Source organism: Epinephelus fuscoguttatus, linkage group LG7 (genome assembly GCF_011397635.1).
Source record: "Epinephelus fuscoguttatus linkage group LG7, E.fuscoguttatus.final_Chr_v1".
In the NCBI taxonomy this organism is placed as follows: Eukaryota; Metazoa; Chordata; class Actinopteri; order Perciformes; family Serranidae; genus Epinephelus; species Epinephelus fuscoguttatus.
Window position 1 is genome coordinate 7,664,737 of NC_064758.1, and position 72,089 is coordinate 7,736,825.

Consider the following 72,089-nt stretch of genomic DNA (forward strand, 5'->3'; position numbering starts at 1 on the left):
TGTAAAGCAGCAGCCTTGTTGCTGACAGGCCTGTATCTGGATGTCGCCATGGCGGCTGTAAAGCAGCAGCCTTGTTGCTGACAGGCCTGTATTTTCTTCAGCGGTGCGGTCAACTCAAACCTGGCCATCATAAAGCAGAGTTGGAACACAACCTTTGGTCGACACTGCTGGCTTAAACAACCAGCAGGAGAACACACCCTCCTTGTACACACACACACACACACACACACACATGTGAATTAGTGCACACATATACCTGACTGTGTGCACTGGAGCGTGGGCAAATATATTTTTGCTAACTATAGATGCAAATGCACAAACATCTTTGCAGAAATGCCCAATAGACAATGCAGAGCAGGGATCAGAAAACCAAAATGTAATGGTAAGTGTTAGATGATGTGCCCATCAGCTGAGGGGATTCTATTGTAAACAGAGCACGGGATGTGTAAAGAAAAAATCATGATGACTTTAGCAGTTGCCAAAGAGTATATGGAAATTATATTAGTTTTGCAAAATTTGATGAAATAGAAAAACAATTAGACATTTGGATTTCATTAAAGTAATACATTCACGTACGATATTACGGAGAAAAATTAACAGCCAAATTGGACTACAGACTGGTTTGATGCTGATCTCTAGTTAATTTACAATTACCAGTGAACTGCCAATAAATCTGAGTCATTTGCCAACACATGATGCAATTAAGAGTGTGTGAAAGAGAACAAGAAAGCTCAGATAGTTAGTTAAAAGTGATCAATTAATGCTATAAACGGATGTAGAGTTTAAAGAACAGTTTAAAATGTAAATGTAAACCATTGGAAGAGTTAGCTAAAAATAATGTATAAACAGTTTGAAAAGTTAGTTAAAAGATATATATTTACAGTTGGATAGTTATCTGAAAGTAATGGATAAAAAGTTGGAAGAACTAGCTGAAAGCAATGGATAAAAAGTTGGAAGAGTTTGCTAAAGATAATGGATTAAAAGCTGGAAGAGTTATCTGAAATCAGTAGATAAAGCTTTGGAAGATTCAGCCGATGGGTTAACAGTTGAAATATGTAGGCTAATGGCATAATGGTCAAGGAATCCAGCTCAAGACACAACATGATGTAGTAGGCTCCAAGGGCAAACCTGATCAAATGCACCTAAACATTGTCAGAAGAAATATTGTAACAAGATATTTATTACTATTTATAACTATGAGTAGGCTATCTAATAGCATCCAGTTTACACCGATCAGCCAAAACATTAAAACCACTAACAGGTGAAGTGAACAACATTGATCATCTTTATACAATGCACTGTTCTGTTGGGAAACCTTGGGCTGACATTCAGGTGGGTGCCACCTAACATGCTCCACCCACCTAAACACCAGTGCAGACCAGGTACACCCCCCTCAACATATTTGGATGCTGATGAGGGTTACTCTATGGGGGTTTGGTTGAGAACCACTGATTTATGCCATCAAAATCCATCTCTGATCTCAGATAATTATCTCAAGTATACTGAAGATATCTGTGAGATTTACCCGAAAACCACACACATTTTCACAAATCCAATGAATAAAATGTGAATCAGTTTATTAACCTGAACAGATTCCAAAGAGCATTGACAAAAGAGAGGGAACAAGAGTTCTTAAGAACATTACAATAATAAGATTCCCTTACATACTGACAAAATACAGACAATAAAATTAGATTATTATGTTTAGAATCATTTCACACTCTTTCTGTTGTGCCTTCAATTTCTTAAATGGAAAACTGAGCCATTGCACTTTCATTAATGTCAAATATTAAAGCAGTAAAATGATAAACTTCTGATATGTAGTCATGATGTCAGAATCAAGACGACTGGTTCTGATTATCAAATGAATCATACAAGATGCAGTTTAAAATCTGTAAAATCATTCACACAATCTAAGCATTGTAGCTTGGAGGCTGTACAACACACCAACCATTCTACGACGGTGAGCAGTGGGTTGGTTTTAGTGTCCACCATGACTTTTAACTGTCCTTATCTCAACATAAATAATGTGCCTATAAAAGTTAATCATCTACTCGTTTGTAATGAGACATGTTTAACAGCCATAAAAAAGGTATTTTCTGTCCATTTTCCGTTTTTCTTTCTGTGATGACAACAACACGCTGAAACTGCACTTACTATGCTCACCACAGAAAGCAGTGAGGGTAATATCGACCAGTGACAGCAACAAAAATAAACTAAAATCAGTTATGAGCTATAAAAAGGGGTTACTGTATCCATGTCTTTTTACACTCCACTTGATTGTCTTTGCATTGGTGTATTTAGTGTAGTGTTACTCCAAAAATGGAGATTTCTTATGGTAATAGGTAGTTCTTGTTCTCCCGCTGAGGATATGGGGCTTGTGTGAGTTCAGGAGAGCCAGGATCAGTGTTTGGTCCTAGTTCGAGTGTGTTATTTGCTCTGACTGAGCTGCTGAGTCGGTGTGCTGTGGATAATACACACTCATCCTTTTGTAAAACTGCAGTCCCGGTACCCTGTGTCCTTGTGAAGCTAAAGTATGGTCCACGTGAGCTGTGTTGAGCCTGCCAAGTACAGAGCCAGTGTGTTACAGTACATTATATGGCAAGCGGATTAGGTCAAGGTGCTCAGGTCAGGAGTGTCTGAACACGTGGCCATCAGATACTGCATGAATCCCAATGTAATGTTTATATACACAGCAGAGGAGTTGCAGGATGGAGATTCAGACAAAATGAGTTGTATGTTGTCAGTGTGGCAGTCCTGTTGGTTGAGGTTGCTCATGCTTGAGACAGAGCACACCAGGAGTTCTGTGGGGCCATGGAAGTTGGTGTAAAGGGATAATCCTCATATTTAATGTCCACATGTCCTGATCCTGTGCTGTCTAACTGCGAAGCCGTCTGCAGGGAGGAAAGAGAAAGCAACAACAATCACTGACACTGTGTTGAATTTGAAAAGGTTACTTTAAAAGGACACAAGGCACTTTACTGATTTTACACATAAAAGTCATAGTGCTCATCATGAGGGGGACTACTCAGTATATGGAAACAGCTCTATAATGTCTTCTGTGACTCTACTTTTATAGAACCTCCTCTGTATCAACTGCCCCACAAAATGGTTTGCACATAGAAATGGAATGAATGCACAGGGAACATTGAACTGTTTTCTATGATTATTGGATAGTTCAAAAAACATTATTGTGACAACACGCATCAGTGTGTGACATTCACTAGTTTAAGACTGAATCACAAGGCTTATTTACGGTAACTTCCGGGTAGACAACCCTCACATCATGTTCATAAGATTAAATGCCGTTGAGCAAATGCGGCCTCGATCGATTCCTTTTTAGCCACCTAAAAGAGGCCCACCTAAAGAAGTCAGTATCATTCAGTGTACACTAAATTTAGGATATTTTCACTGCTTTACTTTGCCATCAGACAGCTCTTTCTGGCAGGGAACTGAAGCCATTTTCTCAAAACCAAGTCATTTTACTTCACAGAACGGTGATTACCAGTCGACCACCGCCTCTATCAGATATTGTGTAAGATGAAGTCGTGAAAATAACGTAGATAGTGCACAAAAGACCCCTCTCCATGTTTCATACAACACTGTTCATTTGGCTGTTAATGCGAAACCTCAGTGATTATGCGACTTTGCACACATCGGTTTATATGGAAGTTAGTCCACCACAATGATTCCCATTGGGCCTTAAAAAAGACTTTTCCCCATTGACTTACATTGTGAAAGAGATGTCTGTAAATCAGTGGATATATTTTTTTGAGCTACACAACCCATGCAAAATGACTTATTTTACTAACAGAATTTGATCCATTCATTCCGATGAATCGGAAAGAGCTGTATGATTAAGTAATTTCATCTCACTTCTAGTTGGCAGAGCAAAGAGTTAGCTGGCTCAGCCAGTGGAACTATCTGGTGCACTATTAGCCCATGGATATGAAAGATATTATACCTGGTAAGTTGAACTTTTTTGGGTTTGAGCAACTTTCAAATGAATGAACAAGGCCCCGCCTCCAACCCTGTATCCAATTCTCTTTATACATCTACGTATGGCTACATCAGACACAGTTCTTGCAGTGGTACACATGACACACACTGCTATGTTGATTCGAATGGGGAAGGCCGTTCTACTCTCATTATATATCTGTAGATTTGCATGTAGACATGAGGCATGAGTCAGTGATACAAATATGGCCTTGAATAAACTGTATGCTTGCTGTCCCAGCAGTAACTGAATTAACAAGTGTGCTAATGCTCAACTAGAGCCCTTTTCTACCTCCAGGGACTATACATTTGTGTGGCTTTTGTATTGTGAGGAGTTTTACCTGAGTGGCAGATGTGACTGTCTGTCCAGCATAGGGTGAAGGAGCCATGTTGGGTTCGCTCTTAATGGTTGAGGCATGTTCTGAGACTGACAGGGAGGTTGGGGAGCTGGTGTCAGATGTGGTAGATCCTGAAGAAGAAACAGGACAGCCAAATTAGTTCTCAGACTGAAAAAAAAAAACTATTTATATAACATTGAGACACTTTTCAGAATGATTTGTGTTTGCTTATATCGATTTTAAATCAAAGTAAATCAAACTGAGGATTTAGATTAAATCATTCATCTTCTCCACTACTACACTTCATTCTCCTGTTTCTATTCATCTGTTGGCCCTACCTGTGGATGTTTTATTCTTGGGCATCTTGGGTTTCCGCTTCCTGGTCTGAATGCTCTCTTTCTTCATGGCCAGAGGTCTAGGCACCTGTAGGGAGTAGAGCAACACACATTAGCTGAGCGTACCTCCCAGTCCCTGATACACCAGAAGCCACAGTCTCATGACAGCCTGACCAGAGCTCCCCTCCCACACTGCTGCTCTGATAACAATGACCACAATGCCCTTGGAGAGGTTTTACACTGCGCAAATAAAGAACTGCTCCCTGCTGTACCAGAAGTTTGCTAAAGGAGCTGTTTTACACACAGGTTAGTGCACAAGAGGACTGGGCTTGATTGGGGAAACACTATATGTCAAACTAAATAATGCTTTTTCTGCAGAAAATGCATGTGAATGCAAACAGCAGCTGAAACTCAAAGCATTGCTGAAAGATCTAGAAACTAAATTGTAAAACTTTCAGAGTTGGAAGCTGAACTGCATTACCTAAAGAGGCAGAGGTGAAATACATTGCCAGATAAGCTGGAAGCTTAATTGTACTGTCAACAGTGGAAGCTGAAGTTAATTAACTAAAAGGCTGAAAGAGAAATGCTTTGTACTTTAAAGAGCACATAATGTTGAAAAAACATTTGAATAGAATAACTTGAATGGAAGCATAATTGTCCTTAAAGAGAAAAACCTTTTGACTTAAATGGTTTTTGTAGCTGAAAGTATGCCGAAATAGTTGTTCATTGGAAAATGCACAGAAGTAAAGTTTGTAAATTGTTTAAAGCTTAAATGAAGTCATGAAGAAGTAGTAGAATTTGAAAGTGGGATGGATTAAGATTTAAAGAATTTTTCCCATTCTTTGTTACTATAGTAAAATATAAAAAAGTTTTTTTTTCATTTTATTTTATTTTTATTTAATCTATATTTTATCAGGCAGTCTCATTGAGATCAAGATCTCTTTTACAAGATAGACCTGAGAACAAGGAACATTCACAATCAGCAGACAAAACAACACACAACACAATACAACAAACAACAAAACAACAAGATATAAAAGAAATTAGCAGAAACAGTTACAGCAATTATAGTAAACATCAGACAACAGAGATTTAAAATCTCCAAGATGAATGAATGTCTCAAGTTTAAGGGCAGATTGCAGATCATTCCATTTAAAGGGAGCATAACATCTGAAACCAGTTCTGCCAACATTAGTGCGTGTATATGGAATATCTAAGGTTAAATAGCTACTGGATTGTGTTCTGTAGTTACTGGATTTAAATGAGAGAAGAGATGTGAGGTAATTGGGAAGTTTCAGCAGTAGAGCTTTGTAGATGAATAACATGAGATGGCTATTTCTTCTAGACTGTAATGAAGTCCAACCAACCTTTTGATACGGAGTACAATGATGAGTGCGAAAACTGTCATTAGTAATGAAGCGTAATGCACTGTGATACACAGGGTTTAACTGCTGAAGAGTTGGTGGGGCAGCGTGACAATACAAGATGTCCCCATAATCAAGGACAGACATGAAGGTTGACAGTACACTGACTTTTCGGTTGGAGGGAGACTGACAGCCTTTGATCCTGTACAAGAAGCCTAATTTGATTTTTAGTTTTTGAGTTAACTGTTGAATGTGAATCTTGAATGATAAATTGCTGTCAAGCCAAATTCCTAAGTATTTGTATGAGTCAGTGAGAGTAATGTGGGTGCCATTTAAGGTCTTGATGGCAGGATAGTCAGAGTCACTAGTGGTAGAAGTGGAGAATACCAAGTATTTCGTTTTTTTCTGTGTTTAAAACTAGTCTGTGGTTATGGAGGGATAATTGTAGGGCATCAAAGGCAGTCTGTAGATGAGTAAGGGCTTGGGATGATGTAGAACCGGGGGCATACAGCAAAAAAGTGAATGTTAAAATATTGATTCGGGAGAATTATGTTATTAATGTATAATATAAATAACAATGGCCCAAGGATAGACCCCTGCGGCACCCCGTTTCTGATAGTGAGTGGACTTGATTGAGCGCTGTCAGCGACAACAGTCTGAGTTCTGTCATCTGTTCATATTACCATCAAAGGAGTTTTATTTTGAAAAGAAAAGCCTGTATGTAATAACATATTGCTGAATCTGCATTCGCATTATAAAGCATGAGAGTAGATTTGAAGAACAGCACCCTAAGCTTTGACCTACCCCATGTAGCTTCATGTAGAGGCCACAGGCGTTACACACAGGTTCCCCCTCAGCGTTGCGTCTCCACAGTGTGGTGATGCTGGTGTGGCAGTTAGTGCAGCAAAGGCCAGCCCGGCGAGATGTGGTCTGCTGCAGGTACAGAGGAGATTTTAAAAAATACATTTGAATGAATAACAATTTGACTTTTGTTGGCTGAAACCCAAATTAAAAATCTCAGTGCAGTCAGAAATAGGTTCACAACTCACATCTCAGTATCCTTGAACTATAGTTTGAGAAAACTGAGTTGAGCTGTTTCCTTAGCTTTTAGAATGAATTGCAGGATGTCAGTATGCACTTTGGTCCAACAATGATGAATTATCCGTCCACATACCCATGCAAAAATTCTAGTAAGTCAAGGTGGACAACCTTTAAAGACAACATAACAAATAATTAATATTGTCCAACACCATAGTGTGACTCATTTTGCACCAGAGGTGTGTAGAAAAAGCACCACACTACAGCAGAGCGTCACGTTGCGTTGGAGAGCCTTGTCTAAAAACAGCCGTTCAAGGGCAAGGTCGCTGCAGGACAAATACAAACAGGGAAAACAGCACAGTGGTGGAAGGAGATGTTGGGCAACTCACAGCTGCTCTACAGAGGCAAGTTCCTGGGAAATATACAGCCCTGACACCAGCCCTCACTGCAGCACCACAGAGTTTTTTACATTCTCTTAATGCTCACACAAATTACCTGCTCTGACCTCTTTAGAATACATGGAGAGGATTTTGCATTAGCAATATACATAATGATGCCAGTTTGCTATTTGACTAACTTGTGGTATTACCAATATGTAGGGGTGGAAGAATTCAGATCTTTTACTGAAGACCAAATATACCACATTGTAAACATACCCCATTACAAGCCGAAGTCCTGCATTCAAAATTGTATTTAAATAAAGTATTGGTATTATCATTACAATGTACTTAAGTTTGATAAGTAAACATATTCTTAATGCAGACTGTTATTTTATTATATAAAGTAAATTATAAAATTATCATTACAAGCATCCTAATGCTGTAGCTAGTTGGAACTGAACTAATTTTAATACTGGTGGGTTGCTTAAATTATAACAATGTGCAATATTCCATGAACTGACTGGATGTTTTGAATGAAAAATTAATCTGCAATATAAATTTGGCTGAAAGATAACCATATGGGAGCAAAAAAGTTCACATTTTATTATTGTTTTGTTTTAACTATTGACTATCATAAAATATGAATACTTACAGTATGTAAAGTACAAGTACTTCACAATTATACTTGTATACATCTTTAAATGACATATCAGTGGCGTTGTTACGCCTCTGCGTCTGAGGCTTCAGCCTCCACTATTTTATGAATAGCCCCAAATCTAAATATACAGGCTATGCATATATTTCAAAAATAAGAATGTGCCTCATTATAAAAGAAAAGAAAAAGGCCCAGATGTCCTCTCAGATATTTTACTTAAGTAGAGTACAGTGTAAAAATACTCAAATACTCAAAATAAACTCCATGTATCAAAAGTAAAAATACTTATTAAATGGCTCATTTCAGATTCATACTGGATTATAATTATTAATGCATTCATGTGTTCACCACTTCAGTATTGCAGCTGTTAAAAGTGGTGCTCATTTTAATCACTTTGTATACTGCTGGGTAGTGTAATAATGCAACATCATACCAAAGTTAATTAAAAATAGATCTTTTGCATTAATCCCCTCAGACCCCCAACAGAGATTTGGGCTGAGCCCCCAGTGTCCTCAAATCTTAGAAACACCTCTGTCAATCAGTTTGCAAAAGTGTGTGTTGTTTGTTTGTCCATATTCAGTGTCTTTCCAGTCTTACCAGTCGTTTCTGCGGTTTGATGAGCGGCCTGTTGATGCCGTTCATTTTATGGTAGAGGCCACAGGCATTGCACAGGTAGTGTCCGGTACCGTCCCTGCGCCACAGCGGCGTGGACACGGAGCCGCAGTTGACGCACTCCCTGCCCTCAGCGGTCATGTCGTCCATCAGGTCTGAACACAGCAGAAAACACATGAGATTGAACCCGTGTTGTACAGAGAACATTTCAATAAGAACATCACCAGCGAGACCATTCCGATAGCCTATCACTACACTTCATCTATTTCTCGGTAATACTGTGTGAAAGATTGAATGGTTTTCAGTTATGTTTAGCAGCACTGATGACATCACTGCAACCCTCTAACCAGCCAGCGCAGTCTGTGAATTATCAGTCTTTCATTGATGTTCGGGTATCTATCATATTCCGCTGATATTTCCAAAAGTCTGATCAAACTCTTTTCATTTCATCTCTCTTCCTTTGCAATTTTACAGTTCCTCCTGTGACAACATCCATGAAAAATTGGAATAAACAACATTCCTGTTTACGAGAACTTTTAAAAAGTAGCGGGGGCGTGGATGTGGGCTCTGGTTACGGGCCAGTGCATGATGAATTGGTCGGAGGAGGAATTTAAACCCTCTCTGTCCTTTCCCTGTGATGAAGAGAGATCAAACCCCCGAATGAATCAATCGGGAGACAGACTGATGGAGGAATCTGTTTGAGGAGGGGCGGGACGGTGTGTTATCAGCCTGAAGGATCCAGGGGTCCCCTCCATCCATCACAGCTCTGACACACGACGGACTCCTGGCATTAATTGCCCAAATTCCTAATCCCCCAATTTAGAGAAGCAGAGAGAAAAAGACCGAGGAAGACCCGAGGAAGACCCCAGAGATGGAGCAAAAGCCGTCCTGATCCTGAGCCTGCCTAACTTTCTTTACAGCTCTCATTCCTTATTATTCCATAATAATAAAAAAAACACTGACAAACCAAAAAATACCTGACGTCAATTTCTCTTGCGTCAGACGCCTCTCACGAGCATCTAAACCTTTGAACTCTGAGCAAATCTGATTGATTTCTTCAAAACACGAACGCGAACACTGAGCAAGAGATGGGTAAAAGGTGACAAGACAACAAGAAAACGACCTGGAAATTACTTTTTAAGCTGAATCTATATTTGCCTGCCACAGGGACTAACAACTAATATGTTCAAATATTTAAATATAAATAAATATAAATAAATAAAAATTGGACTGCAGCAGTGTGGTATAAAACCTGTACGTGACCCCTGTATATTAAATACGTATAGCCTAATGTATAAATGTATGTAGCATGTAAGATATGATTACTTCTATTTATTTATTCCTTTACTTTTTTTTTTTTTTTTTTACAAAATGCTTCGGCAATAACATATATGGCCATGCCAGTACAACTATTTGAATTGAGTTGAATGTAACTGAGCGAAAGAAAAAAATTATCAGAAAATTATACAAAAGAAAAAAAATGGCCAGAAAATTCATATATATGTATATTAAATATAAATACAATATCTAAATTAATAAATATTTACATCATATATTAGTGTAATTGTTTATAAAAATGTATAAATGTTATTATTATTATTATTATTATTATTATTATTATCATTATTATTGTTTATTTTTTGCTAATGTTTGGTTTGGGTCATTTCTTGTGAACTTCGTCATTGCCTTCTTTTCATGTTTTTGAAATAAATCAAGCCAATTTGCTCAGGTTTCAAATGGTGAAATTAAGATCACGTCTAAAAGAACATGTTCTATAAAATCGTTTACACTGTAAAAACTGACAGGTTGATCTCACTTAGAATAAAGACTCATTTCTACTTCTGTCTTTTTCAAGGCAATCGGTTTCCTGGATTTTTACTAAAATCAACTAAAAATCTGATTTTTCAGTGTAAAAATGACATATAGCCTACTGTAACACACACGGCTATATTCTGTATTGGGTGCCATAATGATAATGAACATAACATGCTGAGTACCATTCAAGGATATTTTAGTGTGAAATGTCTCCATACTTAAACAAAATCAGATTAATCAAATCAGTTTGTCAAAATTTCAAGAGGTGCGAAAGGCCAAATCATCAAACTGCTGAACGAGGCTTTTAACAAACACTTTAACCCTCAGATCCATGTCTGACTCAAACACTCTTTCCTTCATCAACTTCAAACGCTCCTCACATTGTGAAGAAATGCTGCAGGCTGCAGGTAGAGACCTCTCTGTCTGATCAAGGTGATAACCGCTCTGATTGTTGTGTCGATGGCTCTTTTCACAGTGTTTTTGTCTCCGTGTGTATTGAACTCTGTCATCAGAAAGGGGGATTAAATTAACATTTTAATTGATTGTTTTTAGAGCGTCTCTTCAGAAGAATGTGGATTGTCTAAATGTAATGTTGGATTGTTTCGGAGACTTTGATTGAATCTCGTCCTCCCGACCCCGTGACACAGCTCACTGTTATAGACCTCTCTATTACCCCCTATAATAAATAACAACCACGGTCGTATAACTGAGCTTTTACGATCCGTGATAAACGAACTGACAAGTTAAAGATAACGACATAACGAAGAAATACAAAGTAAAACAGAATATTAGGCTAAGAGATTGCTATAATAATGAAAAAGGCACATTAATGCATATAATATCCAGAAATCTGATTTCAATCTCAAGACACAATGGCTGATATTTTGAGATATAAACAATGAAACAGATAGCTATAACTGATGATAACGCACGAACGAAGGAAATCGTTATCAGTGTGTAATTTACAGGATTTGGATGACAGGTGAAGCCACAGGAATATTCAATTGTCCATATATGATTTTGCACGTTTTCGTTACAATGACGACACAGATTTAAAAAATAGTTTGATTGTAAGATTTAAATATGAAACCAGGGAGTGTTCATGAGCAAATCGGCCCAGTGATGTATTTAGCACTCTGGCCATGACCAAAATATTTTCAGTGATAAAAAATAAGACATTTGGTCTACTTCTATGTCTAATTTTTATCAAAATTATATGAATACATTTAGGGTTGACTTCAAGAATAAAAATTCACTTCATGCTCATGATATAGAAAGCCGTTTTAAGGCCTTACCCAGACTGGACCTCCTCCCAGACAGTCCTCCATGCCGTCCCTGCAGACTGATCACTCCGCTCTCGAAGGGTCCAGGCGTCCAGGAGGACGTCGCCATCTCCGGGCTCATGTACGCATAGGGGCTGGAGTAAGAGCCGCCGACCGAGCGCACCAAAGCGCCTCCGTACTGCTCCGCCCGAGCGCCGTTTCCGAGAACCAGCGGGCTCTGGTAGGTCGCGTCCCGGCCGGTGTTGGTGCTGACGGGCGGACTGTGCGAGTAAGAGAAGCCGTGTGGAGGGTGAGGGCTGCTTGGCGTGAAGGAGGAACCGTCCGTGCCGGTCTGGGGCCAGCCGTGGTGCCCGCTGAGGCCGTGAGACTGGTGGGGCGAGTCGCAGGTCTGCAGGTAGGGCAGGGTGGGCAGCATGGCGGGGACCCTGGTGGTGGGGACGTAGACCGGGGAGCTGGCCGAGGGGTGGATGTAATTCCCGGTGTCGTGCGCGTAAGGGGACTGGTTGGAGGACAAGGTCAGGCTTTGATACATTTTCTGAACTGTTTGGACCCTTGAAAGTATAGGGATGATTTGTCAGGCTGGTGTCAGTCCTGTGGAGGTGATATTGTCCACACGTAAAGGCTCTTCCACCCTTGTTAGAATAATTTGTGCCGTTTTGAACCACAATGTCTTAAAGGAATCCCTATGAGAGAAATAATAAGAGAAAGCTTTTTAAAACATGAGAGCAGGAGAAAAGACTCATTGTCTGGCAAAGTTAAGAGCATCTGAATATTCATACTTGTAAGCAAGTTTTGTTGTTAAAACCCAAAACACAATCTGTATGGGATAATCTAATGATGGATTACAGTCACGCACGAAAGAAGTTCAGCAGTCTTTCAGTATCATCAGTCATATTTCACCTGTATCATTGGATTGACATGAGATGGATTAAAATGACATTAACGACCGCTGATATCTGTCCTGGCAGATAGAGACGACTATCAGCGACCCCAGATATCCTGCGGCTCCGCACCGCCTCATTAAATCATATCCATAACGGAAACCAAATCAAACAACACGACAGATAGCGAGCTCCGTTCCATATCTACCATGCATATATTTTCTATCAATAGAACTCAAATCACATGCATCGTTGATAATAGAGCTTGCTGTATACGAGGAACACCATTTCTTTCCAAGGGCTCTCAGTGTATTATCTCACCAGATAAGGACGGTCGGGTGATAAAGCAGTCCGGTCCTTTAGACGTCCAAAACTCAGTAGTAGAGAGCAGTGGGCAAACTTTGTCCCTCCACACAAACAGAGACGGACGAGGCAGCACCGCGGAGCGTTTCCAAATTGTTTTAGTGCGTAAAAGTTGCGCGCACCGATCGGAGATAAATGAAACCAAAGTTGCTTTTTTGGGTCCAGGACGACTGCAGCGTTTCTCCTCCTGCCGGTATATCTGGAGATAGTTACTGTCGCTGATAATTGCTGATATGGGTGTGCTCCTATTCGCTCCCCAACTGGAAAATTTGTACGGGAGAAAAACACGTGACGCAGTCCGCTGCTCCGAGGTAGGCCTAGGTGGGGAGAGTGGGAAGGAGGGAGGGAGGGCTGTAAGGGAGGGAGGGAAGGAGGACCCCTGGGTGTCGGAAAGAGGAGAAGCGGGCCCAGATCTGAGAGCTGAGGGGTGCAAAAGTGTCAGCTTTAATTGCACCTGCATTTACATTTGCTGGATTCTAAATGTTTTTCATTAGAAGGACGCCGGGCTTGGATACATTTTGTTCCAGGCACGATGTGAACTCCAGGAGACTATTTTTTACACTTGATTTTTACGCATGAAATGGCTCTCATGTAGAGGATTGTCTTCAGGCCACAGAAATTAATATAGGCCTCCATTTGATGGTATTTAAGGGGCTTAAATGGTGCACGTATTGACACGTTTCTGGTATTTTTTAACCCGATGATGAGGATCCATCTTTAACTTCAGAACATTTGCTTTGGATATCAGCCCACAACTGCTCTGCTCGTTACTAGAATATTGAATTCATTCCAAATCATCTTATTCCTAACCATTTTTATGCGCAAGTAACCATAAAATAATGCCTTCATTTGATTTTAACTCAGTCCGGGATATAAAAACACACACTGTAATATAACGTATTGGAAAGGGAGAGTTTTTTTTATGGTGACCGAGTTTACTGTAAAAACTTGATAAGAAATACGAGCAATAACTAACCATAATGATAAAACAATAACTTCGTGTTGTCAAAGGAGCCACAGGAAATCATTTGGCAGTGTAGGGATATGAAGGCTTGGATAATGGACGCTGATGCTAAAATAAAATACACAAATAAATCGTGTGTTGTTATGCCACAGATAAGGGCGTTATCACTCAGAGAATAAGATAAAATACAATCATTTTGTCTGATAATCAGGGCCGTAAAAAGAAAGAAAGAAACACACCATAGGCCTACATTAATAAATAAATGTAGTAGCCTATATTTAGCCTATATATTTAGATTTGGTAGTACTCCCTCAACCAAAGGCTCTGAATCAGAAATTAGACCTTTACGGGGGCAATGTGTTCAGGTAAATATCAGAACTGAATAATGACGTAAATAAGAAATACAGCTTTGATATGTAAGACATTTCCAACATCATTTTAATATTGAAATGTGAAAATCAATTTACTCTTAACATCTGTCAGAAAATGTGAAGACGACGAGAGGTCCGATAAGAAATAGCCTATAGAAAACTGTTTAAAAAGTAAAGCCTGTTAGAAGGCAAACGAAGCTATTAAAATAAATAAATAGATAAATAAATAAAACTTCCTTAGTAAAATGTCATCCATTAAATTGCATGCTGGCTACAACACGAGACATTTTATTGGTATTATTGTAAATACAGCCCGACTTTCCTTTGATATATCTTTTATTTAGAAAGGCGTTCACATGCCTCTCAAGCCTCTGAGCCGACTAATAACATTAAAGTCTGACACAGTAAATGTCTCCTGTCTGGACCCCAGTAATTAATCCTTCCGTTAGTTTTCCACATCCGTCCATCTCCGTCATGGAGCCTGTCTGTCTGCTTCCCGTCCCCTTCTGATGGCCGAACACTTGATTTGTGAAACGGCTTCGCACCACCTAGTGCCGCCTGTATATTCACTTATTATTTGTCTTGGTATTTTACTGTGTGTAAAACTGTCGTGTCTTAGCTGAAACACACTCTGTGGCCTGTTGGATAATGTGGGCCAGGTTAGGTTATAATGCGTTGATGCCGAAAGAGAAACGTGTGATATATCTTTAAGCCCCTTATATTACCTTATATTATAACAAATCTATCTCCGTTTTAGTTTTTAGATATCATATTTTATTTAACTTTAAATTATTTTTTGGATAAGTATGCCGCCCGTACAAGTGAATACAAAATTAACAGATGTACATTTTTAGATACAGCATGATCTAATTCCAATAGATGGCACTTATGAAAAAAACTCATGAAAAAAAAGACAAAATAAAAAGGCAGTCTTGTTGGGATATATTTGGGCCTATAGAGTTGCGCAGCTGCAGCAGCCCTGCTAACATCTTCTCAAATAACAGGACTATTTGTCACCGCGCAGGTAATTCCTGTGTTGCTGAGATCAAATTAGCCTCCTTATCTTGGGCCTCCATTCTAATCAGAATTGGGACTTCATCACCGTCACATTTATAACTTCTGACACACAAACACTGGCTTGAGTGTCATTTTAATGGATTAAACGTGTAATAATGCTCCAGCTCAGGGGCGTATATATAGACGGTTGCACTGGGTTCATGGGGCCTGTGTTGCAAATGATTCAGATTGACACCTTGGAACTACACCTGGGTTCAAGGAAGAACTCACATTATATTGTATTATATTAAATGGTCATATGCCATTTACTATTGGCTATATGACCTAAAAAATGCGAACCCATCTCAATCATGTTTTTCTTTTCTTTTTCGTATAAATAGTCAGTAGCAATCTATAACAAAATTTTATGCTTATACAACATGAACTAGAAAAACCACGGATGAACTATATATACATATATATAGCCTATATATATATATATGTCTCTCTCTCTATATATATATATATATATATATGTACATACATATATAAAATCCCAATTCAATTAAATTAATAATTTCTTATTTTCCTTAATATTTTGTCACATGCAATGATGATTGTAACCATGGGTAACATGTATGTTGATGTTGTCTACGTCAAGTCTCTATTTGATCATGTGACAAGATGACACAATCTGGAAGCTAGTTTAGGTGCGACATCTGTCAAGACTGACACACTGAGCACATCTAGTCCAGCAAGCAGACGTGGCAGTAAGAAAGGACAAGAGAGAAACAAACAGGAGGAAAAAGTAGTAAAGAAATGAGATTCCTTTGGCTTTTTTATAAACAATTGCCAGTGGTGTGTGTGCGCCTTGAGTGTACTAGGGACCCATAGTAACCACCTTAAGCCATTGCTCGAGCTTATTTATTTTCACTTTAAGTTTAACAATTGATTTCTGTTGTGGGAGGTGAAACAATGTAATTTATATAGATCATTATTTTCCAAAGTGTCAGGTATATGTAGATAGAAAACATTTGCATCATTCAAGGTAAATCACCATCACTGTCACATAGACAGTTAAACATCAACCCTCTGATGAAATCATTAAAAATGCATAAATCATGGGTGGAATGACGCTGACTCACATCACTGTGCAGCAGCAGCATACAGCAGCAGTAGGCAGGAAGGTCCTCAGCACTGCAGAGAGGAAAGAGGAAAGTTGGTCAACAATCTCACTGTCACTGCTCAGTCAGGATGTAGTCCAGCACAAGCCTCCAACAGCTGTTGTTTCTATACTTCAGTTGTCTCAAACACATAGCATGTAAAACAGTCATATTTTAGAGATGCTGTAGTGGATTTTTAATTTTTGTTTCACCTTTTGGACTTGACAAGATGTCAAGATGTAATTTTGCAAGTACGTTATTAATGTATTTTGAGCAGAAATCTAGCTATGTGTAACTGTAATCTGTGCTTTCATAAATTAAATGCACAGATGTACCTCATGCATACATTTGTTTTTTTTAAGTCAACAAGTTTTTTTTGTGTTTTGAGTTAATTTGACTAAAATTTATAAAGCCGATTTTGCCTAAGTAATATGAGACCAATAAACAACACTATCCCTGTGCACTTAATATAGAAACTCAAGCTCTCCACAGTGTATTTTTATACAGTAGTTCAATGAAACAAACATTGCTGTAACATGTGTACTCAGTGTTTTAGATATAGAATTTTATGCTCCAACAACAACAACAACAACAACAACAACAACAACAACAGTTAAACTGGCATAAAAACCCTGTCAGACAAGAGTCATGTGACACATTTATTGTGAGCATGGTGTACCCAATGGTATGGTGACTTTTATGTCACTGATTGTACTAAACTAAAAGTTTTAAGTGTAAGCTGTCTCCCAAAAATAAATACATGAATAAATAAAATAATTAAAAAAAAAAATCAGTTGAGCAATATATTTACAATATAAAATCATGATGCAACAGGTTCAGCCCCTCTTAATGTTTTAATAACCCAGTTCATCAGTTTATCCCAAAATTGCATCTACATGAACTGCTTTGGATAGAGCCAGGCAAGCTGTCCCCCTACCTCCAGTAAGCTCCTGGGTCGAGCTTCATATTTACCAGACAAAATGGTATCAGTCTGTATCAGCATAGGCATTGAGACAATACATATACAGCATACAATACTGTATGTACATAGAAACTGTATGTATTGTATTTGCAGTTATTTACACATATATCATGTAGCACAAACACATGTGAGGTCAGGTGGCCTGTTTGTCTTCCTGCACCACTGTAATATTCATTTGACTCGACAAACAGTTGATTCCCATTAAAGAAGTAAACGTCTTTAGCTGCCAGAACTGTACTGACCAAAAAAGGGAAACAAGGGGACATTTTAAAAACACAAAGCCAGTAACACTGACCAGCTCATGACAAGGTTGATAGAGACTATGAGCTTTCACTGGCCTGAGCAGGCTTCACATTCGGTCCAAGCTAAACCGTAGCGTTGCCAACAATTGTTAGGAAAAGAAATCTGCACACGTCAGGAGGATTTACTAGAACCTAACAAGGCCTTCAATGTTTAAGTCCCATTAAAAGTGTTTTAACACTGAGCATCTGAGGTTATGGGTAGATTTTTCTTGTCTGCATCTCCTCAGGTGGACAGAGCTTTACCATACAGTCTCTGACTCCACTCTGTACTTTGTCGCTCAGTAAAGTCTCCATGTGATACTAAGGGTAGAACATGTATGGAGCAAAGAGTGAGAACACAAATTGAGGTGATTTTAGAGGTGAGAAGGCTGACGCATTTGAGTAAAATGAATGTCATTTGTAGCATAAATAATTTGTTTCTATAAATATTCTTAATGATAATGGATTCTTTGATAAGGAGTCTTCATCTTCAGTAATGGAAGGCAGGTTTATACTTGTGCATCAGCTCTATGCAAAGCCTACATTGTAGCCTACACACGTGTCCTATGCTGTTGTGAGCATTCAAACTTATATGGTGGTGTGTCTGTGTCACTCTGCAGTTATACTTCCAAAACACACCTAAAACACACATTAAACATGGCTTAATAGTGTCAATTTCAAACAAAGTACACACATTTACTTTAACTATAACTCGAAGGATTCACAGACAAAGTACTTGTCTTTTGCTGGACACATGTTTTCTAAACAAATACAACATGCTAATGTTATTAGCACAAGCCTATGGCAATTTACATTGTATAGCCAAGCAACTAGCTTTGATTTCCTCTACTCATATGAAGCCAGGATAAATCACACACAAGATTTAAAAAGCTATTTTGTGAGGGTTTTATTGTCTTCACAATGTATTGTTTCTTAGCTGTGAAATAGAAGTGAATAAAAGCTTTGTTCCCACTGAGGGAAATGGTTTTCAGCTCACAAAAAAAGAAAAGAGGTCTGCATCACTGAGACGTGTAATTACATTTCAGGGACGGTGCATGTCAGGCTACGGCCTAGGCAGGCCAGCCATTAAGGAACATGAGATGGGGAACGACATGTCAAAAATCCAATGAATGGTGAGAGAAAAGAAAAATCAGACACTGACTGAGAAAATAACTGCAAGGTATAAAATCACAAGATCTAATCAGGAGCGAATTTTTTTTCCCTTCATTTATTAATTCAGTCTTGAGACTACGCATATGGTCAAATTATGTGCAGAACCTAAATAGTGTAAAGAGTATATGGCTGTCTAATCTCAGTTTTCCAGTCATACCCAATTCATGCTATTCCAAGACTGTGAAACGACCCCAGTGTGCAGAAATATTAAAATACTAATACAAATATGACATTTCTATCCTCAACATTTAAATATGATGCAAAAGAAAAACAATGTATCATACATTGTTGCAATACAATTTATTTATTTTATTTTATTTATTTAATTATCCTTTATTTAGCCCGGAAGGTTTCAACAGTTTAAAAAAAAAACTGTCACATATTAAAACAGATATAATACATTAAGCAACACAAGGGGAAAACAGTAAGAAAAAAGGGGTATATAGGCCAGACCAGTGATGTCCATACACAATAGGTCAAGGACTATATAAAGCAGCAACATGTTTCCTTTTAGGGCAATTTTTAAAAGACCTTTAAAAATGTTCAATGAAGGAAGTGTTTCTAAAGTAACAAAATTTTGGAGCTTATCCCATACACCCAGGGTGCATGAGAAGAGAAAGCAGTTTTACCTAGCTCTAAGTGCATCCTGGGGACATTTAAAATACTCAGAATAAAAGAACAATTTTTATATGAACATTAAAAGAAAACTTTTCATCAAGCCGTATGCCCAGATATTTGTAATAAGTGTTTTGTTTTTAATTTACCCTCATTTTTTTCTTTTTGTAATATATTAATTCTGATTAATTCATGAATTCATTCCATGAAGTGTGTAAAAATGTGTAAAGGTACACTTTAGCACCCCCCAAAGCAATGGATCACCCTCCCGGTCTTACCATCAAAGGAGAGATGGTAGAGGTGGTGGAGTCTCTCAAGTAACTAGGCATTACACTGGACAGGAACCTCAGTTTCAGTCGCATTTACAAATGTTGACAACAGAGACTCACAGCCATCTGCTAACTAAATCTCCTGTCTGTCAATTTCCATCTTCCTCTTCTGTTGTCCGGTAGAGTTATCGAACTAGTTCTTCTGTATGGTGCCATCTGTTTATATACCTCTGCACTGGCGACTGCCACGGCTAGGGGCATTATGTTTTCAGGTTGTCCATCCCATTCTTGAGAACATGATATGTTTCAAACGCCTTTCTTTAAATTTGGCACAAACATCCACCTGGATTCAAGAATGAACTGATTAGAATGATGGTCAAAGGTCAAAGGTCACTGTGACCTGTGTTTTTGGCCATAACTGAAGAATTCATATGCTAATTAGGACATTTGATATAAATGTCTAACTGAATAACTAGACATGAATGGTTGTCCGTCTCTATGTGTCAGCCCTGCAATGGTCTGGTGAACTGTTTAATTATTTCACAAGTTATTGGTTCACTTAAACATTTTTCCATAATGTATTCATGTATCTGTTTCACAGTATCTGATTTATTGAACATTTGGGGCTCTATATAAACCAGATTAAAACCGTGACATATCTCAAACCTATCAGTTGCATTTATAGCTTTGAAAAATGTGATTATGAATTTTACAAGCATCAACACTACAAATAAAAGAATAACGCATTTGAGGATTTCTAAACTGTGTGCCAGTTATGATGTCAGTGTCTTCTTCCTTCTCCAATTGCATGCTGTAGCTGGTTGTTAAAAAATACTTTGAAGAAATATCACTTCAAATACAGTACAATACATTGTTTTCTGTCCTCCACGAAAAAGTGGGAATAATACTAAGTTACTGAGTATGCACCATAAATGTCTGGAAGAAAGCTAGTACTGTAAGTAGAGCTTAAATTAATCAAATTAAAACTTTAATGATATTAAATTTAACTTCCAAAGTATGAAATTAATTTGATCAGAGGTACAAAAAAGTATACATGGGAAGGAGAAAAATACATGAAGTCTAAAACCATCAGCCAGAGTTGATGTTGTACAGCTTATAAATGCTAAATAGGGGGACTGAAATCAAAAATTACATAACAAGATACTTCAATAGTTTGGCGTAAATATAGTTTTTATTTTAGTAAAGCAGGATTGAAACTTTTGTGTTGAACCAACGTCGTACCTACAATGCAGAGCCTGACATGCACCTTCCCAGAAATGTAACTACACGTCACAGCAACACAGACTTCCTGTCTATTTTTGTAAACTGAGAAACATTTCCCTCTGTGATAACGAAGCTTTTATTTACTTTTATTTCACAGATAAGAAACAATAAATTGTGAAGACAATAAAGCCTTCACAAATAGCATTTTAAGTCTTGGTTGTGATTTATCCTGGCTTCATATGAATTGAGGAAATCTCCACTAGTTGCTAGGCTAGTTTGTACAATGTAAAATGCCATAGGCTTATACTAATAATGTTAGCATGTGGTATTTGTTTGGAAAACATGTTTAGTAGAAGACAGTTTGTTTTGTCCGTGAACCTTGTGAGTGCTAATGGAGACGAATTTTGTAACATTACCTTTGTTAAATGTTGCTGTTATCCATGGCTTCATATGAGTAGCCGCAAAGCTAATTTATAAAAATTTGTAATCTGTCTGTCTAATTTGTAAAATGCCATCTGCTTGCGCTAATAACATTAACATGTTGTATTTGTGGGGAAAATGTGGCCAGCAAAAGACTGTGTGTTATAATGACACCAACTTTTGTACTTGTAATTGAAATGGTCTAATTGAAATGGTCTCTATTAAGCCATGTTTTAGGTGTGTTCTGAATCAACTTAACTTTGCAGCACTTTACAGAAACTCCTCAGCTGACAAATGTCATGGAGGTATAATTTTAGAGTGACACAGACACACCACTGCACTGCTCACAAGGGCCAGTAGTGGGTCCTAATATGGGCCGAATGGGCGTTTGCCCATGTGGGGGGGTGGCAGGAGCGGTTCGGCCCACTTCACATGCTGCTGTGTTGTGCAATGGCCTATTTAAGTGCTTGAATTTGTTATTTACATGACAACGCCTGAATGCAACACAGTGCTGTGCTGCGCTGCTATGTGAGCCCAGGGCGCCGCCATTTAGGCTAGAACCGCCACTGACAAGGGCATAGGCCACGTGCGTAGGTTACTGTGTAGGCTCTACATAAAACTGATGCACAAGTATAAATCTGCCTTAACAAAGTAAAATTTTGGAATTGTTCTTTTTCCTTTGGCTTTGTAGCCCCTAAAAGTGAGTGTTGTTTTAGCAGCATGTCACTTTTTATTCAGTGGAGATTGGGCCGTGAACTGGGCTATTTTTTACCAACACATTTCTATCCTGACTTTTCCAGTTGGGATTGTGCCACCAGAAGTCTTACGCCAAATCAGGATATTTTCCTAAACATAACCAAGTGGTTTTTGTATCTAAACATAACCACATGTTAACACAGCGTTGTTGCAAGGTAAAGTTTCAAAGTATCCGTTACATGATAATGCACAAATGTAACGTATCCGTGGTTTGTAAAAATTTATAATGCCAACATTTTTTCTGGCCATTGATTGGGTTGGTTAACAAGATTACAGATGCTACATTGACAACATAACGCTCCATATCTAATGACATGACAGAATGGAAATCAATTAAAAACACAAGGGAAAACTATACTCAAATATTGGCTTTGCCCTGATTTGATGTCATCCTCAACGATAACATGAGGGATTTGAGTTGATGTTTGTACATTTTACATTTTTTCTCTACCCAAAAAATCCACATGCCGTAACCCCAATCTTTCAGCCTTGAGAAAAAGCCAACGAGATGGTTTAACACATGGAGTAATTCTCGTCTCTCAGTACAAGAGTCAGATAGCGACCTTATGAATGAGGTGATTGGTGAGGGCCCGCTCCACCACAGCCTCATTTACACAGTCCATCATGGCGCTCCACATGGCTGTGTGTCGGGGGGCCCGTGGCACTCTTACAGCTCCCTCCGGTCAGTCTGTGGTTATGTCAATAAAAACTGGGACCCGCAGATGCGGCGCATTCCCAAGGCAGGCCGCATATCTGCTGTTTATGTCAGTTTTTGGTAATGTTGCTGCGGACTGACTGATAGGCCTATCCACCAGGGAGGAATTGTCTCTGGATAGAAATGCCTTTTAACTTTGATCACCCCCTAATGCAACGCCACTGTCCTTTACGGCTGCATTCTACTGGAATGGAATTTCAGCCTCTATCTTCAATTTACATACACATGCCGGCAAGATAAGTTAGGAATTTTCCAAAGGTATTTATTGACTGAGAGAACAGACTTAAGTTGTGTGTGTGGGCTGTTGAGCCCGTTTAAGAGGCCTTCTTTTTTTCTAATTTCTTGTAAGTGGTGCAAATTGATGCTATGATCACTCCAGATAACATCTCCCCAGCCTTCATTCATCACTGAGAAACTGCTATCAACTCAAAGAAACCCCAAAACCATAATGAGCAGTGAGCAAAGACATGTTGAAATAGCTCTGATAGGACTGCTGATGGTCGAAGAAGGTTAACAGAGGAGCAGACACTCAGATAGCGGCTATCGTTACAGCTGAGTCAAACTCAACAGGAGGCAGATGTCCGCTGCATTTCTCCTCTTAGCTTGATGGCAGATGACTGTGTTCCATACATAGGAGCACATTCAAATCTTGAGTGATGTGTGGAGGTTGTCTCTGGTCTGGAGAGGCAGCAGAAAGTGATGCGTGATTACAATCAATCTGCAGTGTGTGTGTGTGTGTGTGTGTGTGTGTGGGTGGTGTCTGCGGTGTGTGTGTTTGTGTGCATTGTTTCTGTACGGGAAATAATGACATCCTAAGACTGTCCAGTGGCATGCAAAAGTTTGGGCACCCGTGGTCAAAATTTTGTTTACTGTGAATAGTTCAGCAAGTAAAAGCTGACCTGATCTCCGAAAGGTATGAAGTTAAAGATGAAACATTTCTTCAGTATTTTAAGCAAGATTGCTTTTTAATTTCAATCGTCTCCAGTTTCAAAATAACAAAAAGGAAAAGGACCTGAAGCAAAAGTTTGGGCACCTTTCATGGTCAGTACTTTGTAGCGCCAATTCTTGTTTGGAGGATTTTCACACATTGTTCCTGCAAAAGGCTTCTAGCTCTGTGAGATTTTTGGGCTGTCTTGCATGCACTGCTCTTTTGAGGTCTATCTACAGACTTTTAATGATGTTTAGGTCGGGGGACTGTGAGGGCCATGGCAAACCCTTCAGCTTGTGCCTCTTGAGGTAGTCTATTGTGGATTTTGAGATGTAATTAGGATCACTGTCTTGTTGTAGAAGCCATCCTGTCTTTATCTGCAGCTTTTTTACTGATGGTGTGATGTTTGCTTCCAGAATTTGCTGGAGTTTAACTGAATCCATTCTTCCCTCTACCTGTGAAATGTTCCCTGTGCCACTGGCTGCAACACAAGCCCAAAGCATGATCGACCCACCTCCGTGTTTAACAGTTGGACAGGTGTTCTTTTTATGAAATTCTGCAACTTGAAGGTCACCTTAAAAGCATCAGGCTTGTTTAGATGTTCCGTTACAAACTTCTGAGGCTGAATTTTGTGGTGAGAACACAGGAAAGTTTTCTACTCATGACTCTTCCACGATGGGCATATTTATCCAGGTATCTCTGCACAGCAGAACAGTGCACCACCACTCCAGAGTCTGCTTAATATTCCTGCAGGTCTTTTGCAGTCAAATGGGGGTTTTGATTTACCTTGTCATCAATACCACAAGCAGCTCTCTTGGAAAGATTTTTTTGGTCTTCCAGGCCTTAACTTGGTCTCCACTTTTCCTGTTGACTGTTAACTTACATTATGAATTGAGGAAACAGGTACCTAAAAACACTTTGCTTCTTTTAGTCTTCTCCTGCTTTGTGGGCATCAGTTATTTTTAGTTTTCAGAGTGCAAGGCAGCTGTTTAGAGGAGCCCATGGCTGCTGGTTGCTGGGACAAGGTTTCAGGAGTCAGAGTATTTATAAAGCTTTGAAATTTGCATTACCTGGCCTTTCCTAATGACGATTGTGAACAAGCCATAGCCCTAACAAACTAATGGTCTGAGATCCTGGTAAAAGTTGCCTGGGAGCTCAAATGTCTTGGGGTGCTTAAACTTTTGCATCGTGCTCCTTTCCTTTTTTCACTCTACAATTATACAAAACAAAAAAACAAAACACTAATCTTGCTAAAAATGTTGAAAAGCATGTTAAATCTTTAACTTCATGCCTTTTGGAGATTCAGTTCAGTGGGCGGCTATGGCTCAGAGGTAGAGCGGGTTGTCCACCAATCTGCATGTCGAAGTATCCTTGAGCAAGATACTGAACCCCAGATTGCTCCCGATGATGCTTCCATCGGTGTGTGAGTGTGTTAAAAACTGAGGAGCAGGTAGCACCTTGTATGGTAGACTCAGGCACCAGTGTATGAATGTGTTTGTGAATGGGTGAATGTGACTTGTAGTGTAAAAAGCGCTTTTAGTGGTCGGATGACTAGAAAGGTGCTATACAAGCGCAGGTCCACTTACCATTCATTTTCTGCTTACTTAACTATTCACAGTAAAATAAAGTTTTGACCATGGATGCCCAAACTTTTAGCATGCCACTGTAAATTGGAGTGTGAGAGCGTCAAAAATACTTTCTATTGCCTCCATATGCATTTGAGTTGTTGGCAGCATCCCTGTAAAGAAAAGCAAAATAATCAGCATACTTAGGGGATATAAGAAATGACTAAAACTGCTTTTAAAATCATTTGAAACTAGCTTACTCACTTTAACTGCAACAACTGCATTTTATATTTTATACCCATTTTACCCCATTGTTGGCTTTTGCTCTGTTGCTATTTTAAGTTTTATTGTTCATTTAATTTGTGTTTATTATTTACTAGAATTAACTTAATAATAGTTATCAATTTATTATTGGTGCTTTGTTGCTTAATGTATGTTTTATTACTAATCTTATGTGATATCAGGTGACCTTGATTGCCATGAAAAGCACCCTGAAATGAAAGGTATTAATATCATTACTGCCATATTAAAATTGGTGCTGCTCCTATAAAACTAAACATTTCACTAACAGTTTTAATATGTCATATACAGAATTGCATGTGCTTTCTGTCATGAGATGAATGCCTTTTTCAAAATGTTCATGTTAAACAACTGATAACTAATACCGGAGCTAAATTGCCCTGTAATTCTGTTTTTCCATGATGGATGTCTTCTTTTCAAATTAATCAGTGTTTTTTGCCACAAGCCTTTCCCAGACCTCCGGCAGACTTCTGGCAGGTCCTCTGGAGCCATGCAGGGTGGGCAGGGGCCTCACCTCTTCCCTTTACGTCGTGTCTCTGGTCTTGCTGTGGTCATCCTAAAAATGTGAACTTTCTCCTCGCCTCTTACAACTCGCCCACAGTAGACTTCTCCCAGAAACATGCCAGTGTACACACAGAGAGCAGATAGAGGAGGAAGAAAGGATTTAGAAGGCTGGAACACACCCCTGGTGCTCTGCTTGCCGGGGAATGTGAAGTAGGAGTCAGGCTAATCTCCAGCACCCATGAGAGACTGGCTCCTGTCTGCCTGGCTGCCACTTCCCTATCTGTGTGTTTCATTTCAGCCTGTCAGGGCCTATCTTGGCTGCTAGTGCCGCTGCTACTGCTGGGTTCAGGCCCAGGGACAGCAGGGCCGGCAGAATGTAAACTCACACTTAGGACTGGAAATGCTTAAACATTATTGTTCATCTCCTTTCAGTGGGATGTGCTTTTAATTATATGGTATTATTATTCTGTAAAATTATGTTAATGATTTTAACTATGAAAATGAGAAAATTATTATTTTTTGTTGTTTTTTTTGGTGTGTTTTGTTTGGTGTGAAGCACGAAAGGAAACACAATTCATTGCTTAAAACAAAAGTTTGATTATTTTATATTCATACATTGGGTGGCACCATAAACTGTAACCAATGTAAATAATGGGTGTAGCCTCCATGACATCACCCGCTGATTTGTAGACCTCTGTTCTGAAGCATCAAGTCGGGCATTTTGGTTGTCATTATCTTGGATTTTTGGAGGAAGAATTGACCATATTTTGACAAGAGGTTGAAGCTAACACTAAAGCTAGCTGCTAGCTTGGTTAGCACGGCTTTGATTAACTGTGTTAATGCTAATGCTAATTTTCACGAGCGAAAAACAGGCTTAAAACCATTAAAACAAAATGTACTTACCAGGATAACTGAATTTCTGAATTCTTAAGCTGAAAACATACTGGTGCTGCCACGGCACAGTGTGTTATGTGACGTGCATCAAGTGCAGCCCCCAGTGCAAACTGGACTCGTCAACCAAACACTGAACAAGACTTTCGCAGGGGACCAAAATGTTACAATTAACTTGCATGAACTGAAAAGACACTGAAATTGCGACAGCTATGGCTACGCCTATATTTCTTGAATCTGGGGTTACACCATGGTAACGTTACCTAACCAGCGTTGTTGATGTGGTAGCAACTTGCCAATGGAGGACACCCACCTGTCTATCAAAGCATCCACACCCCTAATTATGCACAACTTTAAACCTTAATAACATTTAGATGAGTGAGTTATATAAAAAAAATCACCCCCTATACAGTTGTCATTAAGGGGGAAATTAGCCATGGAGACAAAAACTGTTTTTTGTTCCAGGCTGTAATTTCTTCTGTAATATTGGGCATTTTAACATGGAGATCTATGGGGATTGACTCAGTCTTGGAGCCAGCCTCAAGTGGCCATTAGAGGAACTGCAGTTTTTGGCACTTCTTCATGGTTTCATTTTTTTGCCACTTGTGTAGCACTAGAGAAGAGGGGGTCAATCAAAATAATTACCACCTATCCCCAAATGATTATCACACATTAAGCTTTACTGAAATCAAACCATTACTTTTCACAATGATTTGTATAGCAAACTATTGGACAAATGAAAACATGTGACCTTGTGGTGACAATGACTGTAAATTCAGGGTATCATCAAAACATCAACAATTCATCCTTAGGAGACACTTCAGACAGGCTCACTCCCTCCAAACTGTATCATTGCACAGTTTTTCACAAGGTAATTGTTTAATTCTTATATCATCAAGGATGTGTACTTTACAGAGTGTTCACTTATTAAAAGCTTCTGCCTCACTCTCTTTTTTTTTTAAATTTAGCTAAGAGAACTATTGCATTGTTATGTATTGTAAAAATGTATTGTCATGTGCTCATGAGACATAATACCCTTTTTACCTCAAAAAACAGTCTTGGTTTAAAAGTGAATCCTTGCATTTAGATATTAGAGGATACATTATTAGGTTTTCAATAGTTGTTGTATTATTTATCATTAAATTCAGTATTTCAGTTTTAAGTTTAATTGTGCATATTAACATTTGCCTACATGAAAAGTAGCACTAAACACAAAGTACAGCTGAGGCGGTTAGGAATGTGATTCTCTCTGATAGTATTTGGTCATAAACCAAAGAAGTGCACAAATGAATTGCACATCTCTAAATGAAAATTCAGATGCTCACCAAATCTCACACAGACCATAAATGGCAATGCAACATTCCACGGCAATCCATCTGATAGCTGTTGAGATACTTCAGTCTGGACCAAAGTGGTGGTGGACATTGCCTTCCGTAGAGTCACGCTACTAGCGTGGCCAATGAAATATTAACCATGTTCAGGCACAAGGTGTGTGTGTGTGTGTGTGTGTGTGTGTGTGTGTGTGTGTGTGTGTGTTTGTGTGTGTGTTCATGTGTGCGTTAAGCCAGTGCCTTGTCTTGTTTATCAGCAGTAAAATGAATATAATGGAGCAAATTCCTGGTAAAAGCAATAAAAATGATTCTGAGAAGACATTACATTGTTGTGAGTCTTGTTTTTGCTCAGTACTGAGGTGGAAGTTCACTTCATGACGTTAGAACATGTTAATTCATGAGTTCATAGAACATCTGCTTTTGACAACATATATAGATGGAAATGCAATATATGGAATATTACTGTGTGTTAGATTTATAGAATAGGTTTTGTGTCATCACTCAGAAAGCATTATCATTAGATGGGCCTATAACTCTTTAAACTTGACTCAGAAATTTTGCCTTTTAATGGGCTCATGTTCAAACATTTGCTATAACTTATCTTACAGTTTTAACATTTAAATGTAACAGATAGTTAAAAATAATGAATAAAATAGAGAAGAAACAAACACAAGGTCTGGGACAAGGATGTTGGTAAGGAAAAAAAGAATGAAATTTCCTTTCACAAGATTTTAGGTGGATTCATCTCAAAGAAGTTCTAATGAAATGGGAAGAACATTAAGTTTTGATCAGCTAGGATGATAGGACAGGAGAATGATCTGTGTGCATCAGTACAAAATTATGTTTAAGATAAATACTCAAAACTGAGGTGACTTATTGCAAAATCAGTTCTCCTGAGGTGTATAGACTTTCACATTTTAAATCTGTAGTTACAACCAGGCCTGGAATTTCGTCATTTTAGGGGCAAGGCCACTTGGCCTTTCATGTTGTCAATTTTTTTTTTGAGGGCACAAAGGCCAAAAACCAGGGCAGCAAGGCCATAAAATAAAACAATGGTTTTAAGTCCACATCCATAATGAATTTAATTTAAGGACTAAGGATGTATAACTATTTGTGAAATGAACAAATCAAACAAGCTCAAGCAAACAAGGGATTTTTAACTTTTAATTCATTCATGCATTTAATTATTTGCACAAAGGTCCAGTCCTATGCCAGATTGTCTCAGCTGCAAACACAAGCCAATAGGCCTGATGATGGCGCTACAGCAAGCATCTACAGTTTAAAACCTTGAAAATTCATAACAAATCAACCATATTTGGTACAGCTTAACAACTTTAACCAAAATGTAGCCCCAATACTGAAGAAACTTTTGAACATTTAAACCTATTGCAAATTATGAAGACCATTACTCTGTTTTTTTTTTTCCAAAATCTGTAAAACTTCTTAAACCTATCTCCTCCCACAATTTTTGCTCAACTGACACCAAACGTGCAAGAGCATCTTCAGACTGTCCTCAACAAAAGTACTACACAGATTTCAAAGCTTGCAGCAAGCTAGCAAGTGTTTGTTGACATTAGTTTTACAGGCTACGGTTGGCACATTAAACACTGGGTCAACGTTGTAGCGATATACTGTACAAGCGATGCGTCTTGCGTTAATTTGACGTTAACTATATGTTGAAATTCCTATCTTATTCGTTCGCTAATTTATCACACTGTCTTACCTCAGCTCCGGCGACTTTTTCCCTCTCTTCAGTCTCAGACCCAACGTCACAGCCTTGCGGACGCAGATACATGGGGGTGGGGGGCGCGTTTGATGAAGTCTCCTGGTTGGCCGGTGATAGATTGGTGTCAAACTGTCGTTATAGCCCGTCCGAGTGGTTCATTCAAACCCACCACTGGTGATGTACGCATCATCTCATTTGATGTTGCCCAATAAGAATCCAGAATGTTTTCAAAAGATGCATTTTCTTTCTCAAAAGACGCAGGTGTCAAAGCAGTGTTGACAGGAGAGAGGCAGAGGAGAAAACTGCAAAATCACCTGGGGCAGTGCGGGCGGGGCATCAAGGCCACTGTGGCCTTAGGGCAGATATTTTTTTCAAGGACACAAGGCCAAATTATGGGCCATGGCCATGGCCCTCGTGAAATTCCTGCCCTGGTTACAGCAATGCTGAGTAATGAGCACAAAATCACTATCACCATTTGTCAGGAGATACAAGGGGTTGAATTAAACAACATGAACATCTGTAAAAAAGAATGCAATCCAATACAATCGTTCTCTCGACAATATCCTACTGTCTCCACAGCTACTACTTTATCAAAATCTACTTGTGAAAACAGTTAAGTAACACTGCATATACATGTAATGTCTGGGAGACAGAGTTGGTACTTTACATTTCTCCACAATTCAAATTATTTGGTAAAAGCATTTAACTAAGCAATAGTCTGTTTGATGTAGGTTTTGCATAGCCTACAGTTTGTTGAACCTCTCAATTGATTGGTGTATTCAATCCTTTTGTGAAGACGCAAGATTTTACTAGCCCCTGCTTAGTCTGTTGGGAGTACAGTTATGCCAGTTGTCAGGATGTAGCATTGCTGATGATTTAATTGTATTACACTGTTTGCTAAGGTTACAAGCCCAGCACTTGTGCAACTTGCAGCTTTATGCTCACATCATTTTGATTTGTGTATGTGTTTTAACCCCTAAACTTAAACAAAAATGGCATTTGCATGTCACTGTCTTGGTATCTCTTCATTCTGATTGATGGGTTTTTAGACAATGGTCATAGCAGCAATAACATTGTGAGAATCTGGTCCGAAATGTCTGTCAAAATTTTGCTTTAAATGTGCTGTTGGAGGATGTATCTCAGAGTGAGATCTAGGATCACCAAATGCAGGCCAGTTTTTGGCAGCGGCGTGTAAATTTGTCAGGCCATTCACCACGACAGAGAAAAGGCACAACAGAAAAACAAATCATAACTCCTATATAAAAGCAAAGCTATTATCAAAGGCCTGTCCTGTTGCCCACATATGCAGACATCTATTCAAAGAGATTACTCAAGACCCAAAGTAAAGTTCCAGTGTCTTCCCTCCCAATGTAGGCAGGCATGTTCATGTGTGCACATGTGTACAGTAGCCTCCATCCCCCCAAAATATGGCTCACATGAAAGCCATGATGTAATTTGAACACTGACATTGACCAGTGGTGGCAGAAATACTCAGATCTTTTACTGAAGTAAAAGTAGTAATGCCACAGTGTCAAAATACTCAGTTACAACTGAGAAGTAGCATCCAAAAGCACAAGTAAACACACTCAGAATGAGTGATTATGATACATTATTGAATTATAATTATTGTTGCATTAATGCGTTTATCTCACACACACACACACACACACACACACACATATCTATCTATCTGTACATACATACATATATGCATATACATTGAATTAAGTCATTCTTTCATTTATTGATGTCTAAAATGATGTAAAAATTATTCCTTCATTTAGCACGTAGATTTAAAAACTGGCTGATAACATTTCTGAGTGGCAGAAAATGTTTTATTTCAGACCCATGGCATTTACATCCCTACGGCTAAAAGTTGCTGAAATCACCTCTGTGCTTTTAAAATACATCACTTACAGTAATGAGCATTGTGTAATTCCAACAGCCAGCCCACTCAGTGCTCTCTCTCTGCCTTACTGTACCTTGTAATGTTGAATCACTGTTACTTATCATTACTCTACTTAATCTCCTGCAGATTGAGCCTTTTTTTAACCAAACAATAATGAAGAGTTAAATAGGGTGTGAAACATCTTCCCCCACAGTCCCATAAAAGGCCAATTTACACAGATCATTTACCCGTGGTTCAATCGCACAACACGGAGCCTCGCGACCAGCTGTCACACAGCCTGCTGGCAAATATGCAGCTCTGGCAGTAGGAGGAGATTGCCTGTATGTGCATGTGTGTATGTGTGAGAGAGAGAGACCCGAGGGTGCTTTTCAGGGCTTGTGTGCGTATGTGTTTGTGTTTTGCTGCTAATGTTGCTATCTGCATGTATCTGGAATGGTTTTTATGTTCAGTGTTAGTGTTGGTTGTCTCCAGAATGACTCATTCACAGCAGGATTGATCCATGCAGGTTGGCTTTAGTCTCTCAAAGGTCAAACAGCACAAACACAGGCCACAGGGACATGCAGGGAATAGTGATAATGTGTGTGTGTGTGTGTGTGTGTGTGTGTGTGTGTGTGTGTGTGTGTGTGTGTGTGTGTCTGTGCGTGAGTGTGTGCTGGAGGGCAGGATTATTGACTTATGTTTATGTACAGATGAGCATGTGATCACTCACATGAAAATGCTGTCATTTGTTTACTTATAAACAATGAAGCAAATCAGAGTTGCTTTGAAGAAAGTCCAAATATGTGAGATACTCCAGATACTGAGAAGACCACATTATTGTGATTTAAGGTCAGACTATGTTTGTGAAGTAATACTTTTAAAATGTAAGTCTTTCAGATGCAAAGGGAACTTGAATTCATGAACAATAAAACACCCTCCTGCTTAATTCAGTACACTAAAAGGTTTACTTGGTCCTGTACAGGCCCACAGTAATGCTGCTCAGCCTTGCTTTAATTTTTTCCCAGTGTTGACTTGGGGTATTGCAGTGAAAAAAATCTCCTGAACATTCTGAACACTGTTCTTGCCCCAACTCGTCACATATCACTCATTGGTCAGGGCTGTTCGCACATACATATAATGCGCCAAGTATCCTCCTGCATTTGTTGTGGACGTTCTGGGACAGTGTGTCAATTTATGTCGTATAACACAAGCACGTGGTTAGGTTTAGGCAACAAAAGCATGTCGTTAAAACATAATGGTTTGGCTTAACATTCACACTGGAAGCAAACAATGGCCTCCCAGGTGAAAGTCCAGGGTTTGTTGGACCCATCCACTGCCCCTCCGAACAATAGGGACTTTCCAGCTCATGTCGTTGCCGACAGCTGTCCAGCAGCGTATCATACCTTTTTCTAACCCTAACCACTGATCTTTTCATAGTCAGTTGACTTATTTGACTTACCATCAAACACTTTTGCATCAAGATCTGCCAATCCCTCCTATGTCAACATACAATGTCAAGCTGCACAAGCATCAAAATGTGACGAGAAGGGATGAGATTACTAGTTTTTCAACAGCATCTCATGGTCTTCATCAGCATCTTTGATATGCATGGCTTCTTCTCAATTCTTATTTGTGGTTAACAGCTCAGGAAAAAAATAGTGGGTGTTAGGATTTTGTTGTGGATTTAGGAGTCGTCTGCTACTGATACATTTCAAAATGACCATCATCCAGTAATTGTCACTTATGGTCACAGCATTCAGTGAAATTTCTAGACTCACTTTTAGATAGGGGTTGGATGAATGTAAAGGATATTGTGCAGTAGTACTGTACAAATAGAGATCCACAAGGAAGAGCTGAAGGTGTATAAATATAATGCTAAAAATTACATTAAAATTTAATAGAATTCAAAACCTATACCTCACATAACAAAGTGATCTAAACAGCATCAGCCTCTGCGAGTGTGAACTGATAGTGATGTCTGTCACCTATAGAAAACAGAGCTGTGTTGGATGAACTTTATGTCAGAGTCCAATAGTCCATGATCCACAATGTTTAGACACTGAACTCATCAGGCAACAAGACAGGAATTACGCTCTGCCTTAAATCATAAACAGATATTGCACATCATCAGAAGCAGAAGGGATAATCTGAAAGACCATTAAAAGCTCACTCCATTCATTCATTTGAAACTACATACAAAACTTAGAAGACGTAGACATAATTTTCAGGTATTATCACCAAAGACGTCCATGCTGTATTGTTAGTGTTCGAGCTTTTCAAAATCTAGACCACATTTCAAACCCTCCATTGTTTTTAATCACAAACAGGATGTTGCTTTTTCTCAAAAAACTGAAAGATTTGGTTTATTTTTCAGTAGCTGAGCTTTGCATTGAAGGCTACTATTATTCTGTGCAATTGTCATTATTTTATTGTCACATATATTTGGGTTACTTGGGGGGGCTTAAAAAGCTGTAAACACAGCATTAACATGTCATCGCCTCATAAAGTTAACAGCTAGCAAACAGTTGCTTATTTACACATCCGGCAAACACAGAGCAGCAGCAACATCAGCGTTCATTGGAGTTTTATTTGTGTACACCTGATGAATGTATGTCCAAAATTTGTCTGTGTTTAGTTCTGGCCTGGTTGGCACTGATTCCAAGGCTCTCTAGCAGCTTCTAGCAGATGAAAGCTGTGAGAGTGAACTGTAAAGTTGCCGACTGTAAACCAAAACAGTGAGCTTGAAAGATGCTAAAAGCTCCACAGAGTCTGAACATAATTCCATATGGCTTTATCACTTTGAGCAAAGCCTTTTACATTACACATCGTCATTTCATCGATTGTAAGTACAATGTAACATAATATAAATATAATAGGTGTTGATTAGAGCAGATTAAATATTACAATGACCCAGTTCACCCTTATACAGCAGTTTTTTTGATATCTAATGAACTAGTGCCCCACAAACGGCAAAGTACTTACTGTAAAGTTATGAAGGTTTTGTTGAGGCAAATAAACGTAAGTAGGTTAGGCTTCCAAAAAGAAACATAGTTGGCAGTCACGTTTCGTACTTAACATAGACTTACATAGGTTAGATTTAGGCACGTAAACTCACGTAGGTTAGGTTTACAAAAAGTCGCATGGTTGGTAAAGTCATGTTATGCACTTAACATAGACTTATGAAGGTTAGGTTAAGGCAAGTAAATTTACATTGGTTTGTGAAAAGAAACATATTAGAGAAGTCATGTTACATCCATAATGGAAACTTCCATAGGTTAGATTGGGCAAGTATACTAACGTAAGTAAGGTTTTGCAAAAGAAACATCGTTGGGGAAGTCACGTTACATAACATAAACTCATGAAGGTCAGGTTTACAAAAAGAAACATGGTTGCAAAGTTACGTTACGTATTTAACATAAACTTCTGTAGCTTGCATTTAGGCATGTTAACTTACATAGATTAGGTAAATTAAATGTTATATTATGTCATGTTACATACTTAAGATAAACTTACATGGGTTAGGTTTACAAAAACAACATAGTTTGCGTGGTCACATTGTGTAATTAACCTAAACTTATGTAGGTTAGGTTTACAAAAGAAACAGTTGTTGAAGTCACGTTACATATTTAACATAAACTTACGTAGGATAGGCTTACAAAAGAAACGTGGTTGGTGAAGTCACATTACATACATACCTAACATAAACTCACAGGTTAGGTTTACAAAAAGAAAAATGGTTTGCGTATTCACGTTGTATACTACATGTAAACTTGCGTGGTTAGGTTTACAAAAAGAGACGTGATTTGTGTTGCCACGTTGTGCACTTAACATAACCTTACATAGGTCCATTTTAAAAAAAGAAACATTATTGGCAAAGTCCTTAACATAAATGTACATTAGGTACGTTAGGTTCACAAAAAAAAAAACATTGCTGGCAAAGTCATGTTTCATACTTAACATAAACTTACGTAGGTTGAATTTTGGCATGTAAACTTACATAGCTTAGGTTACTGAAAAGAAGCATGGTTGGCAAGGGCACATTATGTACTTAACATAAACTTACGTGGGTTAGGGTTACAAAAGAAACATGGTTGGCAAAGTCTTGTTACATATCTAACGTAAACCTACGTAGGCTGGGTCCAGGAAGAAACATGGTGATGACCCACCTTAAAATGACTCAAAGTTCACGTGGTTTCACACAGGACAGGAACACCAGTCTCCTGGGGAAAGTCCTGTGTTGTTTGACACATCCACCACCCCACCTTCACCACCTATTCCTCTTTAATACTCCTTCTTTCTTTACTCCCATCAGTGCATTGGTCGTGTGTTTGCAGCCTTCCCATTTAAGTGGGTTATAAATTAATTACTGGCTCATGATTATATATGGGTTGTATACGATTTGCATTGCATTACTTTTCTTAGGTATTCGTACAAACAGTGCTTGAGAACAGCTTGAATGATCATGTTTTTCCATCATTCTAAGGCAAACTGCTTATAAACCTTACAGCATTTTAAGACCACTTTCTTGCCAGGCTTACAAAGTTACTGTTGCACCATCCTCGGTCAGGAAATAACTGACTGAATCTGTTTTATAGAATGCTAAATATCTCCAGCAGTGCAAGCAGAGCCAAAACAACATGTGCTTAAGGCAGGCTGCTGTGTTGAAGCAGAACAGAGGAACAGCCCACACCTGTGTGGCCTGAAGTGCCTTGCAGACAAACAGAGAGGCAGGGCCTCATGTCCAGGGTGTCCGTATCAGAACTGCTCTTATCTTGAGTAAATGCCACTCCACACATTTGTCTGTCTCTGTGCCTGCTGGAGAGCTATTGGAATGCTCAGGTAAGCATTTTACCTGACTCACCTCACTATATAGCTTTTACTGCAAACCTCCCTTTTTTCTTCCAACCCCAGCCAAGCTTCATGTTTCACTCCCACTTATTTATTCTTCCTCTTCTTTGTTAACCAAAGTAGAGATTCTAATAGATCTGGTGTTATGCCTAGTGATAGCTGTTTCCACTGGTTAGGAATCGAACTGATCAGTCAGAGCTTTGTGAGTGGGATTAAAGGCCTGTTTATACAGTTCCATATATTTCTGACAACGGGTATTTATCTTTGCGTTTGCACCTATCATTTACATGTAACCGGCGTTTTTCTCAACGAAAATGGAAATTTTCAGAAACTGCTTCCAAAGTGAACGTTTTTAAAAATATCCATTTCTGTGGAGACGTGTAAACAGGATAGACAGAGATTTTGGAAAACTATGATGCTGCAAAATAGTTCGCGCATGCCCATTAGGCGCCCGGTAACCACAACAACAATGGCGAATATATGCTGGGTTGTTTACGCTTTGTTAGCACTTTTGGGACTACTTACGAGCTTACAAATGAATTTAGCACTGCTGCATCAACATCATCGTTTGCTGTGCCCAATATTAGTAAGTGCATAGCAGCTAACTATGCCACATAAGGTTAAAATGTAGTTTATCATTGTTTTTATCACTAGCGCCAAGAGGAAAACAAATCACTGTGCATGCGCATTATGTTCTTCTATGGTGTTTGACATATGGCGTATCGCCACCTACTGGTCTGGTATGCTAATTGCAGCAAAAAGCTTCTGTTTTTGCGTTTTCATGTAGACAGGGATATCGTTTTCACAACCGATCGTGTAAACCCGGAATTTTTTTTATACAGGATAAATAAAAATCCGTTTTAATTTGTATCGTATCCGTGTAAACAAGGCCTAAGACTGGGGGACATCCTCTTCCGATGAGGCTAGCTCACTACCTACCTCTCTGTGTCGTCACCTGGTCTCATACTGATAAATACTCATACTGGTCATAATGGATGGGTCCAACAATCACCGACTTTCACTCTGGAAGCCGGTGTTCGCTTCCCGCATGAATGCAAAGCCAAGCCCAGTTAATTCTAAACCCAACCACCTGCTTTTGTTGCCTAAGCTCAACCACGTGCATGTGTAGGCTAAATGTAACCACGTGCATTCGTTGTTGAAGGAAAAACGTCAATTTGCGGTGTTGTACATACAAAGTACATTTATTTTGGAAGAGACTCTATGCAAACTGTACATTTCCCATGAAAACGAACGTGCATTTTGAAAGGACACAATGTATGTAACAGGCTCGACATGGCGCCCAAGATCATCAACAACAAATACACCCAAGGTACCTAGTATGTCATATTTCGACATAGAACGTCCATGACCAAGCGTCAATATGTAATGAGGTGGAATGAGAATGTGTTGTCAGTCTTTACAGGAAAAGTCTCTTTTTTTCTTTTGTTTTCTTTTGCCAGTTATTAAGCAGTGGGTTGTGGTGTGTGTCAAAAGTTATTGCTGTCATTTAACAGGTTTCTGCTTTTTGTCCTAAAGACTAAATATCTGCCCATAATCTGCCCTGGTTGTCATATTTGCTGGAACATTCATTAAGTCCTTGTGCAGGCAGTAAATATTGGATTCTACTGTTTCTTTTGCTCTGGCCAATAATGATACTCTATGATACAAAACCATACACTATTCCCGGTGGAAAAACAGCGACAAGTCCCTGTAAACACCCACGTTTGGTGGTTAAAAGGTCACTGGAAACACAGTGATGACTCGCCAAAACACAGCCAGTTTTGTTTTTTGTTGGTCACAAACAGTGGTCTGTAGCTTGGCAGGTGCCTTGCCTAGCTGGCATGCTATTGACAATCCCATTCTCCACCAAATGACAAGGTGAGCTCATATACTACGTTACATTAGAAACATTGATATAATTGGAACGGGCATTTGTGGTTTCCAGAAACATACAACGCCAACATTTTCTACTGGTGACTGACTGAGATTTTTTTCTTGTCACAAAATTTCCTGGTTCAATCTTGTTCTGTTCTAGAGAAAATAGGGTGTAAAAATAGAAGTACGTACAAAATACAACCAAAATCCAAGGCCGTAGTAAATGTAGTTACTGAGCTCTGCTTTGGGTTCCCTAAGACTTGGGATTCTATTGGGACAATGAAAATTGCAGTAAGTGTATTACTGCGAAAACATGAGAATAAGGATGATGCCAACAACAAAATAACTGCTAACTTTACAATGCCCAGAGCAAGATCAGTGATGAAGATAATGATAATGTAAAGTAATCTTAAGTTTGGTCAAACCTTATGAATTGAAAATTACAACGAAATAAACCTTGAGGGTTGCTCAAATTTATTTTATTTGCTACTTTTAAAACAAGCATCTATAAATGAAAAAAAGTGAAAATGAAACAAATAAAATTTGAAACTTGTAATGGGGTTGGAGGAAAAAAATCGATACAGTATAGTCAATATTTTGCGTGGCGATATTTTATCGATACACGGATGTCAAGTGTAGATCTTCTTTTCTATACATTATTAATTTTGGCAAATGCACATTTTGATGTAACTTTTGATATAACAATAATACAATCAATTGCCTTTTCCGTCCACTGGATTGTGCTGATGTGTTTTTATCCTGGTCAGCAGAGGTCTCAGTGGCATTTGGCAGGAAGTTCATCAAAACAAAGATGGAGGCACCGAAAAAAATCAGAAATGCACCATTAGTGTTTAAATCAAACTTCTGGACTTATTTTGGATTTTTTTAACACAGAAGAAAAGGAGGACTTGGATATAACACATGTAATTTGAAAGCAGTGTCATATGAGAATAAAATACTCTGGGAATACTACAAACATGAGGGCTTGCCTCACACTCCACCATCCAGAGACAGTGTTAGCTGCTGACGGCTAAGCTAACACTAAAACTGCTCAGCCGTAAAATCAACCAACACTGGATAAAACTACCATCCAACTCCAAGAGAGCTAAGAAAATAACACAGTTCATCACCTACTTCATGTGCAAAGATCTGCGTCCATACAGCATTGAAGAATGAAAAATTAAGGCTTTTGTTACATGCTAAACACACTGGAAACGACCTGAGGCTTGCAGCCCTGCACGTGGGTATGTGCGGGGCCGCTCGGGGGTATGTGCGAGTGCGGCCGGGCTCCGCCAGGAACATAATCCTCCTGTCCAAAATGAACGCTGCACATGACCGCGTTTTTGGTCACAGATGAAGCCGTGAAATCGTGCCTCTTCACCTGCACAAAACGCACCCAGGCATGGAAACTAACTAAACGGTGGACTCAATGTCCTGACAGACTCGAGTTTGTGCAACCTGCACAAACACAATAATTAGGCATAATCACAAATGGTGAAATGCACTGTTAACAACCAAAAAAATACTAACTCACAAGTTTCCTACCGCTCAGACTCACTACCACCTACTACTGCGCATTGGACAGAGGCAGGGTCAAGGATGCAGAGTCCCTCTTGTGACGTAGTAGCAGGCGATGTTGAAAAAAAAAAGCGTTTTTTGAAGAGGAGCTAAAAAGAGCCACTTTTTCCTCTGAATTTGTGCCCGTATGTCGTGTAAACCATAATAACTTCTGAATTAACTTCTCATATGGTAATTTTCAGACAAGGTTATGTATATATATATATTTTTTTTAAAAAATTTAACCTGCAACTTGCACTTTAAAGGCGTTATCTCACAGAGAATTGGTGACTGCTGTCACATGTTCTCCAAACTAGAGCAGTTCACGAAAATCACCCCAGAGCAAATATCACAGACCTCCTGCAAATGCAGCCCAAGAATGGGAGATTGTGGTTGTAACAGACAACACTTCTAACATGGTTGTTGCCATTTGGTTAGCAGGATATTTGCATGTGAGATGTTTGGCTCACATGCTTAATCTGGCCTCACAGAAGGCATTAAATCTGCCAGCAGTTCAGTTTGTCAGGTGTATGCAGCATTTCTGACAGGGTTTATGACCGTGTTGGTCAGTATGCCTGCTTACATCACATTTTGCTGCACAGGCTGAAAACTTTATGAGGTAAAACTGATGTTGACAGTTTTCCTTTGGGGAAATAATTTGCAGGTGGAAAAAAGGTAATAAATTGCACTATATTTTATCACAATGCTTAGCATATCACATAACTTATCACATTTTATGAATATTGTGATAATATCATATCATGGGTCCTCTGGCAATTCCCACCCCTAGTAAGAAATGAAAATACTTAAAAAAAAAAATGCTTTACTTTATGAATACCTATTTTTTAGTGTTTAACCAGGTTTCTGTCTTTAACACATTTTGTAAGTCAGTCAAAATTTTTCTCAATTAATGTTATAAATACATGATTAAAAGTTTTTTAGGGCTTTAATATTTTTTTTCTAGTCCACATTCTCGTTTCTGATTCTCTCACACCTCCTCCCCCTTACCTGCTTTGGTCTTTTTGGCTTCTTTCTCTCTCCTACACAACATTCCGTTGCTTGTGGCAACACAGTGGGCTTGCCTAACGCGTTTAGTCATGACTGTGCTTATACATATAATACACACACAACCCATCAGCAATGACAAGTTACTTATGCAAAGACTGACCAGCCCGCATAACAGGGCACACACACACACACACACACACACACACACACACACACACACACACACACACACACACACTCAGAAAAACACACTAAGCTGATAGCAACCAAGGAAATACTTGCAATAGCCTGACTGACCTTGAGGTAGAACAAGCATGCTCAGCACACGCACACACACACACACACACACACACACACACACACACACACACACACATGCACAGAAGAACACATAAGCTAGAGCAACAGAGCAACACTGTAGTCACACAGGTTACGCTCTCACACAAAAGCAAACTGCAGAGTGTGTGACAGTGCAAAATGATGAGGTTCTCACAGTAACACTGCACTCAGTGGAGCTGATTCAATAATGGGATCTACCTGTGACATTTTTTTGTCATTTTATTCATCATTATCAAATAATAATAAAAAGAAAGATTAAAAGAAAACAGATGAAAAAAAAAAACATTATGAGGGGAGAAAAACCCAAAAGACACATTAAGGCTTAAGTAAATGGTTAGTAAATGGTAAATGGTAGTGATTAAACACTGAGTGTTGAGAATTTTGGCCTGTTTGTAGAGCCACCATCTAATCATTAGCTGAGGTTATGCAAGAGCTATCACCTGCATCAGCTTTACCTGGGTAATTATGCTGACCGTTGGCTTCTTTTATCTCCAGCACACACAAACACAAATATGGACAGAGACAATTCATTCTGCAGCCAGTGTTTGGACTAAAAATTTGCAGCTTTTGTGGACACACTTTATGTAAAAATCAATCAATCAATAAAAATAAAATACAAATTATAATAATATAGTCTGTTCTCCTTGTCCTCTGGGTCAAAAGTGCCCTTGCTACACCCCTCCGATGAAGCCCCCTTCAACTTAAAATTAAATGAATTTTGTATAAAGAAACAACCTGCCACTCATCAGGTTAGAGAGTAAACAAAGCCTGGGCCTGACAGATATGTTTCACTCACTATACTGATGTTGGCAGCTTAATCTATTTTGCAGAAACCAATCCGTTCTCCTGTACTGGAATAATACTTGACCAAGGTTATATTGTCAGAAGCTGATGGAAGATTTTAATTGTTAATATTGTACTTTTTGTATTGGTGCAAATTTCCACACAGTTTTGAGGCTCCAGATCACTTTGCCTGCTTGATAGGCTGAATCTAAATGTCAGCTCTCTGGACCTGCAGACTGAGCCCTCACGGACTTCAGTTGTACGTCGTGTGACGTGTTTACTGTCATCATGTAAAGTCTGCAAGGGCAAAGACTGCAAGCAGCTGATAGACAGTTGTTGACTGTTTACGCGTTGCAATGGAAACGTTCAACTATAGCCCCTGTCATATTCATGTCATATAGGCTGATAATTACTGCCTACTCATCTGTTCCTGCAGATAACAAGATGTAAATCCCCTGTATAACTTTTTTTGGTGACCAAACATAAATGTATTCATACATCACTATATAACAGGCTACATGCATCCAAAAAAAGAAATGTTTGTAAATAAGGACAGGACGATAACTCAATAAATTAGGTATTATTTACATTAAAAGACCGTCTTTTGTTACTTTTCAGCCAGTGTTTTTTAGTCTATTTCACAGCACAGCCTGATAGGCCGCAATGATAAAATGTATTTTCAGTCCCTGTACAGCCCATACTTAACATAATTCTGTATCATGAGATGTAGTTGAATATTATTTCTGGCCCACATAATTCAAGTAGCATTTAACAGACCTAACTATCGATAACTATTGAACACATTCACAAGTTTCTTTTTTCGGCAGCTGAAAACTCACAACATCATGTCCGTATTGCAGTAAATTGTGGGTTATTACATCAGTGAAGTCTGCACCCCAAGCAGACTCTCTGGAAGTCTGCAGAAAGTCAGCTTGAGGCCAGTGTGGACTGGATGAATTTTTGGACAGCCCTAAGCACTCTCAGACTTCCTGGGAACGTGCTCTCAAAGTCTGCGACTCTGGAAGTGCGGTGAAGTCCGGACATTTGGATTCAGCCATAATCCATGTCTGTTGTCTGTTGCTTCACTCATGGCTTTAGTCATAGAGGGGGGTCATAATTATTGAAACATATATAGACCGAAACACCTTGACCAGTCGCGGATTAAGGTGGTCAAGGGCCCCTAGGCTACTCCTTGTGTGGGGCCCTCACTCATCATGCAGTAGAAAAAAAGTGATTTAGTGCCATGTGTAAGAAATCAAACTGCTTTGCAATACTACAATACCATGAAGCCATGAGAATACTATAATACAGCAGCAGCACAGCAGCAATAATGCAACAGCAGCACAATCTTAAATACATAACCTACCTTTAGAACATTTGTTTCCTTGTTTTTTCTGACGGAAAGTGAGGCTGGTAAAATCTAATTTGCACAGGATATCAGTTTCAGTGAACATCAGGGACAGGTGATTCACTCTGTCTTGGTCCATTGTGGATTTTATTTTTAACCAGTCCCAGATTTGGAAATAAAATGTATTGGTATCAGGCAAAGTCATGAACATAAACATTTATCAACATGTGAAAATACTGACTGCAGTTTCCTTCTTTAAAACTTGCATCAATGACCTTGCTGAGATGTCCTCGTTATCTTTAATGAAATATTCTCAACTGTCCAATTTCATCCACAATATCTTCCTCCATATAACCTGAATATTTCTCCTGGAGAATAACTGCTTCTGTACAGAGGTGGATGGAATATTGTCCAAAAATGTCTGCTGAATATCTTTGGAGGAATGATACCTCCTATCCTATCACTTAAATTCTAGTTCAGTGGATTCATCCGCTTGTTCCCTTTTCTGTGCCTCTGTGTCAGGATACGAGCTATAGGTAGTGGGATTAGCGGCCTTGTGTGCCCTCTCTGCAGGTGCGGCAACAAGTGAGGGTGGCTGGGACATGGCAAATTCCTGGCTTGCTGGTACTACATAACTCACCCAGTTTCCAAAAAAAAAAAACTACTGTAGTGTCCTGTCATTTAAAACAGCAGCATACCGTTTAGGAGTGGCACAGCCCAAAACGCATTGCTAACTACAGTACCAAACCGTTTCTACACGCGCACAGTAGTGTTGGAGATGGCCCCCCAGTTTTACACTCTATGGCTTCAGCGAGGAGACAGACTGGGACTTGGATTGCCTTACCACTTTATATCTAAACCAATAATGCTCTCCCACAATTCTGTGATACTGTGAAACTGATCAGGATGTGAGGTATAGACAATAGTGCATGTCAGTGTGTGTGTGTGTGTGTGTGTGTGTGTTCTTTACTAAACTTTATAGTTGTTATAAATCATTTATTGATACTTAATTTCATCCATAAACAATTTTATAAATGGCAGGTCAAAAAAGACCCAAAGACCATCATTGTACACTGTTCAGCTTTTGTCATGTATAAAAGAGAGCAGTTGTTTTTTTCTTAATGTGGGGTTAGACATGAAGAAGTCATCAGATTTAATAATTTAAAAAAATGCATTTAAGGTGTTTTTCCTGCTGTTTCCCTTATTAATTGAGCATTTTTGACCCGACAACGACAACTGCAGGGTAATGGTAAGCTTTTCTTGCTCTCACCAGGAAGGAGGTGCTGTACAGAGAGTCATCAGTAGGGGGCAGTATGGACATTCTCATCAGTGGCTGTGACAGGTCCCTGCACTGCGTCTATAGGCTGAGAGACTGCAGTCAGGTCTCAGTGGCTTCTTTGGACTCAATGTTCTGATCCAACGCTACTGTATATTTACTGCTACAGTAGGCCAACAGTTCATTTGGTCACATTTAAGCAACGCCTGCTAAAATGTTGTTGCCTTACAGTTTTCCCACAGAGTACACCACTGTGTTAGAGCAGCACATCCAGGGGAGAAATCATTAAAAAAGAATTCACAATATAAAAAAAATGAGCTCCTGAAAATAACAAGCTGGCAGGAAAGGTGAAGTCAGTATTGAATTCTTCTAAACTCACAGTTTAAAGGGTTTAATGTGGAAATCAATGGACAAGATGTGACAATGTTTTATCCACAATGAACACTTTACATTTCATGGACAAGCAGGGAGATGAAATCGAAATACTTGTGATGGTTAAAACAGTTTGATACAGAGTTTAGATCAGGGCCGTAATTACCTTTTTAACATGGGGGCTGTGGGGGGAATTCTCCCTGGGAGAAATTTTTATGAACTTAACAGTGACACAGACCATTTTAAGGGCATTTTGAAACAAAAATCTTAGATCAGGGCTCTCAAAGTTTTAAAGACTGTGTGTGTGTTTTTTTTTTTTTTTACGCCTTTCATTTTTGCAACTTATAATACTTTGACAGTTTTAACGACTTTTTACAACTATACTGTATTTTTTTTAAAAAAATACTTACACATGATAAAAAAACTGGTACAGCTTTCTTAAAAGTCATTTTAAATTCTAGTTTTTAAATTTTTTTTTTTCAAAATTTGAAAGTTAAACAGAGAGACAGTACAGCAGTAATGATTGTGCTAAGTGGCTAATTGGCATATAGCTACTTACATGTTTCAGATGATCTGTCATGTTTGTAGTCGATGAATGATAGGCAAATGTTTGTCTGCAGAGTTTACATATCACCATTTGTTCTTCACCTTCTGAGAATGATCCCACACCTTGGATTTCCTGCCCAACGTATTATTAACTGGCCTGTGTAATAACCGCAGGTACCAGTCCTGGAAATTTACATGACTCCTGTCTGACTGTTGAGGGTGGCCACTTCCTGTGTCTGTCCTTTCAAGTTAAATTCCCACATATAGATGTTGATTTATTTTGACAAGGGGCAGCTCCTCACATTTTTTTTTCTTCTTTTTTTCCTAGCCCTACAGTGCTGCAACAAGTCCCTTTTTATGCAGCTTTTGTATTTTTACACAGTAGCAAACACGGCAACATCTTTATGCTCCAGTGTGTGATTTAAGGCAGCATGCTGGCATCGCAGAATCAAAAGAGGCCTGACAGGCATGATGTGCAACTCTGCAGCATTGGCAGCCCTTAACAAACAATAACAATGGCAAAACAGTCATTTACTCACTCAGCTGATCTTGTCCTCTGCTTGGAGGGTAAGGAGCTTCTGGCAGTCAATGTTCCCAATTTGTGGACATTTTTGACCGCAGTTCTTCTTCTCTGAGTTAGCTGCTAACTGTTACTGCCTACTTTTTAAATCGCTCGCTTGCCTAACACAATGTCCCACCCATCCCATCCATGATCCCATTCTGCTGGACATCCCATTTATACAGAAACTGTTTCAGAGCTGTTTGATGCTGCCTTAGGGGCTGTACACATGCAAAGTCTTTAACCACCTGGAAAACGTGAGGTATGGTGCTGGGCGCTACTCTTGTGCCATCTTTCAAGGGCACGGAGGTAGGTTGTTCTGAGGTTGCTAAGTGACCATATCCAGCACCAAATTACTACTGTACTACTGTATTAGTCCAAAAATGTTGTCCATGGGACAGATGTAAAGCTCTGGGTAGCCCTGCACTAAAATGATCAACTATGTCTCCGTATTTATCACCCCCATCACATGACATGCAGTGCGTTCTGCTGTGCTCCAAAAAGTTGAACTCTGTTTATCTCAGGGTACAGGTGCAGGGTGCATTGAAAACAATGAATTTGAGGGTGGAAAAAACATGTGTACAGCCCGAAAAGGTGATATAACTTTGTCCCCAAATTCCATGACTGTACCTTTAATACAGAATGGCAAGGCAGTAATACGGCTTGAAATTCCTGCCTTGAAGAGGCTGCGTAAAAGGGGCTATTGACCCACATGAGTCGAGCGACAGCTTCTGCTGAGGTACGGCAACACTATGAAAAACTGTAGGACAGTATACTAATAATTAGTGTGGACAGTAGTACCTGGTTGCCATTCATAGCATAGCATTTGAGTTTTCATTTGAGAAAATCTCTCCAGACAATGTTAATTCCTTTTGGTACAGATATAATAACATGCTTTTATCGAAGTGATTCAAATAATTGGTGTTTTTGTGGTGCAATCCTTGTGGGCTCACATCACTCAGACTGAAGTGTGTTTGCTCTCAGTGACACATACAACACTGCTTACTTCTGGTAAAGGAGCGATTCTGTGTTTGTGATGCGCTTCATATCAGACCTGAGAGTGCCTGAAGAGGTCAGGTGCATCTTTGTCTTTTTAAGGATGTTTTGCACATTTTCTACAAATGTCAGATTTTCTGCTGCAGATATTTGAGTTAACTGTGATTTTTAAGGTGTCTCTTTCTCATTGTCTCTTTTTGTCTCTCTCTCCAGGAAGGGGTCGGTCATCGGGGACTCGGGTAATAGCTCCCAGTGTGTTCTCCAATGTGAGAGAGAACAGGAGGCATGCTGACCATAATCATATTAGGCAGCACTTCACTAAATAAAGCAAAAGGCCCTTCTCATCAAATCCACACAGCCACTAAGTGGGCCTCCGAGGCACTACGGCACCCCACTCAGGTGTGTGTGTGTGTGTGTGTGTGTGTGTGATAGAAAGACAGATCGAGTGAGTTTGAGAATGTGTGTGTGTGGGAGGTGGAAAGACAGAACAAGAGAGAGAAATGCATTTTTACCCAAGCTGGGCAATTTAAGCGAAATGTCATTTATTATTTTGTGTAATCATATCTTTGCGTTAGATTTACAATCCTCCAAGAATTGTAAGCAATTTATGTACAGGCACGGTATATAGTGCATACATAGACAAACTCACTGTCTATTAATAAATGCTTCATCGAATTTTGAGCAGCGTGTCCTTGCAGCCCTGGGCCGTTCAGGTTTGCTGTCCAAAGCTGTTTTTGACTACAGGGAGTTTCTGCATGTGGGAAATTTGAGCTTGTTATAAAGAGAGAGAGAGAGAGAGAGAGAGAGAGAGAAGAAGAAGAAGAAGAAGATAGACAGGAGGTTGGCGTGCACGGTGTCCTAGAGATCCCCATGCTGTTTATTAGAATGTGGCTCTAGGGGTCCTGCCCAGGTAGCTATTCTTGGACAGCACTGAGGTCAGCATATCAACAACTGCAGGACCTTTACAGATCTGGGACCAGACCAGGCAGCGACTTCATGTGTTTCTGTCTGCATTCTCACTATATCAATAAAGTTTCAAAGTCTCTTATTTAGAAACTGACACCAAAAAAATTAACAACAACTTTAGGTGGCACTTTTTATTACAGCAACATGGTAATAGTGGGGTAATAGTTAACCATGTAATTACTAAAGTAATGACCAAGTAATAGCTTGGTAGTAACAATGGATATATCTGTGTAATATTGGACTGATGTTTATGTAACAGGGTAATAGGGGGCCAAAAAAGTGTAAATATAGGGAACAACATTTAAAGATAGCAACAACACAAAACTAATTTGGTAACAATATGGTTACCTGCTCACAGTAAAATGGTTAACTGTAACCATATCATCAGTGCTGGGCTCCAAGTAGCAATGTTACGATCTAGTGGCATGGTGGTCACGTCACTACTTTCTGAGTCAAATAGCTTTTCAGTAACGAAACTGATTAATTGACAGAGTAACGCGGTAGCTTCCACAAAAGTTACAACCTCTTGTTCCCAGGAAAAGCTCTGAGGTGCAGCTGACTTTTTTTCAGCGGGGGTCTGTATAAAAGTAAGGATAATAAAACTGAGGTTAAGTGATGTGATTGACACCAGCACCACACCAAGACAAACACTTCTGCATAACACCACATACTAATCGTTCAGTTTATGCTGATTGCTGCTTCGCTATTGGCTTTTCTTGGCAAGGCCTGCCCTACTCTGCCTCTGATTGGCTACATTGCATCTCTAATGTGTCTTGCCCGTAGACTGTATATATCTAGTGGCTTTGCAGTGGACACTAGAGAAATAGACACAACAGGGGCCAAGAAAAGCGCTAGAGAGACAGAGAAAAGCATTAAGAATGATGAGAGGTGAGAGAGTGACATACTGATGTCACATGTTACTTGCAGGACATGTTCATGTTCTAATGTCCCAAAAAAGAAAACTTTTCATTTAGGTCTGTAATGTTTGATGGTCACGTTACTGTCTTTTATTAATTTTGGTTTTATTGACTGGAAAATAGGGCGGCACAGTGGTGCAGTGGTTAGCATTGTGCCCTCACAGCACAAGGGTTCCTGGTTCAAATCCGGGATGTGGGGTTCTGCGCAGAACACTAACTGTGTCCGTATGGGTTTTCTCTGGGTACGCCGGCTTCCCCCCACAGTCCAAGGACATGCAGGTTAGGTTAATTGGTGACTTTGAATTGCTGTAGGTGTGAATGGTTGTTGGCCTATGTGTCTCTATGTGTCAGCCTTGTGACAGTTTCTTGCCCGATGTAAAGATTTCAGTGTCAGCCCAGCTGGGATAAGCTTCAGCCGACCCGTGACCCCCCCACAAAATAAGAGGTTACAGGAAAAAAATGAAAAATACATTTGGGAATTCTGTTTTTGAATTACTAATACAGCTAGACAGCCTACTGAGGCCAAGCCAGGGAAATGCATTAAGTAGGAAGAGGAGAAAGAAAGAGAGCAATAGGCTGACTGATGATGTTACATTATTGGACGACATGTTCAAATGTCATTAAGTCTTCAAAAAAAGAAGAAAAAATAAAAAAGCTAAAGTTTTATTTATGTCTGTTATTTTAAAATTACCAGTTTAACTGATTTGTTTTGCCTGCCTATTTGTCTCACTGACATTTATTCTGATCACTAAGATAACGCTGATTTGACAAGTATTTAAAAAAATAAAAGTAGTTTTGCAAGTAGAAAGCTATTTTTGCCATTGCCTTGTAGCTTAGCGTGCTACAGCTTCAATGTAGTGAAACTTTATTTTAATGTAGATTAAATGTTAGTGTAGCTCACTGCATTTTCCAAGTAGCATAACCCAACACTGGAAATGACATGGTTAATGATATGACTTGTTACCTGGAAACACTTGCGGTGGATTTTGTGTAATAATCATAAATCAGGGCTACAAAATGTTAAACTACCTGTTTCTATTAATTTATGTTTTGCTACTTAAAACACATTTGATACGGTCAATTATTACATCTTTGTATCTATACTATTATCCCATTACAGTATTAAAATGTTATTACGGGCTGTAGAGTTCTACCTTAAGTTCTAATGTTGATGAATCTGTAATATGCCTTCGTTAATCGCAGGCGGTGAAATCATTGTGCATGCTCATTTTTATTAGAAAGGTCAGAGGTCAGGATCAGCTATGTTAAATGATATAATGACTGCAATAACTCAGCACTTTATCTCCTCATGTCAAAGATGATGTGCTGATGATTGAAAAAAATTCTTATTAGTCCAGCTCTAAGGCAAAGGATTTTTTCTGCTCCTCAGTAAACCCTCAGGTGGGAGCATTTGACAGTGCTTTGGAGGCACAGCGTTTTTCCCAGCTGAGATGCATCTTATTGCTCTGATAGAGAATATCTGCAGACATAAACATGTCGGCACATGGAAGAGTACTTGCTTTGGATTAGGGGGAAGGCTGAAGCATGCCGAGAGAGAGGAGAGACCTGCTGGTCTGTGTGGGTTCATTAGAGGAAACATAATATATACAGTATATTAACAGATTTCTCCTACATTGTTGTTGTTACTCAGCATTTGTACATGTACGATTTGGTGGTTTGACTTTGCGGCATTGTTCCTCCTTCACTTTCACTGAACAGCTGAAGTAACTGTGACAAGCACTGCATTTTTCCCCAAAGTTGAACATTTTTCAACTCTGTGGTCAGGAAAAAATCAAACAAAAGAAACCATCCAACATGCAATAGTGCAGAATTCTCGCCTAGTGCCTTGTTGCGCTGTTGGTGTTTGTAGCCAACCTGGTCTCACTCCAACGTCAGACACTGACAAAAAAAGCCATCCTTTCACGTTGGCATGATACACAGTCAGCCTGATGGTGTCGGGGGAAACGTGGCGGGACGACAACAAAAGTTAAGGCAGCAAAAGTCCAAGTAGGGTGGGTGGTAGGGGTGGTGAATGTGTCCAATAATCACTGACTTTAACCCAGGACGCCAGTGTTCGCTTCCCTAAAGATTGTAAAACCAAAACCTATTCTTTTTTTCCTAAACTCAACCACATGCCTGTGTTGGGTAAACATAAACACGTGCATTTGTTGGGCATTGGTAGCTTAGTGGATAGAGCTGGTGCCCCATGTACAAGGCTGTTGCCGCAGCGGCTCGGGTTCAATTCCAACCTGTGGCCCTTTGTTGCATGTCTTTTTCCCTCTTTCTTCCCACCTCACACTTGGCTTTCCTATCAATTAAAGGCAAAAAAAAAGAAAAAAAAAAGTGCATTTATTGTAGAGGGGAAAAAATATCAACTCACAGTGTTGTACCAACGTAGTGTGTTTATTTTGAAAGAGACTGTATGCAAACTGTACATTTCCTGTGAAAATGAAAGTGTATTTTGAAAACAGACAATGCATGTAACAGGCTGAAGTTGACACGGTGTCACAGAACATCAATAACCAATGCACCCAGGGTACCTTACATGTTGTATCTCGACATTGAAAGTCCATGACCATGTGTCGATATATGACAAGGTCGGAGTGAGAACGTGTTTTTGTAGCGCAGCATAAATATGCAGCACTTACCATCCATCCTTACCAGATGTAGGTGGTGAAGCAGTTTTTTTCTTTGTAAGATTTCTCCAAACCTACTTTTGCCAGTATTTCTTTCATTTGAGGGGCAGCACAACAAGCTGTAAACACAACATTGACCTCATAAACCAACCTTAAAATACCTCTTGTGCTAGGAAACACTCACCTATTTACACATCCTATAGCAGAGCAACATTATCATTCATTCGGAGTTGTGTTTGTAGCCACCTGACAAATGTTAATTATGTTTGCTGTTTGTACTTGTTCACTGGGAAGGACGGGTTTTTTTAAAACAGCAGCTTGCTGTGACTGGAAATGACGCTGATCATAGCAGCAATGCTGATCCAAAACAGTAAAGTTGTAGGCTGTAAAACCAAAACAGTGATCTAAAAGACACTAAAAAAGCTCTGTAGAGCTATGGTAAAAATGAAGTTTAGTAAAAAGGCTCTGTAGGTTTATTGCAATAAGCCCTGTGCTGTCCATGTGAATATATTGATTAGTGCCGACATAAATGAGGGAAACAATACCACCCAGTGATGATATATTTTTTATGTCTCAAATGCACATTTCTTCAAAAAACAACACCTTGTTGAAAGGAGACAGAATATGAAACAATGACATTTAAACAAGAGAGAAGTTATATATATATATATATATATATATATATATATATATATGTACATACACAAATGCTCTTCAGTGTTGCACATATGATGAGTTACAGTCCATCACTGAGCTTGGCTATTACTGACAGATGACAAAGAACACACAAAAACACTGCCTGCATCTGCTCTGACCCATGCTTGTTTTGGCCCCAGTGGTGGGTCAACAGCCCATGACTGTGGATGAGCAGGGCTCAGGCTAGTGATAGCCTCAGACTGTGACACTGATGAACAGACTGCTGCTCTGTGTTTTACAAAGTGTCCCTAGTGAGCTGGCAGCAGTGGAGAACATCCCTCTGCCTCCTGTCCTGAGGGAGCCGACACAGAGGCCTGACCATACACTCCTGCATGCTCACCGACGTGCATAGTCCTGTTGTACACATACACATGCAGGAAGTCAGTCATTCATTCAGTCAGTCTGTTGAGACCCAGTGCAGGCACCAGAAAGAAATGTTGGCATTTTATGTTTCTGCAAACGGATACGTTACAGCTTCATAGGTACCATATCGATGTTTCTAAAGTGACATAGTTCTGATTGTATATACGAACTGACTTTGTCATCAGGAGGTGGAGGGGGTAGTGGTTGGCAAGGCAGACCACAGTTTGAGACCAACAAACAACAAAACAAGTTTATTTTCAGCAAGACATCAGCTACATCTCCAGCGGCGACTGTGCCACAAATATCTAGTGATTTTAGCAAGATATTGGTGACATTTCCAGCTTTGATTGTGCCACCAAAACCGTGTATTTCAAGCCAAAACATGACCTTTTCTAAACCAAAGCCAAGTGGTTTTTGTGAATAAACAACCACATATTAACCACAGCACTGTTGAAATGTAAAGGAAGTTTTAATATTGCTGCTACATAACTTAAAAATGTTACATGTCTGAGGTTTGCAGTGAAGGAAAATGTCAACATTTACTGGGTTGGTGATTGGATTGTAGGACCAGTAGAGTTATGTGTTTTCAGTAAAAAAGCCTCCACCCATAGATCTCTGCTGGGAGTTTTGCTAGCTTTTATCTGATGAGATGGCTCCACTGCTGTGGGCTGCTGCTCTTCAGTTAAAACACATTTAATCCTATAAGAACTATACTGACATGCTTTAACTGTTGCACTCTGTGGCAATATGATTCAATGGAATTGGCAAGATATTGCAAACTTACTTCAATATTACTTGGCCTTCAATACAACATAAAAAAATATTCTTTAAAAAAATGTGGGTTCAGCAACATTTTTTCGAGGCAATATGAAACAGTTGTGGACCAGAGTTTAAAGAAGTACTGTGACCAGCAGATGGTCAGAATAAATGGTACTGGGACATGAATATTTTTTCCAGAGCATCTATGTACATGTACATGAATCATGGAAGCCCTGTCATCCTTGATCTTGTGAAAGCTGACTCCCCTCTAAAACAACCTGTCTGTCTCCTGTCATCTCTCCCCCAGACTCGTTCTCAGAGAAAAGAATGTTTATTTACATGTGCACATAAGTATGAGAAATGTGAAAGGTCCTTTGCAACTTTGCAACACCATTGTGATGTCATCTATGCCAGGAGGGTGGTAAAAACATAGTAGATTAGGGATCCACCACCAGCCTCTAGACTCCCTAGGGCGCTAGGGAGTCTAGAGGCTGGTGGTGATGAGATGAGATGAAGGGGGAACTGAGGATTTTGATCTAAGGAGGAGTGGGCTTTTTGGTGAGTTTGTCCTGGGTTTAGAATCCCCTGTTATATTGATATGTTTTGTTATTTCCTTCAACAATAGTTATTGAAACAGAGTTAAAATAAATAGTGTAATTTAGAAATCAGATGTGTTTGAAATACAACTCCAATTCCAAAAAAGTTTGGATGCTGTGTAAAATATAGATAAAACAGAATGCAATAATTTGCAAATCATTTCTGACCTGTATTCAGAAGAGTACAGTCCAAACACAAGATATTTAATGTTCTAATGTTCAAACTGATAAACTCTATTGATTTTTTTTATCTTTATTTTTTTGTAAATATACACTCATTCTGAATTTGATGCCTGCAACACATTTCAAAAAAGTTGAGACAGGGGCAACGGAAAACTGGGAAAGTTGTGGAATGCTCAAAAACATCTGTTCGGAACATTCCACTGGTAAACAGGTTAAACACATTAAAGCATCATTGTTATGTGTGAAAGGGGCATCCTCAAAAGGCTTAAATGTTTACAAGCAAGGATGGTCACTGTAAAAAAGCTGCATGGGCAAATAGAGCAACAAATTGATAACAACCTTTTCCATTTTCAACCTTCACAATTGGGAGAAATTTAGGGATTTCACCATCTACAGTCCATAATATCATCAAAACAGTCTGGAGAAATCTCTGCATGTAAGGGGCAAAGCTGAAAACCAACACTGAATGGCTGTGACCTTTGACCCTCTCGTTAAAATGCATTAAAATCAACATGACTGTATAAAGGATATTACTACATAGGCCAGGAACACTTTGGAAAATCATTGTCAGTAAATGCAGTTCATCGCTACATCTACAAATGTAAGTTAAGACTCTGTCATGCAGTGTAGAAGCAATATATCGACAACATCCAGAAACTTTGCAGACTTCTCTGGGCCCCAGCAGAATGTTCAAACTGATAAACTTTATTGTTTTTCTTTACTAAATGCTTGGTTGATATACGACTGAGTATGTCCAAGAGTCCTGGGTCTCTGTTGTCGTATTTTGCCCTTCACAATACACCACACATTTTCAATGGTCAGGACAGGTCTGGACTGCAGGCAGGCTAGTCTACTGCCTTCACTCTTTATTATGAAGCTACGCTGTTGTAACACGTGTAGAATGTGTCTCATTGTCTTGCTGGAATAAGCAGGAAGTCCATGAAAAGTGAGAGTTACCCATGATACCATGGGCACTAACACACCCCAATACCATCACAGATGCTGGGTTTGAACTTTCTGCTGGTGACAGTCTGGATTGTCCTTTTCCATGATTTCCAAAAACAATTTGAAATGTGGACTCGTCAGACCCCAGAACACTTTTCCACTTTCTCAGATGAGCTCGGGCCCAGAGAAGTCTGTGGTGTTTCTGGATTTTTTTGTTGATATATGGCTTTTACTTTGCATGGTAGAGTCTTGACTTGCATTTGTAGATGTAGTGACGAACTACCAACACTGGTTCTCTTAAGTCTTCCTGAGCCCATGAGGTAACATGCTTTACACAGTCAGAGAGAGATTTCTCTGCATCCTCTGAATTTTTGATGATGTTATGGATTGTAGATAGTGAAATCCCGTAATTCTTTGCAAATGTGTGTTGAGAAACATTGTTTTTTTGAATGTAGGTCAAAAAGGATTTGTACATGATTGCATTCTGTTTTTATTCATGTTTTACAAAATGTCCCAACTTTTTGGGAATTGGGACTTTGGCCCTAAAAGAAGAATAATTACATGATTAAGACTTTACTTCGTTAATGTCCACATAGTGTTTTATGCCAGAGGAGAATACTGTTGGAACCACTTCCCTCCAAATACCCTTCGATTTTGAATTTGTTTTGCAGTCCAGAAAAGCGTAAGTGTAAGTGATCCTCAATCATTATTGAGCCACAGTGCAGTCACCTCAGTTAGATAGATTGAATATGTTTAAACTGTGATTTGTCAGTCCACAGCATGTTCATCTAATATTCCCTGATCCAATTTCAATAGTGCTAACCCTAGACTAACTTTCTATTTCTATTTTGAAGTTTAAAGAAGAGCTTTGCTAAAGCTACACATTGCCTGTTAATTACAGCTTGTCATAGCCATTATTGAGCACTTGACACTGAAACAGGAACGTGTTCCTTTTTAAATCTGCACCCATTGTGATGCTAGCTTCCAGTTTCTTTTATCAGTGACTGCTGATTTCCTCTATTCTTTTTGAACTGTTGCTCAGAGGGATCTTTGTCTCTCTCCGTCCTGTCAGTTATCAGTCTGGTCAAACATTGCACAGCATTTTGTTCTCCACGTACAAAAAAATGCTTTCTATGCAAATGCTTCATGCAAAATATCTGTAAAAAGGACTTTCTACAACCTAAAAACACAAAAGTCCATTCAGAAACACAAAGTAGTCCTTTCAGCTATTGTAGGGGAGACTGGGGTTAGTTGAGCCAAAGGGTAAGTTGAGCCACCCCTTGTTGCTAGGAAACCGTAAATAAAATTGAGCATGTGACCAAATATTTAGGAGGAAGGCATCATTTTATGGAGTCTGTGAAGGTAAGAACCACATGGGTTGAGTGGTTAGAGATTTATGTCCAAAAAAGCATTTTTCACTCATGAAAGTGAATTTAGTCTATTGTAAGTTTCATGGGGATTGTGTTTAGACCAAAATAGATCATTTTTAATTTGTTTTATACATCAATTGTGGTATCTATTAACTACAAAATGAGGTAGTACAGCTAGCATGAAAGTGCACCATTTTAGCTGTGGGGGCTAATAAAGTCAATATGGTAGCTGTGGGGCAAGTTGAGCCGTAAGTTTCTGAGAAGAGGCAAAGCTGGATATGGTAAACCAAGCTTTACTTTCAAGGAGAAAGATGAGGAATTCTTCCCAAGAAACAATGTAATCGCAAAACTCCCCAAACCTCAGAGTCCCAGTGTCACGGGGATGCCCCGTGACCTCTAATGGTAAAAGACAAACACACATAATGCTTGTCCACCTCCAGGCACTTTCACACACCATCTAGCCGGCAGGTGTCTGGGGTTGGTAATTAGCACAATTAAGGTTGAAACCTAGTAGTTGTAGGTGTGTAGTTGTTTTGGTGCTTCACTGTCACAGGTATATTTACATGAAGTCAGGAAGAAAAGTCTGACAATATTGTGGTTTTAAATCTCTTTATTTGACTAATTCTTTTGTGTGTCTCACCTCTCCTCTAGACTGCACTTGGCCAACCTCTGGTTTGGATTCAGGAACTGCCAAACCAGACCCCGCCCATTTGGATTCCTTTTATAGTCAAGTTCCTGGGGGAATGTGCCAAGTGTAGTATGGATGAGGGGGATTGTTGGGGAGATGTTTGTGCAAGTGTTTATTTTGAGCAGTTTAAGAACATTTTTACTCTTTTGGAGTGTGTAGCAATGTTTTTCACTGTTGGCTTATAAAAAGTAGTCTGAAGAGTATGAATTAATCACTGCTGATTATTGATTGATTTATTAATTGTGTTTCCCATGTGTAGGAGGAGCTACTGTCTATATATGCAGGAGTTGGAAGCTTCTCTCGAGTTTCTGAGATCTGTCTAACAAGCCGGCCACAGCGGCTGTTACTGCCAGGGGCCCAAACTTAAAGGGGGCATAGCCCGGTGCAGAGTTGATTTTTGTTTTAGTTTTTCTTCAGTTTTGGCCAGCTGAACTGCACTGTACATATTGCTGCACCTAACTCACTGCTGGAAAAGAAAAGGGAAATAAAAAAATTGCACTGTTGAACATTTTAAAGTCCTCTTCCTTTTGCCTTCACCGCTCGACCAACCTTACACCCAGCAGTGTGTATTCCCCTGCAACCTGGACAGGTGGGATATTGAGTAAAGGGGCAGGTGGGATATGGATGGAATGAGGGAGGGTGGTGGATGGAACGAGAGTAGGATGGAGGGAGGAGTTTAGAGAGGATGAAGGAGGCCCTCCTGTCAGCAAGGACACCAAACTAGGATTCACGTTTACGGATTTAGTTCAGTGTTTTCTTTCCAAAAACACAGCTGTTAAGGTTCTCTTGCTAAGCGCACTTTAAGGCATTCTCAGGCCTATGTTAAAATGTTTTAAAGTTGTTATATGCAATAATAATTTAAAAAAAGATTTGTAACTGTTGAATTGTGTATTATGAATAAAAATACACATGGATTTGAAGAAGCGTCTTATTTAATTCAGTACAGACATGTACGTATAACTGGAATATCTTAACCCAGGGAGGGAGGGAGGGAGAGAGGGGGAGGAGAGAAGGTGAGGTGGGGGGAAGGGGGGTAGGAGGGAGGGCGGGGGGAGGGAAGGAGGGAGATGGCTCAACTTACCCCACTCCTATGCTCAATTTACCCCAGACACGGGGTAAGTTGTGCCACGAGACCACTTTTTTTGGACATGCTATATTATCAAAACAGTTATATTTACACTCATTCAGTTTGTTTGTAGGGATGCACAACATCCTGAAATATATGCACATATATTAGTTAGCAACAAAACTATAATAGCCTTGATGTAGTGATCCTGAATATGAAAAGTGGCTCATCTTACCCCGGTCTCCTCTACCCTACCAAACATTTGTGGCAGGAGATTTCCAAAATTTTACGTGGTAATGTAAATATCTTATAGATATTTTATGATTGGCTGTCTATATCAACAGTACTAACAAATTTTCCCAAAAGGAGTCTTATGTTTTGTTCATATGGGGTGCAAATAAAGCAATTTGTGCAAGTGAATTACATGTAGGGTCAATGTTAAGACGTGATTAGACATTTTTTTATTATCATTACATTATGGATTTTTTTTCTGATTGTTTTTAATATTGTTTTGCATTTTGATTGTTGTCACCTGTGTTAATGATTACTGTTTTCTGAATATGAAGTTATTGTTTTGAGATATATATGACACAATGTTAGTGCTGCTTTGTGCTTGATAAAAATCTGACTGATTGCACAGCAACAGAGTATGAATACAACTGTGTGTGGAAATCAGTGTGCCGATTCAACTTATTTCCATGTTTTCTCCTGCCTGGTCCAACTCCCATTGAAGAGTTTATTGAATGTGTGCCCTTTTTTTAATCAGAGTGAAGTTAGACAACCCTCAGCTTCATTGAAACAGCAGCCAAACACTATGTTTAAGTTGTGTAATTATGTGTTAACTGTGTGAATATGAAGCAGAGTGCTGAGCTGACCTCCCTGGGCCATTCTATTAATGAGTAAATCAAGTGATAACAATACACTCCAGATTTAAGTTTAATAAAAACAAAGACATACAGGAGGCCCATGAGAATGATTTCTTCACACTTTGCAAAGGAGCGAGACAGAAACACATGAGAAAAGTAAAAAACCTTTTTCTCCTTTTCTCTTCCCTCAGATGCTCCCTACAAAGATCCAACATATTCCAAAGAGTCTTTGTCATTTGATGGAAAAAAATGATTTCCTGTAGCATCAGCAGCTTTCTGCTGTGTGTCGCAGTGAGGCTGGAATGTCTACACCAATTGTTCAAAGTAACAGCTGCTGAAAATGTACAGGCCCAGTGTGTTGATATGATATATGAGGAAAATAACGTGAATGACAGAAGGGCATTCACATTTAACACAAAGTTACTGTCCTATAAAATAGGATTAAGAGCCTACAGCCACGGGAGCTGCTTTGTGAGGATGTACTCACTCACAATGTAATGTTAGTTTAGCATGTTAGCATGCTAGCATTTATTTGCTAATTAGCATTAAACTTATTATACTTAGGTATTTGTTCATTTATCAGAGTTACGGAAATATTAAAAATTTGACCTGATAATGTCTTTAGAATTCATCCTGAGAAGAACATGATTTTTTGTACCAAAATTCATCACATTATAACTAACAGTTGTTAAGACAAAAAAGTACAGATGTCAATGGTCCCCAGAGGAAAAGTCAGCTCATCCTCTGGGGAATAAGAATAAGCTACCTGTACAAAAACTTATGGCAATCCATTTAGTAGTAGATGGGATATTTCTCTCTGGACAAAAGTGATGGACCAATCGACATCATCATACACAGGGCCACATTGTATATAAAATAAAAGCAAAATCAAAAAAAGCATTGTGACAGTGTGTCTACAATTGCATACTTCCGTTAGTTCACTTAAATGTAGTACACTATGTAGTACGTTTTGGATGGTGCATTAATTTCAACAGGGTAGTGTTGTCTCAAATTACGCCCTGCCATTTTGCGCTTACCGGAAGTGACAACGGCTTTTTTTTTTTTAATCGCCTCCTCTTCTTCTTTTTAAATGGCAAATTGCAAACAGACGGTGGATGTTGTGTTGACATTATCACCAACATTCGACCAATTTCTACAACCACACATAAACCATACTTAGACCACAACATTAATGCTAATTAAAATGTGCTGCCATAACTAGGAGCAAGTTAGCTAGCTAGCAGATGCTAACCTTAGCTGGCAAAGTGACGCAGCACGACAATATTGGTACTGTTGTGCTGCCTTACTTTGGCTCCAGACACCCAGGGGGCATAAGCACATACAGCGGGCAGCAACCCACCCACCGGCACACATGAGAACGGAAACAGAGGGCTTGGTGGTGACGGTGTACATGCCACTGCAAGCAAACATGCTGTTTGCAGTCATTATGACTTGACGCTCGCCAGCGATTTCACCAGCAGAGTTGCAGGTGACATCATTGGCCGGCTTGAATCGAGCTCAGGCGGCCAGTTCACCCTGCTGCAACTTTTCTCTGCATCGCTTTAAAACGGTTTCATCTCATCGCGAATCATTGGTCTGAACTGGGCTTAAGAGTCTACATCCATGCTAGCAGCTGAGTGGGGTTGTACATAGGCAAAGGGTGCTTTGAGATGAACGCTAACATCAGCATGCTAGCATGGTCACAATGTCAATACTAACATGTTGATATTAAGCAGACAAAATGTTTACTGTGTTCATCATCTTAATTTTGCATGTTAGCATGCATTTGTTACTTAGCACTAAGCACAAAGTAGAGTTGATAATAGGAATGTCATTAGTTTTGCAAGTATTTGGTCAGAAACCAAAGGCCATGGTTAATTCACTTAAAAGCACAGATTTCAACCTCATGGTGGTGCCACAGGAAAAGTCAGATGATCACCAAAGACAGTAGGATTCATCATCTGTGATCATGCGCCCAATTTGATGCTGGTCCATTAAACAGTGAAACACACTGGACTCCCCAAAACTTTTACCTGCTGGTGATACTGGATAAAAAGGCAGAGGATTGCAATAGTCACATTGTCTATGGACCACAGATATCTGTAAAAACTTTGATGGCAATTCTTCCAATAGTTGTTGAGATATTTCAGTCTGTGGTGGACCAACCAACCAACAGACAGACCAACCTTACACTCTCTAGCTCCATGCTGCTAGCATGGCTAATAAATTAGATGATTAGATGATTTTCATTCAGTGCTTTGCTGTTTCATTGTGTGTTTGCCATACCTTTTACCTAAGGTTGAAATAAAGTTAATGCCTTTCATTATTCAGTTTAATCATTAAATGAATGCTAATGCTGTAGAGTTTGACTGTGGGCCATATTTTTTAAATAATGGATTCAGCAATAAAGTAAATGATATCTTTTACTGTATATAAATGAGCTCTCAGGTGACTTGTAGTTTTGATTTTACATCAAGTGCCAAAGTGCCAAGATGATTTAATGGCAGGAACAAACCACTTGGGAAACAGGCTCATAGAATTGTTGAACTTCTAAACCTTTCTCAGCCAGAGGGCCAAAGCCTCTCTAAATTCTCAGCTTGGACCGAGACCATTGACTAGACTTGTAAGCTACTTAGTCATGAAGAAAACCCCAGTGCCCGCTGTAAGTCCCCTTGTAGGAGAGTAAGTGGATTTCCTCATATAGTATAGCACAGTTTTGAGGAACTTTTACTTCACTCCAGTATTTATATTTAATACTACTTCAAACCTCCACTATATATCAGTGAAATGTATATACAGTATTTTTTCAGAATTTCACCCCATTATATTTATTTTACAGCTAGTTACTCACAGAATTAACATTTAAAACCTTCCACCATCTTTTAAAATATACAGGGCTGGATTAACAGCTAGAAATAAGGGCAACTTCCTGAGGGCCTGAGAGATAGGATTGGTTTGAGTTTATTTGAATAATTAGAAATTTGTTTAGGAATCTGCACCACAAAAGCACAAAATTAAATCAAGTGATGAGGGGGCATCAAGGGAGGCTGCCTAATTACCTGTCTAGTTAGACTGTTGTCCCAAGAACATCGTCAGTATCAGTCTTTTCAGTAAACATCCAATAACACTTTATGCATATTTTACAGTGACACAGCCCTCTAGTGAGTGCAAGAATTATGTCTAGTGGGAGCAAAAAAAGATATAGTGTGACACTCTTATAGAGACACAAAGTCCTCAGGGCCAGCTGGGGCCCGAAGCCAGTTTTTGCTTACTAGTGGGTTACTCTAGCCATTACAATAATGTGTTGCACTACATAACAAATGTAGGTAAATTAGCTCCAACTGGACCAGCTACATTAAAATTGCAATCCAAAAAAATGTTGGCATTCCTGCAAACCACAGATACGTTACATTTGTATGTTATTATGTAGTGGAATTGTTGAAACTTAATGTTTCAATAATGCTGTGGTTAACTTGTGGTTAGGTTTAGGCAAAAAAAACCCACTTGGTTATGGTTAGGAAAGGTCATGTTTGGGTTTTAAAAACAGGTTTGGTTTGTACTATCACTGCTGGACAAGCTCAATGTCTTGGTATAAAACAATTGCATTCATGGCACTGTTGATGCCAGAAACGCAGCAGTGTCTCAGTAAAAAAACAACCACTTTCTGTGGCTCAAAAGCTGGCGAAAAAACAGCGATGACTTGCTAAAAAACAACCGGTTTTGCTGTTTGTTGGTCTCGAACAGTGGTGTGAAGCTTGGCAGGCATCTCACCTAGGTGTCACACCATCCACAATCCTCCTCTCAATGACAAAGTCAGCTCATGAACTACATCACATCAGAAATGGTATGATATGTATGAAATTTACAAATGTAAGGTATTCATGGTTTGCAGAAATGTACAATGTCAACATTTTCCTCTGGCAACTAGGCTGAAAATTGAGCTGCATTAATGCAACAGTAAGGGTAATCTACATAATCTACATTGTAATTTAACACTCCATTTTGCTTACTTTCAGGAATGATAAAGATTCTTTTTGTGTGCTTTCACTCAGTTAAATTTGCAGGATTTCCCCTCGTAAGAGTATGTTTGCATTTTGTTAATTCCTCTTTTACTTTAGTGTGTGAGTATGTCCCCCATCACTGTAAGTCAAACACGTCTTAAGTGGTTGTTGGCTTCCACCAGGGTAGTCCCTTGTCACCAATTCAGTTGTGTTATTCAGAGACAAGATCTGAAGATGCACCCGAAAGTGTCAAGTTTGGATACCTTGGAATTGCATCTCTGCTCTTTGCAGATGATGTGGTTATGTTGGCTTTATCACACCGTCATCTCCAGCACATGCTGAGGCAGTTTGCAGCCAAGCGTGAAGCAGTCAAGATGAGAGTCAGCACCTTCAAGTCTGAGCATTGCCTCCTTTGGGTTTAGAGAGTTGCTGCCCGAAGTGATGCTGGCCACATGCTGGACTGTTGTGGTGAAGAGGGAGCTGAGCTGGAAGGCGAAGCTTTCAATTTATTGGTCCATCTATGTCCCAACCCTCACCTATGGTCATGGTCTATGGTAGCGACCGAAAAAGTGAGATCACTGATGCAAGCGACTGAAATTAGTGTCCTCCGTAGGGTGGCTGGGCTCAGTCACCTGGGCACCTCCTGTTAAAGGTGTTGCCAGAAACATCCAACTGGAAGAAGGCCCTGGGGTAGACCCAGAATACACTGAAGGGATTATATATCTCATCTGGCCAGAGAACTCCTCAGGATCCCCTAGGAGAAGCTGGAAAGCATTGCTGGAAAGAGGGACATCTTGCTCAGCCTGCTGACCTGGCCCCAGATAAGTGGATAAAAATGGATAAATGGATGGATCTCTGTAAGTCCCACTTCACTTCACTTTAGTGGCCACGTGCCCAGAGTTGGTGGCATTTGGTTTTGGTACAGCATGCAGTGTTGGCAGCACAGCATATAGGCAGACAATAACATATTACACAATAAATAATAATCACAATATTCCTAGACAGTGATGAGCTGAATGCAACACAGTGCAAGATTCATAAATTAGGAATTGAGAGCACTCATCCTTGTTGGGTTTTGATCACCAAGGATCAGCACTTAGCTGTGGGTAAGTCCGTCAAGTTAAAGAAGCAGACAGAAGTGGGTGGTGGCAATGAGGACAAAGACTGAAAGAACAGAGATTACATACAGCACAGATGAAGATGAGTGTGGCATGAGTAACTAAATTCACACTGCCTGACTCGCTAATGAATCTATTAATTGAATAAATGGAGAATGTTGTTTTGATCGCCATCTCAGTGGTCCATGAAATGAGTGACTGTACTGTATATGTGTGTGTGTCTGAGTAAATTTGTGCCCTTGTGTGCGTTTGCTTGTGTGCGACCTCTTCTGTATGTGTGTGTGCGTGCGCGAGTGTGTGTACGTGTTCAGCAATGTGTGCCACAACAGAGTGACAGTGCGCTCCGTAAGCACATTTCCAACAGGCTAATTAAAGCTCCTCCGGAATAAGGCCAGGCTTATTAACATCTCAACACAGCCACTAAAGCCTGCTCATAACCCAACAAGGATCAATGCTCTTCATTAGGGCCGGACCCAATACTGCTGCCCTGCCAAGCCAACCCAGCCACCCAAATGAAGACTATAGGGGAAATGCAGAGCTGGTGAAAATGTGGAGTGAGAGAGAGAGAGAGAGAGAGAGAGAGAGAGAGAGAGAGAGAGAGAGCAAGAGTGTTTGTGTGTTTCTGTGGGTGTGTCACTTTTTATTTCATAGTTTCTTGGGGAGGAAATGGTCCTTACATATTAATGTGAGGAGATGCAGTGATGGTACTAATGATGTGCTGGATATATAGCTTTAGAATGACCATATGGTGCAGCTTTCAGTCCACTGACCACACAGTCTCCTGCCGTCTGTTTTCAGAAACTCAATTTTTGCTCACGCTTCTCAACATTTAAAATCAGTAAGTCATTGTGTAACTATCAGCAAGAAAGTGATTAAGTGTATTATAACCAAAAATGTTGAAGTATTCCTTGAAGGAAATTATTGTGACTTTTGGAAATATGAAACAATTTCTTTGTGACTTGATTGTAAAGTTATACATTTTCAGCAGGAACCAACGGCCTTGGGGCTGAGTGCCACTGATGGTGTAGGAAAGTAACAGGGTTTCAAGGGTTTTGTTGACAATATGAAAAATATAAAATAACACAAATATTGAGTCAGAATCAGCTTTACTGGCTGATCATGTGTGCACATGCAAGGGATTTGGCTTGGTTTTTTTTTGCATAGCCTTCAATGTACTCGCAAAGAAATTAGGGACGCACAATATTGGATTTTTTTGTTGGTATCTGATATGCCAATATGTAACAACTCAATTGGTCAATAACTCATACTGATATCAATATATCCACTTTTTTCATCACCTAATTTTAGTGATCATCAAGTCTATTCTGTAGTGGATTAACATCATATACTCTTATTGTGATGACCCACCAATAGATGGAGAGATGAAATACAATGCTTTTCAATGTATGTATTATCCATTTATTGGGCAAAATAAGAAAAAGCACGTTGGCCGATTCTGTTCATTTTAAAGCTGATATTGGCCGATACCAATGATGTACCAATATTACCGTGCATCCCTTACAGAGATCAGAAATTTTTCAGAGGGGTGGCCAGATGGCACCATTTAAAATCCTGGGGTCACATACCAAAACCAAAAGTCAAAACTGAATTTCGAGGAATCAGTTATTATGTTGTAGAATATAAGCTAGTTGATGTGGAGAGTTAAGGAATCATATATGAATAATCTTTTTTTATTAATTTTTTTTTTTACAGTTAATATTACTAATTATCTGATGTGCATAGACTAATACTAGTACAGTCAACATTTTGAGTTCAACAGCACTCCTGTTTTAATGTGTTTTGTATCTACACATGTTCAGGCCAAAACACACCAGCGGTAAATGCTGCATGTCAAAAAATATGCCCCTATTATTTTAAATGTACAACCCCACACTGGCAGCTGCTAGACACATCACGCCATTGTCCTGTTTTTAGCCTTGCCACCCCTGGAAGTAAATGCATTTTCCCCCACTCACTCTCTGCTTGTACATACTGTACAGCTGTAAAGCCAAACCCTGTACTTTTCTCCTAAACCTATTCACGTGTCTTTGTTGCCTAAACCCAACCCTGTGCGTTAGATGCTGAAAGAAAAAAAAACATTGACTCCTGGTGTTGAAGCAACATAGTGCATTAATTTTGAAAGCGACTGTGTTAATGGTACAGTTGTACATTTGTCTCCCGGAACGTCACAGCCAACACACCCAGGGTACCTTGCATGTCCGGTCTGGTTGTGGAAAGTCCATGATCAAATGTTAATATGTGATGAGGTCAGAGTGAGATTGTGTTGTCTTCTCACCATTCATGTATAAAGAAAACTGTAGCTGTTGCTGTGTCTCTTGTGTAACAAAGGATGGATGAGGAGACACTCGTTGTTGACGTTGAGAAATATCCCAAGCTAAACAACCCACAATCCTGTCATTATAATAAGAATGGGAAAAAAGATATTGCCTGGCGAGTCATAGCTCTGAAGATCAGCTCTTCAGGTGAGGAATCAAGTTTAATTGGGGCTCTCCACACATGAGGTGAAGGAAGTACAGATCTTTCAGTAAAAGTAGTAATAACTTTGCATCGTCTGCTCTGTATGAGCTGCAACGCAACACGTCCAGTATATGCTAGCAGTGACGTGTTTTGAGCTTTAGATTTATTGTTCTTCAAATAGGTTGGTCTTTTTCTTTTTCTTTAAAAAGACAAATATATGGCTGTAATTTGACAGATAGATAGATAGATAGATAGATAGATAGATACTTCCCCTATTTTCATTCAAATATCTTGAGGTAAGATTTCAAGGGACCCCCTGGTAGTTGTTCCTTTGCCAAAATTTAGCCTAAGTAGGGAGCACTATTTATTCCCCTTTCCCAACAAACTATGCTGACCTGCTTAGTATCAATGGATGCCTCAGGTCAGTGGTTTCCAACTGGTCCAGCCAGGGAGTCCAGAATTCTCCTTAGTCATCAGTTCAAAGACGACAAGGTTTAATATATTTGGCATCTTACTTGCATAAGGCCATGTCATTGAGCTAGTTTGTTGTGTCTGTTAAGTAGCTGTTTGTTATTTACTAACTCTACAATGGGAAACAGCACTTCAAAATAAAAGCTGCAGTTTAAACATAAAGTGTGTTTTTTTACTTGACATGTTTGTGAGGCACTTGAGGCCCATTCAGAATGGACCTGTGACCCACTTCTGGACCACAGCCCACCAGTTTGGACCCACTGCCTTAGGTTGTGTAGTTTTACAAGATATCACTGCCTTTGTGCTTGTTGAAAAAATGAGTGTGCCACAGCCACTTAAACACAGTGATGTCGGCCCCAATTATTATGGCCAGCAGGTGCCAGTGGTGGTGGTGGTGGATGGGGGGGTTGTATGTGCATGTGCATGTGTGTTTATAGATATAAAAGCACCAATGACCAACACCATACATTAAAAAAATCTATATACAGCATGTAAATATATATGAATAGTGGACAGAAGTTTAGATTAAAATAAATGAATAAATATTGAATGGATGGATATGTACAGTTTGTGGATGTATACATGTCTATACACAGTGTATACAACATGTAGGCTTTTTTTAGACAGTGACAGTACATGATGATGTGTACATGCTAAAAATGGTGTGCATTTTCACTGAAAAATACAATCTATAATGGAAGAAAAGTCAATGTTATATTGTATGGCTGTTTTTTTAAGTGCTCATTGGAGCAATGGCCTGTGGGAAGAATGCGTCCTTATGTCTATCATTTAACAAATTTCCCTTTCTCTCCTTTTCTTGTCTCAGTGCTCTTTGTGGGCTTTTTGAGTGTTTAGTACTGGTATCAAGTCCGTAGTCTTCAAATCTGTCTTTTCATCCCATTGTCTCCGCTTTTAATTTCATCTCCCATTACGTTCTCTGTTCCCACATCATCCCGCTCAATTTCTCCCCACGGACAGATATTCCTGGCCTTCCCCTCATCTTTCTCCCTCTCTGTCTCCCCTCCCTGTCCTCTCATCCACTTCTACCGGCCTCCTCAGGTCAATCTTTGAGGCTGGTTCAAAGCGGCAGCTGCTGCAGTGTTTTCCTTTGGCTCGCCGACCTGCTGACACTCCTTAAGATCAGAGGTAACACTGGGTCTGCGCTCTGCTCCTTCCTCCTCTCCCTCAGCAAAAAAAAAAAAAAAAAAAAAACTTCCTCCACTCTGCTCCATCAATTAATAATACTCTCCCATGGGAATTATAGCTTGTGTACATAAGCAGCACACACTCAAATACACACTGTGTGGGTATTTTTTTTTCGTCTTCCCACTCCTGTACATAAAATTAGTAATTCATTTGTAGGGAGAGCAGATTTACTGACATGCAGGCAGGAACATATTTCCTGGGTTCCCCCGAGGGCGTCGTTGCTGACTCGTGTCATATTTACTGTGTAATTGATTTTTAAACACACTCGTCTCTCTCCATTCCCGCACTACTATTTTTTTCCCCTTTTCCCTGTTGCCCACAGCAATTGATCCTTCCAATCTGACTGTGTACCTCTATATTCATCTCTTCATTATAAGATAAACATCATCATCTAGGCATTTGTGTCTTTCATTATATATTGGTCCCCCTATTGCATGTCGGAAGGATGAGAGAGGAGCGTGACAGTAGGGTAGAGGGGAAAAGAGAGAGAACTGGGGCTTTTTATAGGAGTGAAGGGTGACTGAGAAGATGGGAGGGCAAGGACCAAGGAGGATGGTTGGAGAGACAGAGGGGGAGGGAGGTGGTAAAAGAGGCTTGAAGGTGATATGCTTTGTACGTAGTTTGTCTTCCAAACAAGTCTGAAGGCAGAGGTGTTTGTCACTGTTCAGAAGGCAGAAAGAAAAGTTTGCCATCAAAGACAGGACTTGGACAAGACAGGTTGTACACATATGAGAAGAAAGTAGTTGTGTGAAGAAAAACAAGACAAAGAGCCCTATTTAAACAATTGATGCTGCATGGTCTTAAGTACATAGCACAAGTGCATTTAGGCCTTGCCCAACCCCCCTTTTGCCAGTTAAAGGGCATAAAATCTGGGTGCAAAGTAAGGCACAAGGGGCAGAGGGATTGTGTTAAAGGGATAGTGCACCCAAAAATGAAAATTCAGCCATTATCTACTCACCCATATAACCCAGGGGGTAGCAGCACAACTCCACCTAATGCAGGCAAATGGCGCCCCAGATTAAAACGTCCAAAAAAACATATAACTGAAACCACAAAATATCTCCGTACTACCCATCCATAGTGATCCAAGTGTCCTGAAGCCCTGACATAAAAAGCTGTTTTTATGTATGTTTGCTGCCCGCCCACGTGTAGTTCATTTTCACTTGTGCCCGTACCTGTGACTTATATATATATATATATATATATACATATACACATATATATAATACACACACACACACACACACATATATATATATATATATACATACAAATATATATAACTATAATATAACTGTGATTGGTCAGCATCAACTGCTTGTATTTTCTTCAGCAAGCTTCTGATGCCGGTGGAGGCTGCAGGACAAGACAATATCAAGCAGGTTAAAAAAAAATAAAAATTGCTTAGTAATCTCCTTTTCAGAGGAGCTATTTTCACTACAACATATGAAAAAATATGAACACAACGGCTGAACGGAATAGTCTCAAATTCAATAATGATACAAGGTCAACCTTCCTACTGTCGCTCATATCGCAAAGTGAATGAATATAAACACAGTAACTACAGGGAATATAATTAAAGTGCAGTGCAGCCTGATCATGTATGATACATTTGCCTTTGTGTTTGTTTTGCCAGGGTACTATCAACGGGAGAAATCCGCTGAAATATAAATCTTATCTATGGCAGGACTGCTGTTAACCCCTTGTGTCAACTATAAATTGAGCTTTAAAAGTCAAATACAAGGCACATATTTCAGTGCTTTCACTAGTATCAGAAATAAAGAGCAGAGTGAGGGGAAAGGAAAGGAAATAAGATATGAGAGGATGAAGGATGCAAAAATTAGGAAAGGAAAAGAAACAGGTACAATTAAAGTAGAAGGGAGCAGAGGACGAGTGGAGAGCAGAACAGTGAGCAGGAGACCAGAGAGCGAAGCCCTCTTTCCTTAGGGGAGGTGCAGGGCTCTTCTAATCAATCCATGGATGCATTGTAAAATCAATGCTCTGTATAATTAGGGCAATCCAAGGGTAAAAAAAACACCCTGCTCTGCATTTTGCCACCGTCTGCACTCAGTCTTTGCTTTCTCCTGTAATAACGGCTTCATTGTAAACGGCTTCAGGTCACAGTTACATTATTCCAAATTGGTTGGAATAATTGAAAAACCTCTAGGTCCTCGCTGTATGACTTGTCACAAAGTGCAATAGCCTTAAAGGTAACAATGCGCCATGATAAACTTTAGCCGAGCCCATTCTTTTAAACACCTTGATGGTATTTTCTAATAGTTTTTAGCCCCACTCTGCCTCAGCCAAGCCACAATCAATAAGTTCTCCAAAACCTACTCATCTTGTTTTTCTTCTTCCCACCACTGACGAGTAAGGACCTCCACCAGAGGTCCCACACATGCATTGCTACACACATACTGTCCTCCTGGAGTTGTCTTCCTTTCCTTTATTAGTTCCTTTATTGAAGAGGCGATGAGAAAGTACAACTCTACACACCATTGTCCTTCTGTCATATCACTATTTAAATATTCATGCAGCAGATTGAGACTGGAGCAAACTTCAAGGCTGTTTGATATGTGTCAGGTTCATAGATGTAGAGTGAATGCCTTTATTTTTGTTTATATATATTTTTTTAATGACTGGACCAAAACAGACACAGTGAACCCTCACTGAATATATATTTCCGTCCACCACAGATTTCCAAAATTGTTCCTGATAGTGTAGGTTTTAAATTTGTACCAGTTCCCACTCAACTCAAGGCCCAGCTATACAAAGTAATTTGTATACTAAGTCCCACCCTTGAATGCAGACTGGCCAATCATAGTGTAACATCGGCTGGCTGTGACGCAGGGTCTGACAACTATACGGCAGTGCTTCATTGTCTTTAATGCAATCGTTTCAGATTTTCTTCCGCGTTGTAGTTTCCTGTAAAAATTTCCGAGAAAAATCCCTGCGATGTGAAAAATACATGCCGAGCAGTCACTGGTGTGCGGAGCAGAGTCCGCGCGGTTGTAAAATCTGAGTTTTGTGCGCACAGGGCTTGCAGCCAACATGTCCAAGTGGGGCCCACGTGGGATTTACTTGGGTTACATGGGCTTTAACTGAGCATGGGCTCAGAGTGGGCTTTTAAGTGGG

At 39.4% G+C, this 72,089-nt stretch overlaps 1 protein-coding gene across 2 annotated transcripts; it reads right to left on the reverse strand.

Moving 5' to 3' along the window:
* Positions 1–1,424: 1,424 nt before the first annotated feature.
* Positions 1,425–13,323, reverse strand: gata5 (GATA binding protein 5). 2 transcript variants are annotated; one of them, XM_049580350.1, is made up of 7 exons: positions 13,019–13,323; positions 11,829–12,499; positions 8,704–8,873; positions 6,838–6,963; positions 4,673–4,757; positions 4,338–4,465; positions 1,425–2,894 (listed from the first exon to the last, which is right to left on the reverse strand). In XM_049580350.1, the coding sequence occupies exons 2-7, from the start codon at positions 12,346–12,348 to the stop codon at positions 2,775–2,777; spliced, it is 1,149 nt and encodes a 382-aa protein (XP_049436307.1). In that variant the 5' UTR covers positions 12,349–12,499; positions 13,019–13,323; the 3' UTR covers positions 1,425–2,774. The 2 variants fall into 2 exon arrangements, with proteins under 2 accessions (XP_049436307.1, XP_049436306.1); XM_049580349.1 differs by having other exon boundaries at positions 1,433–2,894; positions 6,838–6,966.
* Between the last annotated feature and the right edge of the window lie 58,766 nt (positions 13,324–72,089).

What these genes read in the sequence shown, in the direction of transcription:
- gata5 (XM_049580349.1), bottom strand. Translation starts at nt 12,348, where the DNA reads ATGTATCAAAGCCTGACCTTGTCCTCCAACCAGTCCCCTTACGCGCAC. An exon ending in TGGGAGGAGGTCCAGTCTGG is followed by an intron (nt 8,874 to 11,828) that starts GTAAGGCCTTAA and finishes TGCTGTGTTCAG; the next exon opens with ACCTGATGGACGACATGACC. An exon ending in CAGTCACATCTGCCACTCAG is followed by an intron (nt 2,895 to 4,337) that starts GTAAAACTCCTC and finishes TCCTCCCTGCAG; the next exon opens with ACGGCTTCGCAGTTAGACAG.